Source organism: Canis aureus, chromosome 37 (assembly GCF_053574225.1).
Source record: "Canis aureus isolate CA01 chromosome 37, VMU_Caureus_v.1.0, whole genome shotgun sequence".
Taxonomy (NCBI): Eukaryota; Metazoa; Chordata; class Mammalia; order Carnivora; family Canidae; genus Canis; species Canis aureus.
Genome location: NC_135647.1, coordinates 15457640 through 15529728, shown reverse-complemented (window position 1 = coordinate 15529728; position 72089 = coordinate 15457640). Strand labels below are relative to the sequence as shown.

At 40.0% G+C, this 72089-nt stretch overlaps 1 protein-coding gene across 5 annotated transcripts; it reads left to right on the top strand.

Annotated features, from left to right (window-relative positions):
• The first annotated feature begins 18486 nt into the window (after positions 1–18486).
• On the top strand, positions 18487–67335 carry TMEM170B (transmembrane protein 170B). 5 transcript variants are annotated; one of them, XM_077886081.1, is made up of 4 exons: positions 18488–18704; positions 34716–34886; positions 57249–57360; positions 63730–67335. In XM_077886081.1, exons 1-3 carry the CDS (start codon positions 18608–18610, stop codon positions 57347–57349), a joined length of 369 nt encoding a protein of 122 aa, XP_077742207.1. In that variant the 5' UTR covers positions 18488–18607; the 3' UTR covers positions 57350–57360; positions 63730–67335. The 5 variants fall into 5 exon arrangements, with proteins under 5 accessions (XP_077742206.1, XP_077742207.1, XP_077742208.1 ...); XM_077886082.1 differs by lacking the exon at positions 63730–67335 and adding an exon at positions 60893–61268; XM_077886080.1 differs by lacking the exons at positions 57249–57360; positions 63730–67335 and adding an exon at positions 34976–35963 and having other exon boundaries at positions 18487–18704.
• Positions 67336–72089: the final 4754 nt, after the last annotated feature.

Here is a 72089-nt window from a genome sequence, read left to right as displayed (position 1 = left end):
AGAGACACAGGCAAAGGGAGGAGAAGCAGGCTCCATGCAAGGAGCCTAATGTGGGACTCGAACTCGGAAATCTGGGATCACACCCTGAGCCAAAGGCAGGCACTCAACCACTGAGACACCCAGGGGGTCCTTGGTTAGTGCAGTTCTAAGCATACATCTAGAACACCAAAGATAGTAGAGACTTAGCAAAACTCTAAAATTTCTTGATAATTTTTCCTCACATAATTTAGAAAATTATCTTTATAATTCATGTTGCAGACTCTGTCTGCCTTGGGTGAAAAAGTTTTAGCTTAGAAAATTGGTTTGTAAAACGCATTAGGTTTTTGAAACTTGGTTTCTCTGCACTCTCAAACTATTGTGAAACTTTTTAAAAGTAAGTTAATCAAGCAAAAATGATCAATAAATGGCCTTGTGCTAGGTGACAGGTGTTATAGAACACCTCCCCCCACCATGAGATATGGACTTTGCCCTCCTTTGTCTAATCAAGTGGATGAAAAGAGATACAAAGCACCAGGAATAAAAGTGTAGAGTGATATACGTATGTTGATTTTTAGAACTTCTGAGACCAAGGAAAGAGAAATGGAAGAAGTAAACACAGAAGCTAAGTTACAAAGCATTCCCAGAGAGCGTACAGTTTGTATTTCTGACAATGTTTCTGTCATTCCTTTCTTGGGGCTTACCTAAAATGAACTAAAGCTAAAATGGTCAGAGAGAATATTCTAGAGAAGTGGAAGTTGATTTGGAGCCAAAAGGAGGACACAGGATTTGAAAGGATAAATCACCATGTGGACAACATAAGTCAAAGTATGGAGATGAGAATATACTCAGTTTTATAGAGAAGCAGTTAATCTTACCAGAGCATAAGTGCAGATTGGAAGCCGTGGGAAGCAATACCAGGTGAACATGATGGATAAGGAGAAGTCAGAGGAATATAAACATAAGGAGCATTGGGAATTGCTGGACAGAGAAATAACAGGATGAAAATTGGGGTTGGGGAGATGAGTTGGCAAAGGTCATGAAAGACGCATTGGAAGGGTGGAGTCTGGAACCTGGAAAACTACCTAGGACATTGCTGGAGTGGGCCTTCCATAAAGCAATGAGGTCATGGACTGGGCAGTGTCACTGCAATTATAGTTTCATTCTTTTGCATGAGGCTGTCCAGTTTTCCCAGAACCATTTATTAAAGAGACTGTCCTTTCCCTGTTGTATGTTCTTGGCTCTTTTTCATATATTAATTGACCATATACACATGGTTTTATTTCTGGGCTCTGTATTCTGTTCCATTGATCTATGTGTCTGTCTGTATGCCAATGCTATATGGTTTTGATTATTATAGCCTTATAATACAGTTTTAAATCAGGGACAATGATACTTTGTTTTTTCTCAAGCTCTTTAGAGTCTTTTGTGGTTCTGTACAAATTTTCTGATTCTTTGTTCTATTTCTAGGAAAAATGCCATTAGAATTTTGATAGGGATTGCACTGTATCTGTAGATTGCGTTGGGTAGGATGGGTTTTTCAACAATAGTCTTTCAATCTATGAGCATGAGACTTCTTCCCATTTATTTGTGTCTAATTTCTTTCATTAATATCTTATAAACTACATACTTCAGAGATTTATTATCATTTATATTAACCTTTAGAGAAGATGCTCTGGAAGGTTAGATTCTTAATCTAATGATGTTGTCATTACCTCAAATTCTTAATTTTCTTTCAAACCAAGTTATGAACTATGCAGACAAAGCAATGAAACCTTTGAAAAACAAAAAGACAATGAGGATCCCAGATGAGAGTCATGACAAAGAAATACAATTGTGAAATGCTGGCTGAGATCTTAGATTATAGAAAGAACATAGGTGTGGCAACTGGCAAAATTTGAATAAAGTCTGTTGATTAATTAATGGTGTTCTGTATACTATTTTTACTTCCCTAGTTTTGAGACTTGTACAATGGCTTCATTTGTGGAAGCCAGAAGAGTATCTGAAAACTTTTGGGATTATTTTCATAATTTGGTTAAAAGAGTAAAATTAATTCATAATATATCATTTAAAATGTCCCTAAAATGAATTAATATACAAAAAAATCTCAACAGAGAGAGATACATAAAAAGAGAGGGAGGCATTTCTTTAAAAAATTTTTTTTTGTTTTAAATTCAATTAATTAACATATAGTATATTATTAGTTTTAGAGGTAGAGTTCATTGGTTCATCAGTTGTGTATAACACAAAGTGCTCATTACATCTACCGTCCGTAATGCCCATCACCCAGTTACCCTGTCCCCCCCCCCCCCCGCACCTCCCCTCCGGCAACCCTCAGTTTGTTCCCTATAGTTAAGAGTCTCTTATGGTTTGTCTACCTCTCTGATTTCATCTTACTTTATTTTTCCCTCCCTTCCCCTATGATCAACTGTTTTGTTTCTTAAATTCCACACATGGTGAGAGGATATGGTAGTTATCTTTCTCTGACTGATTTATTTCACTTAGAATAATATCCTCTAGTTCCCTCCACACTGTTGCAAATGGTAAGATTTCATTTTTTGATGACTAATATTCCATTGCATATATATGTGTGTGTGTGTGTGTGTGTGTGTGTGTGTGTGTATTCTACCTCTGTATCCACTCATCTGTTGATGGACGTCTGAGCTCTTTTTACATTTGGCTATTGTAGACACTGCTGCTATAAACATTGGGGTATAGGTACCCCTTTAATCACTATGTTTGTATTGTTTGGATAAGTACCTAGTAGTGCAATTGCTGGATCATAGGAAAGCTCTAGTTTTAACTTTTGAGGAACCTCCATACTGTTTTCCAGAGTGGCTGTACCAGCTTGCATTCCTACCAATAGCATGAGTGGGTTCCCCTTTCTCTGCATCCTTACCAACATCAGTGGTTTCCTGACTTAATTTTAGCCATTCCGGCTGGTATGAGGTAGTATCTCATTCTGCTTTTGACTTGTATTTTCCTGATGCTGAGTGAGGGCTAGTATCCAAGGTCTGTAAAGAACTTATCAAACTCAATACCCAAAAAACAAATGATCCAGTCAAGAAATGGGCAAAAGACACGAACAGACATTTCTCCAAAGAAGACATACAAATGGCCAACAGACACATAAAAAATGTTATACTTTTTGATCAAAAGAAATATTTTCCCAGGCTGGTCACTCACCTGACATCACACCAAGCAACTCCTATATCCAAATAACAGATCCACCCTCAAATAATAAACATTAGCACCATTGATGGCATTTTAAAAAATGTGCTGTTTATTAAAGTTAGTCTAAAATACCCAATGTGAAAGAAAACATTCCCATTTCAAATAGAAAAGCAACCTTATTGGCATAAATGCTTGCCTTCAAACTAGGAAAACTTTTTAACACAACTTCATCAATCTGTTTCCAGATACTTAAATAGTTAGCCCTACCTGGCTACTCTTACTGAGGCAATGATGAAATTTTTAAGGATGCATTTCCAATTGAGGTCAATTCAGCAATTTCAAAGTAAGTGACCAATTTTAATACATGCATTTTTTTTCCTTCCTCATCTCTTAGGCCTCAGTATGCATGAGAAGGAAATGGCCTTGTTTTTCAAAGGCTCACAAAGACCAGAAAGGAATCAATAATGATTTCAAAATGCTTAATAATCTATTCACATCATGTTCAGACTTTCAGAAAGGAAGAGGACAAGCAAAAGGAAAAAGGGTCTTTAATTTGTCCCCACTTTAAGTAATTTCTCCAGAGTTTCCAGACCCAGGGGGAAAAATTGTTACAAAACAGTCCCTCTATTTAAAATGTGATCTTTCTAAATGGGCCTCCTAGTACCCCGGACTGCAAATTTTTCACTGCTGATCCTCACCCTGGAGTAAATTAATATGTTTGTTCATCCTTCTTTTGTATTTTATGCATCATATTCCACAGTAAAATACTAAACTACACTTTATTTGAGCTTGGAAATCCAGGACAAATACAAGGAGGTTGAATTAAAGGGGAAGTTCCCTTGGAAGCCAGACTCTGAGAAGCAAGAAATGCTCCCTGCTTGCAGAGAGGAAATTGCATTTTATTGTGCAACTTGTTTGTTACATAGAACCCTTGGCCTAATTCTGACAAATGCCATGTTTTCAACCTTTGCCCAAACCCAGTGCCTTGTTCAATCAGTATCTGTTAATTTGATTTTAAGACACTGTCTTCTATTCCTTTGGTCACTGGGAATGATGAATTAAGAGAGGGAGCTGAGTGCTCTAGATGATACAACATTTTCTCAAATTTGGAATTGAGTAATGCATGTGATTTTGGCTGTGAGGAGGGCTCCAATTTATCCTATTCTTATAATTCCTTCAGCATTTATGGAATATGTACATGTATGTATATATATGCTTACATTTTCTATATGTATGTAATATGTTTTACTGAATACACACATATATTATGTAATATATGAAAGTATATAATGTATATTATTTATATAACGTGTAATACATATATACATATTGCACATATTACTATACATATTACATATGATACATATTTAATAATAAATACATATATACATGAATGATTTGATTATATATTATATATAATACATGTCACATATGTATATTTAATATGCACATATTATATATGTGTATATTATATATAATGCTAGTATACAGTTATTCTGAGGTTGTTTTTACCAATTTCTTTATTGTTTCTAATGTATGTTCTAGTCTCCCTTAAACTGATGCTGAGGTCTTCAAGGGTAGGAATAAGAGTTTCTTTTTTTTAAGATTTATTTATTTATTTATTTATTTATTTATTTATTTATTATAGACAGAGAGAGAGAGAGAGAATGGCAGAGACACAGGAGGAGGGAGAAGCAGGCTCCATGCCGGGAGCCTGATGCGGGACTTGATCCTGGGACTCCAGGATCACGCTCGGGGTCAAAGGCAGGCGCCAAACCGCCAAGCCACCCAGGGATCCCCAAGAGCTTCTTTTTAAAAAACGATATATGATTAGTATAATGAAAGAAAAATTATGAAAACTATTAACTTGGGTTCAAGGTTAAACTTTTACAATGGGCCCAATATTCTCATTTTATTACCCCAGTTTTACTATATGAGCTTGAAAAAGTTACCCCAGATTTACTATATGAGCTTGAAAATGTTATATTATCTAAAATGACATAAAAATGGCCACTGAGAAATTTATGTTCAGAGTTTTACTTTTGTTTAATGTGACAAGGTATTTCCAGTTGAATTCAATTTATTCTAGAGTGGTAATGTAACTTAATTGAACAGAAATTTGAGATGGAGTGGAGTGGTGGGATATTGTTCATGCTGCATGTGATATAAAAAATTAGGCACTTGGAAAAAAAAAATTAGGCACTTGGAATGGGTGAAAGAAGCTGGTTTGGATAAGTTCTCCAGAAAATGTCTTCACTAGCTGCAATAATTTTTGCTTGGGTAGAAGGATTTTGTGATAAACAAGACCCACTCAAATTGTTTGGGTCAAATAGAAAATTTGGATCACCTAGATCTGATTATTAAACTGAATTCATCAATAGATTCCAAGAAATAGAATCACTGGAAACATCAAGTACAAAAGAATGCATTCCTATCAGAACAGTATTGGAATATTCATTAGGTTAGCTAAACTGCTGAAACAAAGGTTCCAAAATACAATAGCTTGGTACCAAGAAAGTTCAAAGCAGGTTCCAGGTCAGTGGGGGTACACTGTGTCCTGTTCCAAGCACCCTTTCAAGAACTTGGGCCACTGACTGCTTTGATATCTTCAACCCGTGGCTTTCCAGGCTACTTGGGTATCACCATCCCAGTGGATCAGAAAAGTGAAAAAGCATAAAGGAACAGTTACGAGAGGTCTTTATAAACCAAGCCTGAAAGGGGCACACAACATATCTGGGCACATTCATTCCGTGACTGTCCCTAACTCCAAGGAAGGCTGGAGAATGTATCTAGCTACATGCCCAGGAGCAAGGGAAAAAGAGAATCTGGTGAACAGCTAACACTTCCGCCATAAATATCATACAACAAGAAGGTCTTCTTCTATAGTTTCTATAAATCTTACTAAAAGAAGGCAATAGTTTGGGGAGTAAACAGGTAGGTTTTGGGGGTCTGAAGTTAAATGGCATTAGGCTAGGCGACCTTGCCAGGTTAGTGGCTGCTCAGAGCACATGTTTGTAACACTCCCACTCCCACTTTTCATTTTAGTACTTCTTTCTGTAATATTAGGGATATCCCCTCTGTTGAATATATTGTATAACCAAGGTGTCTTCAAATCTCCTGAACTTCCTAAGCTACCCTTGTGATGATTAATTTTATGTGCCAACTTGACTGGACTATGAGGTGTCCAGATATTTGGTTAAATGTTGTCTTTCGTGTTTTTTGAGGATGCTCCTAGATGAGATTCAGGTTGGAATCAGTAGACTAAGTAGGTTGTCTTCTCTAATGTGTGTGGGCCTCACCCAACCAGATGAGGCAGTTAGGGAACCTTTTTCCTCCTCTTCAAGCCACAATAAGAGGACTTCTCCTGAGGTTCTTTCTGTTGACACCTATGTCTCTGTCTAGGTTCTGTGCTGTCCTGAGCCTGGGTCAGGGAACCCCAGAGGAACAAAAGATGGAAAACTCATGGTCTGCTTGGTGGCACTTCAAATTCCCATCCTCTTCTCAAGTCCATCTGCCACTCTTTACTTTTCAAAGTTCTTCCCACCTTCTGTCTAAGTGTAATAGCTATATTCCACAGAGGACAGGTGAAGGGGTTACTCTATCTTACCTTGAACTGGACTGTGACTTATTAATTTTGTACTTACTCAAGTTTTCATTTAAGTATGAAGCAAAAGCAACAACAAAAGATTTTAAGGACTTTACTGTATTCCCATAGACATTCTTTAATGTCAATGATGAAGTAATACTATATAATTTATAGAAGTTGGAGGGAAGGGAGGAAATGGGAATGTCTAAATATACAGATTCTTCATCTTTCATAGCTGGGGTTGAAATGATATTTAAAGTGGCTAAGATTTAGAAAGAATCCACAGAAGAGTTAATGCCAGTGGATGCCTGAGGAGTACCAAGTGTTTGGAGACCAAGGGTAGAAGACTTTTCACTGAACACACTTCACATGATAAGAGTTTTCAACTATGGGGATGTATTATGTTTAAAAAGGAGGGTGGGGGGCACCTGGGTAGCTTAGTTGATTAAGCATCTGCCTTTAGCTCAGGTCATGATCCTGAGGTCCTGGGATTGAACCCCACATCATGCTCCCTGCTCAGTGGGGAGTCTGCTTCTCTTCTCCCTCTGTGCCCCCCCCAACTCATGTGCTATTTCTCAAATAAATAAATAAATAAAATCTTTAGAAACAAAAGGAGGTGAAAAGAAATAGAGGTAGATGCTTGTTCATCAAGGGAATTCCTTATAAGTCCTTTTTGCATATTCTTGAGAAGAAATATTGTTCAGAAGGTTGGCATTTCCATATGTTTTATAAAAATCTATTAATACTTTTAAAAAGCAATAATAAAAGCTAGCTTTAATTAAAAATTTATAGTTCCCAGACTCCATTCTGAGTACTTGTCTGACCCTCACATTAGCCCTAGGAAATGTTAAAATAAAATACATGATATATAAGTTAATAGTATATATGTATATACATAAATGTTTAAATATTTCCCATTATAGGAGGAAATTAGAGATTAGACGGGTTAAGTAATTTGCCTAATGTTAAATGTTCACATCTGGAAAACCAGTCAGAGTAGGATTAGACCCATGTAGTTCAGCAGTAGAAGTATAGAGTAGAAAAATATATTATCTACTATAATATGATGGGGAAGAGGAGGAAAAACAGATATGAGGAAATGGAGGTAAGTAATTTTAGGATGGCTTAGAGTGGGATAGTAGGTACATTCCAAACAGAGGAAGATGTGTATATCAGTGATGGTGATAGAGATTACGATAAGAAATAAAAACAGAATTTACTCTTTTTAAGAAACACAAAGGAAAAACAAACCATAACAATTAAATACCTTTTTTTAAAAGCAACACAATAGAAAGAATAATATAACTATGATACAACTGATATCACATACCTATTATATCAACCAATGGAAATGGTTTTAAAATTTTCTATTATAATAGTCTAATGGTCAAACTCAACAATAGAATGTCTAGAACAGTTATTCAGAAAGGTTGAAAAACAGTAGACAAAACTATGCGTGGCAAATTCAAACAAAAACATTTCATTTAAAGTCATGACCTTAACATTAGACGAGATGAAATTAAATTTTAAAAGCTTCTATAATACAAATGAAGATATTTTAAATCAAAAGATGTTAACCTTAAAAATAAAACTGCCAGTTATTTTACCAACAAAAATAGGTTTATTTGGGAATAGCAGAGAATTGCAATCCTGGACAAGCAAACTTAAACAAAAACCAAAGGCAAGTCCACTGAACAAAGCAAAGGAGTATTCTTTACAGAGGAGAGGGAAAGTTGGGAGGCTGATGCAAACACAAAGTCCATTGGAGTAAACTGGGCGTTAGAAGTCTAGTGGCTCCTCATTGGCTGAGTTGTGACAGACTCTCATTGGCTGGGCTGTTGCCAGGCAAGGAGGAGAGCCTTTCTTCCTCCTGTTGGGGTAATAAAACTGTATCCATGAGCAATGTCCGTCTCTTCCTGGCAGATTTGCAATTGTAACAAGTGGTAGGGCCTTGACAGCTAGGTCCTCCAACCTCCAGATTTCATTTTAGTGAAGTTTCCCTTTATTCGTTTTCACAAAAGTAAAAGTCATAATTAAACTCTAATATACTTGAAAATCTGTTCGCTGCAAAGTTTAGAATCAAAACTCATAAAGCCCAAACTACAAAAATAGGAGAAATAGACAAACGTATTGAGAGGCTTCCAGTCCAAGCCCCTTCCCAGCCAAGCTGACAGACAAATCTCACAGGTGCCTGTACATGGCCCTAACTCTATTTTTTTAGGTCATAGTGCCCCACATTCTCAGAAAATACACCACAGTTAGAAAATGTATTTTTCTCTAGCCACACCACAGCCCACATCCTGGAGGAGACCTGGGCAGAGCCCTTTGTGAAACCTGTTACCTCCTTCTCTACCTGGCCAAGTGTCTGCCCCCTGCCCCACACACCCTCCCCCTGGGCACAGCTGCAACTCCCTCACATCCTTAAAATCCCTTAAAAGGCCCAGACTAACAGAAACTTGGGGCTGACATTTCTCTTGATGTCTGGTCCCTCTCCTTCCTTAGAGAGAATAAACTCTGTCCTGCTTGATGCTTTATTCTTGGTGCAATTCTTTGCCACCCATGTCACTGGCCACTCTGACACACATATTATTTGCAGGAGACTGACCTCATTCTGCTTGTTTTGGACTGTATTATTATCTATTCAAATTATTTGTTACCTCCACGAACCCATCTTTCCCCTCCTTCCTTGTAGGTAGAATATACTTCTTTCTCCTATTCATTTTGGTCTTGATCATGCAACCTACCTTGGCCAAAAGAATGTGAGTATATGCAACATGGGCCATATCCGTTCATAAACTTTAAATGCACCTGCTTTGTCTGGCCCTGCCTGTCTTGTTCCTGCCAGGACTGGGATTAGGGTGAGGGGGGTGATGTAGGGTTATACAAGTACAGGGTCAGATTCTTTTTTTTTTTAATTCGTGAGAGACGCAGAGAGAGAGAGAGAGAGAGAGAGAGGTAGAGGCACAGGTAGAGGGAGAAGCAGGCTCCATGCAGGGAGCCCGATGCGGGACTCAATTCCGGGACTCCAGGACCACGTGCTGGGCGAAGGCAGGTGCTAAACCGCTGAGCCACCCAGGGATTACAGGGTCAGATTCTGTTTGTATTTAAAACTTTTGACATTTTGTTCATCATGGGTTTTTGTATTAATTAATTTTTTAAAATATTGCATGAGAAGATTATCTTGATCACTGAGTTTCTGGATTCTTCTTGAAATTTGCATGCAAGGCCAGAGTTTTCATCATGATCCTGGTTCCTGCCCTAGATCATGAGCACAGCATGAACCCAGAGAGTGGCTACTTCTCCAGGCCCGGATCTGAACTGAAAAGACCTGGAGCTGGACTGAGTCACAGCAAGGATACCAGGGGAACAGCAATTGATCAACAGTTCTCATGCACAACAAGCAAAAAATGAGTTGTGCTGTTTAAGTCAAAAGTTTGAATTTCTTTGTTACGAAGCAAGAGCTAGTGAAACCCAATGTACAGCCCACGGAGATCTAGCAGGTAAAAATAAGAAAGATTTAGAAGACTGTTAGTAACACAGTAAATATGGTAGATCTTATTCATGGATACCACACTACTTCCTAAAAATAGAATATACCTTTTTCTGTGCATACTCCCTTACTAAAGTTAACCATATCCTGGGCCGCAAAGAAAATGTTAATAAATCCCTCAAAAAAGAAATAGTATACATAACACCCTTGACCACACTGTAATTGCACTATGAATGGCTAATAAATACATAGCTTCCTCCCCCCACCCCCGGAAGCCAAAAATTAAATGATCTCTTTGAAATAATTTTAAAGTAGAAGTCAAAACCACAATGGCAGAATTTCTGGAAGGTAGTAACAGAAAATGTTAATGGAACCCTATGTCTCTAAAATTACAGGATAGAATTGAAGTAGTGCTCAGTGAACAGTCAAACTCACATACTTGCTAAGAACCAAGACCAAATAAAAGCAAATTAATCAAGCAGCTATCATAAATTTCATAGAAAATAACAAAACCATACAAAAGAAAGCAGAAGAAAACTAATAATGAAAAAAGCAAAAAAGTGAATGAATATATAGGTACATGGAGAATTGATTAATATCTCTAAGACCTAGTTAATCGGGAAAAAAATAAACTTATCAGCAAATATAATTAAGATAAAATGAGGGAAAGTGTAAATTCACAAAATAAGCAATGTTTTGGAGAACTTGAAAGAATTACAGGAGGCATTGGTTAACACTGAAATTACTTTTAAGAATAGTGTCAAAGGGCTAAAAATAGGTTGGAATGAAAAAAATTATAAAAAGGAAGCCAGAAGAGAAAAATATATCCAAACAGATCGATTGCCACAGGGAAAAAATATTAAATAAAAAAAGTTGGCAAAGAGCTGCTTCCCCAAAACATCAACAGCAGTTTTACATAGGACACCTGGGTGGCTAAGTGGCTGAGCATCTGCCTTTGGCTTTAGGTCATGATCCTGGGGTCCTGGGATCGAGTCCCACATCGGGCTCTTGGCAGGGAGCCTGCTTCTCCTTCTGCCTGTGTCTCTGCCTCTCTTTCTGTGTCTCTCATGAATTAATAAATAAAATCTTTATTAAAAAAAAACAGCAGTTTTATAGTTGAATCCCTCCAAACATTTAAGGAGGAGAGAAACCCATATAAGTACAGCTTCTAATTTTTTTGTATAAAGCCAGTACAAAATCAGGAAAAAAAATACCCTAAATTAAACATGCCTTTAAGAGAACTGCAGATCAGTCTCACTTATAATATCGATGGCATAATTCTTTTTTTTTTTAAATTTTTAAAGGTTTTTTTGGATTTTTTTTTTTAAGAGAAAGAAGAAGAGCATAGGAGGAGGGATTGAGGAGCAGAGGGGGAGAGAGAGAATCCTAAGCAGATTCCACACCCAGTGTGGAGCCTGATGTGGGGCTTGATCTCATGACCCTGAGATCACGACCTGCTCCAAAATCAAGATTCGGACACTTAACTGATTAAGCTACCCAGGTGCACCCCCTCCTTTTTAAAAGATTTTATTTTTAAGTAATTTCTAAACCAAATCACCCAATGTGGGACTTGAACTTACAACCCCATAATCATGAGTCACATGCTCTACTGACTGAGCCAGCCAGACCCCCCTGATGGCACAATTCTAATAAAAAATTTAGATACAGAATTGAGTAGCGTGCTAAAAGAATGAGAGATCATGACCAAGTAGCATGAATTCATGGGACTTCTGGGTGGCTCAGCAGTTGAGCGTCTGTCTTTGGCTCAGGCTGAGATCCCAGAGTTCCAGGATTGAGTTCACTTCTCCCTCTCCCTATGTCTCTGCCCTCTCTCTGTGTTGTCTCTCATGAATAAATAAAATCTTAAAAAAAAAAGCCCACAAAAATAAGCAAACAAACAAAAAAACAAAACCAAGTAGCATGAATCCTAAGAATTCAGAGAATGAATTAGGAAATATATATACATATGTGTGTGTATTTTTAAAGATTATATATATATACATATATAAATAAATATGTAAATAAAATATATATGTATTTTAAAATATTTTATTTATTTATTCATGAAAGGCACAGAGACAAAGGCAGAGACAAGCAGAGGGAGAAGCAGGCTCCCTGCAGGACTCAATCCCAGAACTCCAGGATCACGACCTGAGCTGAAGGCCGACTCTCAACCACTAAACCACCCAGGTGCCCTAGAATTAGGAAATATACTAATATAATTCACCAAAGGAAGAATCACATGGCCAAATCTACAGATGTTAAACAGACATATTCAACAACTTTTCAAATCAAAAATTTTAAAATAAGAGATGAAGATTTCTCAATTTCCCCTAAACTTATTTATTTTTTCCCCAAACTTATTTATAAATTTAACTTGATTCCCCTAAAATTATAACTAGTAATATTTTTAAAATTCAGAAGCTGATTTTAAAGTTCCTCTGGGATAATATACGTTCAAGAGTAATCAGAAAAGTAATTGAAAATGAAGAATAAACAAGAGGGAACTTAAATATTGAGGCATATTCTATAGTTAAAATAAAAACAGTGTAATACTGACACATGAACAGACAGATACATGGAACAGAAATGAAAGCCTGAAAATAGATTCAAGTAAAAAGAATTTTGTACATGGTATAGTTGGCATTTTAGGTAGTTAGATATTTTAGGCATTTAGATGGGAAAATAATGGATTATTTAATAAGTGTTTTGGGACAACTTGGTGGCCATTTGGGGGAAAAAATGGATCCCTATCAATCTCCTTACATTAAAAAAATTCCAAGTAGACCAAAGTTGTAAACAAAAACACTCATAAAATCTTTAGAAAACGTATAAGAGACTTTAAAAATCAATTCTGAGAGTGAGGAAGACTTTCTAAAGCATGGCTGAAGACTCAGATACCACAAGAGGAAAGCTTGACAACATAAATATCAGAAATTTCTAGATGACCAAGGGATTTTATTAAAATTAAGAGGCAATGGACAAACTTTCTGGAAAAGATAAATGAAATGCATATCACGAATACCTAATTTGTTAAATATTTAAAATCTCTTACATGTAATTTTCAAAAAGACAAATTACCCGAAAGAAAAATGGGTAAAAGTCCCCAGAAAAGGTAATCCAAATGTTCTTATACACATGAAAAAAATGTGTAACCTCACTTAAAAAATGTTAATTAAAATATGGTGAAATATCAGTTTCACCATTTTGTTCTTGGCATACAGTATTTGCTGATGTTTAGCTCAACAGTGAAATAATTTATGAATTGAATGTAGTGTGGATTACATATAACAAATCTACAGATGCTGTTCAGTCAACAGACAATTTTATGTTTTATATTTGGCCTTCCATCTATAATATGACCAGAGTGGATGCAGGGTAATTTGTAGACACTGTGTTTTAGGGTGAAAGCTGAATCTTGTATGTTGCAAATGCAGGATTTTTGTGCACATGATTTTAGCAGAATTTTTCTTCTTATGCTCGCAGAGGCTTCAAATTGAATTGTTAGAGTCCCAGTATCATTATGTATTCTTTCTTTTTAAGACCTGGGATAATAAACAGGGTGGTTTGAATACACAGGTAGAAAGAGGACACAAAAGTGAGGTAGAAAATGTAGCTGGCGGCACAGGTGGCTATCTATCTGTCCTTCCATCTCAAACATGTCCCTGATCCTTCATGACTGTGGATGGAGGTCCTATCTCGTTGTCAATGTGGAAAGCTCTTCCTTCTAGGCAGATCCATAATGGTAGCTTGGCATCCTAAGTGTGCCACATCTTACTGGGGAGATAAAACAGGACACATCTTTGTATTTCCTGGTCCCAGAAATTTCACCTTTTTACATTCCCCAGGTGAGGAAAGTAGAGTGATTCTAGTTTTGGTAGGTAGACTACATGTAGGATGTGAATTTCCATAATGTCATTTTGCGACTTTGTGTTTAGAATTCTAGCTTTCAGAGAAGGAAATACTCTTTACCTTGTTTCTCTGATTTACTGTGATGGAAATGTCTCTTGACTGTAATAGGTGTTCTGAGAAACATTGCAACATGCAGATTTCGATGTCATAGCCATCTTAGAATAATATATGACTCCTTCTTCTTACTTCTGTCCTTTCTTTGAACTGGATTTTATTTTCTTCAGAAAATAAAAATAAAGTGCTTTCACTTGTGTGTGTGTGTGTGTGTGTGTGTACAAAGATTCGGACAGCTTCGTGTACAGATTTTGAAAAGAAATTAGTTTAATAGTGTTGTGAAATTTTAACATCCTTGTGAAAATTGAATCTATAGTATTTGATACTATAGAGGCCTGGCATGAGGCCTGGCATGAGGAAGGAGCTTACGTTCATTATAACTATTACTTAAGGACGCCAAAAAATCAGAAGAGAGAGGTAATATTATTTTTCCAATTTTAAAGCTAGAAAGTGATGGAGCCAGTGTTCAAACTATATTTTTCAGATAATCATCGATCTAGTGAACCTACTCCACCATGCAGAGTTTGGAACCACTGGAATGTGCAAGAAGATGAAATTAGATTGCCTACATAATATGACTCTATGCTGTAGTACCGCAGAGCAAGAAAGGAAGATAATAAAGTGAAGGAAAAAAATTCTCAATAGTTAATGTTTTTCTCAAAGGATCCCTATCATTTGATATGCCAATAGATTTTGAAAGCTTTCTTCTGGGCCCTCTCTGGACAATAAATAGGATGCCTAAGTGAGGATGTCCCCTCACTTGCAAGTGAAAAATAAACCAGAAACTGTTTGTGAATTGGGCATAAGGGCACAAGATTGAAAAACACCTCTAGGATTCATTTGGGGGCATTCCCTACTTCTGTAATGTGGCAAAGCCATTCCTTGATGGTTACATTAATTCAGTATCAAAAATCTGCAAGGAAACAAGTTATGCAAGTGACTTCTATTGGCATTAACTCGGTTTGGAGTTTCATAACTCTGGCTATTGGGAAAAGGTTCAATTCTCTTAAGAATATAGGCTTCCACATGGTGGGTATCATTAGCTTTATTGAGGCAAACACAAATTAGATGCAATGCATTAGCCTAGAGAGTAGAGACCTTGTTCATCTTCCAATCCTATAGATAATGCCTAGCATAGAACATTACGGCTAGTAGGTGCCAAAAAAAAAAAAAAAAAAAAAAAAAGCATATTCAGCTGAACTGAAAAAGAAGGAAAATTGTCGGGTTATCAAAGCACTGATCAACTTAAGGCTTCACTTCTGTGTCTTACTATCTCATTTCCTGAAATTGCTTAGGTTTAGTTTTAAAAATTATGTGAAACAAGAAAAATGCCGACTTTTCTATGAAGTTCATTCAATTATTCATTCAGCTAATATTTATTGAATATCATGTGCCCCAAGTCCTGAATGTTTTAGATGTATGCTACTATGTTTAAATAATAGTATGTAACCATAAGAACCCCAATGGATTCCGTGTAAACTGACTTAAAAGTTCCTGATGGGAGAGTTTAATGAGCTGTTGCTACAAACAAACGCTTCATGGAATGTGCTCACGTTCTCTAATTACACTAAGAAAATAACGCCAAGTTTCTTAATGTTGCCATTAGGTCACCTGCACATCCCCATTCAAACTTTAAATTATGGAGTTAATTGCTGAGGTGAGAAAGATTGTGTCATTTGCAAGAAAGAATTCATAGACTAGGAATTCAAAAACTGGGCTCTGAAGGGGTGTCACCTCTGTCAAATCACTTAATTCTGCAGGATTAGTTTTCCACAAGTGCCTCTTTCGAAGTCTGATATTCTATAACCTTTAATTAAAATCGAATACTTCTAAATTGTAGGAAGAAGATAAACTCTACAGTGAGTTTTGACTCAATTCCTATTAATGATGCAAAAATTCATGAGAAAATGCTCTGCATCACTGGCCATCAGGGAAATGCAAATCAAAGCCACAATGAGATATATTCTCACCTCACACCAGTGAGAATGGGGAAAATTAACAAGACAGGAAACAACCAATGTTGGAGAGGATGTGGAGAAAGGGGAACCCTCTTGCACTGTTGGTGGGAATGTGAACTGGGGCAGCCAGTCTGGAAAACTGTGTGGAGGTTCCTCAAAGAGTTAAAAATAGACCTGCCCTACACCCAGCAATTGCACTGCTGGGGATTTACCCCAAAGATACAGATGCAGTGAAATGCCGGGACACCTGCACCCCGACGTTTCTAGCAGCAATGGCCACAATAGCCAAACTGTGGAAGGAGCCTCGGTGTCCATAGAAAGATGATGAACAAAGAAGATGTGGTCTATGTATACAATGGAATATTCCTCAGCCGTTAGAAATGACAAATACCCACCATTTGCTTCGACGTGGATGGAACTGGAAGGTATGATGCTGAGTGATTTAAGTCAATCGGAAAAGGACAAACATCATATGGTCTCATTCATTTGGGGAATATAAAAATTAGTGAAAGGGAATAAAGGGAAAGGAGAGAAAATGAGTGAAAATATCAGTGAGGATGACACAACATGAGAGACTCCTAACTCTGGGAAATGAACAAGGGGTAGTGGAAGGGGAGGTTGGCGGGGGGGTGGGGGTGACTGGGTGACAGGCGCTGAGGGGGGCACTTGGCGGGATGAGCACTGGGTGTTATGCTAAATGTTGGCAAATTGAACTCCAATAAAAAAACGATGCAAAAATTTCCCTCTCTTGGGATATCAGATAATACATACATACAACAATTACATACATGTAAAATCATTTTTAAAGTGGTCAGCAAGACCACCGTTTCACAGGTGATTCAGTCCTTCTGTGCTTTTGCCAAATATACTTGGTGATTTACCTAAAACACGAACTTCTTTCCTTCTCTTCGTAGCTTTTCTTTTCCAGGAGCCAGAGGGGTTGAAAAAGGCTGGAGGGGAGGAGGGGGTTGCCTAGTGCCTAGTGCATGTTTGCGTTGTCGCCAAAATTTGGTTTTTATTCTTCCAGGTAAAAGGTTTCACACTTCAAGGAGTTTAATTTGCTGTGGTTGTAATTCAGCTCCTGGGCCAATGCTGGACACAGAGAAAGGCAGCAAACCACGGGAAGAGAGTATTATTTCAGTCGTAGGGGGGAGTAAAAAATAACGGAGACTTTCACGATTTAGATACAAAGAAATATTGCAAAGAAAAAGGAGCTAGACCGAGGGGATGGCGTGGAGGAGTAGGACACCTGCCGATCCCTGTGTCAATAGGTGATCTCAGATGCTGGAGCCACGGGAGGCCCATGTTCTGGAAGCTGGAAGGACAGGATGAATGATAAAGCGGGTCTATTTCTGTTTTAGCGGCTGGAAAATATATTCTGCAGGTAGTGACCTCGTCAGATCAGCTGACTCACTTAAAAAAAAAAAAACAACACACACACACACACACACACACACACACACACACAAAAACCTGCAAATGGATATATTTAAGACGTTGAGATCTTTACGCCCTGCAAACAACTTGCACGCCAACGTCTTTACGATCAAATGCATTTTGGGGGCCGGCGATCTGGGAGGCCACAGCACGCACCCACGTGCTCCCCCCAGCCCGGCTCCCCACCGCGCGGGCCCGGCTGCAGCTCCCGGGCTCCGGGGGCGGGCAGGGGGCGGAGACTGTTCCCTCGGAGCAGCCAATCAGCAGCCGGGCCGGGCGGTGGCGCTAGTGACGTAGGCGGCGCTTCCCTCCGCCCCACTGCGGGCCGCCGCTCGGCGCCGTCAGCCACGCGAGCCCGCGCGCGCGGGGAGGGGGAGGGAGGGGAGGGGGAGGGGGAGGGCGCCGGGGGCCGGCCGGCTGTCGGAGGGCGGCGGGTCGCGGGGAGGGGAGTGAGCATGCGCAGCGGCTCCGGGCTCGGCGCGGGGGGGGCGGGGGCTCCCGGGCGCGTGCGCGCGCAGCAGCGGCCCGCCGGCGGCCGCGGGCGGAGGGGGCGGTTCCTCGAGTGTCGGCGGCCGGAGGGTGGGCAGGTCGGCGGCAGGTGCCGCTGCGGCGGGCGCCGCAGCCTCGTGCGGGCCGCGGGCCTCCCGGAGCCCCGGCGGCGATGAGCTGGGCCCCGTCGGGGGCCGCCCGAGCCGTCCGCGCGCCGCCGCGGGCCTCCCTGCGTGACCTCGGCCTCCGCGCGGCGCGGGGCTGCCCCTGAGGGAGCGGCAGCGCCCGGCCCGGCCCCCGCCCGCCCGCCCGCCGTCCTCGATGTCTCCCCGGCGGGGAGGGGGCTGCCTGGGAGACGCGCCGAGCCGCCCCCCCCGGACGCCCGTCGGCGGCCGCTGCAGCAGCGCCCGGCAGCCTTCCCCGGCGGCGGCGGCCTGGAGGAGCCGCGCAGCCGCCGCCGCCCCCGGAGCCTCGCAGCCGCCGCCGCCACCCGGCGCCCGAGGAGAGGGCGGCGGGCGCCCCCCGGGGAGGATGAAGGCGGAGGGGGGCGACCACTCCATGATCAACCTGTCGGTGCAGCAGGTCCTGAGCCTCTGGGCCCACGGGACGGTGCTCAGGAACCTCACGGGTAATTGAGGCCCCGGCGCGGGGGGGGGGGCGGGGGAGGGGGGCGGGGGGGCCCGACCCCGCAGGTGCCCGCCCGCGGCCCCGGGGCGTGTGGCTGCGTGTGGCTGCGGAGCCCCGGGCGCCCCCGCGGACGCGCACCCCGCTTCCCGCCGGCCGGCGAGCTGCACCTGTGAACCGTGGTTGCTCCAGGTGACTGCGGAGGTGGGTCGCGCTGGGTCCCGGGCCGGGCCCAGGGTCTCGTGGCCTCGGAGCGTGTCAGCTCTGACCCTGCATCTCTCTCCTCCTTTCCTTTTGTCTGTCTGCCTCTGGCCCCCGACATTCGATGATTTCTTTTCCCCCTGCGTTTGTCAAGGCTGTCAAGGGGGAGTTGGACTTCACTACATCGTAATAATTAACCTCGATTTTAGTTGCGGAAGGGAGCAGTAGTAGTCCTCTTTATCGACTCTAGATTCGGTTGCAGGTGGTTTGTTGATGTGGACATCCTTATACCCCGCGTTCTGAATTCAAAACAAACAACAACAACAACAAAACACTCTTTATTTGGAGAGTAGTGGTTAGAAGAAAGATTCGGTTGCAATTTGGGGACTCCTCCGTGTCTGCTTCTCGGAGAAAGAACTTAAAAACATACTTCGGATTTAATTCTTGAAAACGTGTAAGGCCAATTTTGGTAGGACATTTGAAATGCATTATATCATGAAAAAAAAAAAAGAGAAATGCATTATATCAAACTGGTTAAGAATGTGAAGAGTATTTTAACGAATATAACCTGTCCTGACAGGTTAACTACCTGTATGTGTATGATATAGATACTATATGTCGTATATGTTTATATATGATACTATGTAGAATAGTAACACATATTTACATATTTATTATAAAATCTGGCAAGATAATGGAATTCAGATACGTGTAGAGAAAAATTTTATGGGATTTTATACCGCAGGAAGACTTTAAAGACACTGATTTTCTTGAATATGGGAACTATACAATTAATACAGATTCTGGATTGATTTGTAGTGTCCTCACTTTTAATGTGTGGTTATTTAACTTGGAGCACACTGACCTTATGTGATGGTTGAGGATCGGGAACATGTTCTTATTTCTAAAAAAAAAAAAAAAAAAAAAAAAAAAAAAAAAAAAATACAGTGACTTGAAGACCATTTCATGATTCAATTGAATTTGGAGATAGCCTACGTTATCTTACTTTTCTGGCTTTGCTCCTTTTTATCCACTGTTTGTAGTTCAAATGTTGTATCAGTAGTGTTTGTAGGAGTGAAGTGGAAAGTGAGAATACATATTTGTGTTTGTTAAGGACTGGTTTAGCTCATCATTTATTTAGAGAGAATTAGTTTGGGGAGCCATAGAGTAGCGTAAAATGTAACTTACCACTTGGCTAGATTTAGCAATATTTTTTAAATGTTTACTTTAGGATTCCAGTCATTATAGTGCCTTCTAGTTCCATGGGCCAACCAGTAGGCTGATAATAGTAGTTTCAACCCAGAGTTAGCTCTCATTATCTCTAACACAATTTTAATAATTGTCAGCTGCTCATTAGACTTTGCCATTTCGTAAAGGTTATGCTAAACATCCAAAACGAGTTCCTCAGGTGGGGCATGAGGACCTCTTCTAGGAAGTAACGAGCCTGAATATACAAAATTCTGCTTGTCAGGGTAGAAATGGAGGAAGATGTAAATTAAAAATACACTTCACCAGCAGGTGAGTGTACCACATGATGGGACCACTTCACTTCTAAAAAAGTGGATTCTGGATATGGTCACATTGTGATGTGATGTGGTTCACTGTGGCCTTCTCACTCATGCTGGTGACCTTAGTGATCCCACATGTGGCTTGGTCATTAGTCAAGAGATGCTCCCCACAGAGCCATTTAGAGTTTGGGCTATTAAAAACACCTAAAACAAGACTACCGCCACTTAGTGCCTGCTATGTATCAGTTACTTTACAGATATTATTTCTAATCTGAAGAATAACTTTCCAAAGTAGAATTGCAGAGAACCCCAGAAAGGCAAAGGATGTTGCCCCAAATCATATTGCTAGTAAATGGCCAAGCGAGGCTTTCCACCTTGGCTTTGCCCGCAAAACTACTCTTTCTCCGTTACTTTCTTCAGGCAGAATGAGTTACTGCTTCACTCTGCTACCTCTGCTCCATATGTGTGCTTTTATTATTATATTTTTCAATGACATTATTTTTATAGGTCTCTTCTAGACTGTGAGCTTTTGGATGGTGGGTCACTGTCAATCACGGAATTTTGGAATGTTAGCATTATTCTACATAGCACATCTAAATACTGAATACATGTTTATTGAATTGCATTTCTAAAATAATTCTTAACAGTTGCACTAGTTAAAAATTCTAGTTGCATTTGTTTCCAGGTACATCTATTGGAGTGAAAATGCTGTTAACTAGGAATGAGTTACTTAAGCAATTTTTTATAGATAGGTGATATACCGTTAAGCTACATAAATGCTTATTAAATGCACTTTTCTGTGCTAGTTATCATGCTTTCATGTATTTTATTTAATCTTTTCAATAATCTTGAGATTATTGTTTATGGATTCAGACATTGAAGCTAAGAGTAACTTGCTTAGCTCTGATAGCTAATAAGTGAAAAATTACTACCTTTTTTCAGATCATGATAACACATTAACTCAGAAGGTATGTTTGTTATCATGATAAACTTGGAAATGAAACAGATAATACAGAAAAGAGCATAGTTTAGAACCAGGCTGATTTGGATTTATGAAATGATTATGTGAAGGATTTGCAGAAATCTGGTTAATAGAACCTTTGGTTAATTTAAAAAAAAAAAACAAAAAACAAAAGGAGAAGGTATTCTCATCTCTATTTTTTTTCCCTTCTACTAACAGAAATAACAGATGTCATTTACTCTTCTCTTTGTATTTTATCCTAAAAAAAAGGTGAAGCGGGAAAATTTTTATATTGACTTTTTCCCCCTTAGACACTGACCTTTAGGAAACAGTGTTGTGTATGTATTACTTTGATGGAAATACATTTTTTAAAAAATTAAAAAATAAGAACTAGAAACTAGAACAAGCTTTAGAGCTAGAAGTTATGTAGTTTGACTACTTCATTTTAGAAATCTGATGTATCACATCATTGAAGTGACATGGCCCGGATCCGTTATGCAGTGACAGAGGGCAGGCCTAGAGATGATGTTCAGTGACTCTTAGTTCTGTGCCTTTCATTTTATTCCACATGGATTCTTAACTCGGGCATGTTTGGTGATAAATCTTTAGATACTTAAGAATAGCCTGGTATTATTTGCCCCCAAAAGCCTCAGAACATGTGAATGGAGCTAGTTTTTGTCCAGTAAATAAAAGTACTGGAAAATGCAAGACATTATTGAATAATAATACTTTCCCCAAATTTTAAGTTGCCATTGCCTGTGTAAAAGTTAGTGATCTATATTTATTATATGTGTAGTTTTAGAAATTCTACCAAGTTTGGTCTGTGTTTATTTTTTTCTCCTTTCTGAAGACACTAGTATAGGGATTCCATATAGAACAGATTTTCCTGGTGATCCCATCTCCTCCTTAAATCACCATTGCTAGAGTTCTCTTCTGTACCCATCACTTTCCAAAGTGCATAATTCACAGGATTCTAAAATTGTTAATAGTGTATAGGTTATTATATGCTTCTTCAGCTTACTAGAGATAAATTTTTTCCTTTCTTTGTGAAACAGTTTTTCTTTCTCTATATATGTTCTAAATCCCACTCCCCTAATCTAAAATTACAGTCCATATGCACGTATTCTTTCAGTTTTATGAGTAATTTAACTTAAATAATCTACAGTGAAATATATTCCTTTGCTTTACTTTTATTTTCATCAACTACTTTGGCTCCCAATTTTGTGTTCTGACCCAAATTTGGTTGCTAAGAGTTTAGAGAAAAATTTTTTACTTAGAAAAATGCAGGATCCCTAAACCCATGGGTAAACACAGAGTCAGGCTGGTACTGGGAAAAGAATAATTGGTCCCTGGGAAAAAAGGCACAGGCTGGCCTCAGGCTCATCTCCTTTCTCCATGTCAGTTGCAAATGTGGAGCAGGTGCTCTCCTCTTCTATTGGTATAGACATTGAGAAGCTGGGAATTCAAACTTGAATGAAGGTCAGATGTCTTTTTGTGTGCATAAAATATATATGTGCTTATTTTTATGTTATACATGCACACTATTATAGTTCCCTTCTAGATTTTATAGTTGCTAAGCTATTTAGTGTTAGTATTGATTGTCGGAAAAAAAAAAAAAAGAGAAAGGTGGAGGGAAGTGTGTATCCACTGCGTGTAGTTGGGATTGTTCACACTCACACTGGTATATAGCCAGCACCTTCCTTCAGTATGCTTTCAAGAAAGTGTGCAGCTTTCTGGGATACCCTGCACCCCAGCTCCCTTGTGGATTAAGTTCCTCCTTGTAAATGCTCAATTAATTATAGGAGGTTTTTCTGAAATATAGGTGAAAAATTCTTTACTCTTTTGTGGTACAGTCAATTAACTAATGCTGGTATGTACTATTATAGTTTATAGGAGTTCACTTTTTGGAAGTTTTACCTGTATATCTTACTGAGAATGAAGCTTACTGAAAATGAAGTTACTGTAATTTTTCAAAAACCAGAGTTGTCATCTGCAGGTTCTTACTGTCTTAATCTCCATCTCATTATCTTTGAATCATGTATCCATATCCTCTGGCAATAGCAAGTGTGAGGTCTAGATGACATTTCTTAAACCTAAAGCAATTTCTGGGTAAGTCTTAGGACAGTGTAAGCTGTAATTCTGACTCTTTAATAGACGTAATGTAAATTATCTTTGCTTTTTTTTGATGAAAGGAAGGACCAGAAAAGTAAGATAACTTATGGAGAGTCAAAATAACTAGAGATATTTGTCTTGTAAAAAGGAAGCCTAAACAGAAGAGGAAGGGCGAGTCAGGGATAGGGAGGAGGCAGTGAAACCAGGAAAGGAAATTGAGATTAAGAATAGTTAGATGTAAATTACAAAGGTCCTGGGAAAACAGGGGCAGTAATCATTTTGACATTGGCCATGGCAACATTTTTTTCTAGATTTGTCTCGCGCAAGGGAAACAAAAGCAAAATTACACTATTGGGACTATACTAAAATAAAAGCTTCTGTGCAGCGAAGGAAGCCCATCAACAAAATGAAAAGGGAACCTATTGAATGGGAGAAGATACTTGCAAATGATATATCTGATAAAGGATTAATATCCAAAATATCTAAGGAACATAATTAACACCAAAAAATGAATAATCCAATTAAAAAATGGTCAGAGGACGACCTAAATAGACATTTTTCCAAGGAAGATCTACAGATGGCCAACAGACACATGAAAAATACTCAATGTCACTCATCATCATGGAAATGCAAATCAAAACTACAATGACTAAGCACCTATATCTGTTAGACTGGCTAGAATCAAAACGACAATAAATAACAAGTGTTGGTGAGGATGTTAATAAAAAAGAACTCTCATGCACTGTTGGTAGGAATGCAAACTGGTACAGCCACTGTGGAAAACAGTATGGAGGGTCCTTAAAAACTTAAAAATGGAAATACCGTAAGATCTAGTGATTCTACTACTGGTATTTACCCAAAGAAAATGAAAGCACTAGTCCAAAAGATACATGCAGCCCTATTGTTATTGCAGTTTATTTACAATAGCCAAGATATGGGAGTTACCCAAGTGTTTATTGATCGATGAATGGATAGAGAAGACCTGGTGTATATGTGCAATGTGATTATTAGCTATAAAAAAAAGAATAAGATCTTGCCATTTGCAACAATATGGATGGACCTAGAGGATATTATGCTGAGTGAAATAAGTCCATTAAGTCAGAGAAAGACAAATACCTATGGTTTTACTTATATGTGGAATCTAAAACCAAAACAAACCAACCAACAAGCAGAAACAGACCGATAAGTACAGGGAACAATCTGATGGTTGCCGGAGAGGGAGATGGAGGGATGGACAAGATAGATAAAGGGGAGGGGGAGAAACAGGCGTCTGGTTATGGAATGAATAAGTCACCCCCATAAAAGGTATAGAATATGGAATTAGAATGGTATTGTAATAGTGTTGTATGGGGACAGACGATAGCTATACTTGTATTAGCACAATGTATAGACTTGCCCAATCACTATGTTGTGTACCTGAAACTAATGTAACATTATATTTAAACTATACTTTAAAAAGCATGTCAGAGGTAAGAAGAGAGCCCTGAGAGTGTATAGCATGTTGAATTTACCATAGTATCAGATGAGAAATTCTAAGAAATACCAAAATTCTAAAATGATTATGTTCCTTGAATATTTACTACGTGCAAGATCCTGTGCAAAGCATTTTGCATGCATCTCTTCTCCTATAATTGAAGTGGCCACGTTACTTAACGCTTTATTAAATGTATGTGATTATATCAGGTATGATAGGCTAATTGTGTTTTTAATGGCTAAATATTTTAGCAATAAAAGTTAATAATAGAATAAACAGTGGCAGTGGAAACACTTGAAAAATGTCTCATTAGACTATCAAATTTCAGTAACCTTAGCTAAATAAATTAAGCTTGAAAAGGAGATTTTTCATCAACCTTCATACAAATGTGAAGAACCAAACTTTTACCTGGGTCCAGTTGCATGTGTTCTTATAAATCTCGGGGTATAATCCAGGAGGTCTTTTTTGTAAGAGTGAAGTGGTACAGTAGAAGCTTTTGAAAAGCAGGGGATACCTGTATACTACTCTCAAAAATCAGTGTCTAGTTAAGATGTTTTTGTCAGTGTTGTGAAACTGGATTTTCGTGATAAAATTCCTCCCCTCTCCCATTTACTTTAATGCAACATAGTTTCTGAACTTTGCTGCATATCAGAATCACCTGAGTTTGGTTAAAGGTGCAGATCCAGGGTCCCAGTCCATATTTATGGAATTAGGATTTTTGAAAGCAGAGCCTATGAAGCTGCATCTTTACCTAGCTCTTCTGGGTGATTCTGTTATTGAGAGGTCAAGAATTGGGAACACCTGATTTTTAAAAATTAAGTTTTCTGTGATCAATTCATAGCTGTTGTGATATATTAAGCAAATTAAAATGGAGAATTTGGTATAACTCAGGACTTACAAAATTTTCAGTATAAACAATTCATTTACTTCCCAGAGGATGCTCATACCCAGTTTTAAAACAGTGACTGTCTTTTAACATGTATTATTAATATTATTATTAATATTTTAAATATTTTAATTTGTTCTTTATATGAACTATTAGCTATGAAGAAAAATTCCTATTAAATGGTTGTATTTTGAAAATTCAAGATGGCTTAAAAAAAAAAAAAAGATGGTATATTAGGTATATTAGACCTGAAGTATGCGGGAGAATGTGACATTAACAATATTTATGTAAACACTTAGATACTGTGCAGTTACTGGAACTTTTCCCTTCAGAATAATTTGCGTTCTATTAGTTTTTTGTATGCAAATGGAGAGCCTAAAGAAGCAATAGGACCCTTAAATTTATGGGTCAAGAAGCTGAGTTTCATACTTGACTACAACTACTTGGTTTTTGCATGTTAGACAAACCATGTTTCCCACGCTCTGGTTTCTTGTGTGTAATGCAGTCTGATGCCAGCAGCTCTCATGTTGATGTTAAGGGAAAGCTGATTTAGAAATTAGAAAGTTCAGAGGGAAAAGTTTAGTTAACTATGAGTTAAGAAAAGCACTTATCAATTTGCATATAAACTTGTTTCTTTAATCTTTAAAAATAAGAGACTTTCTTTTCAAGTGGGGATTCCTCAGACTTTTAATAGGCTGATTCGGAAGTGTGAGGCTTAGGACCTAGAAAATCTTTGTTCTCTGAGCACCATTTAATAGCTCTTAGGATTAAGCCTTCTTAGGACTTGTTTAGGAAACTCTGGATTCAGTGTCTGCAGATCCCTTCCAGGTCTGGAATTATGTCTTTGTTTTACTTTGTTTTGCTTATCTGTGTGTGGCATAACTGCTTCCACAGGGTTACTGTCAGTGATATCCAAGCTGTGGTGCATCACTTGTTGGATTTTCTCAGTTGTGCTTTTATTTTCTGGTCTGTCATTCACTCGGTCCTTTCTTTAGATTTAAGAATTTGTTACATTGAGAATTTCATCATAAGTTAATGCTCAGTGATGTAAAAAGTTCACATTTTTCACTGTTCAGTATCCCTTGAAAATACTGTATCATGAGATTGTAAAACATTTTATCAATTGCTGAGAAATTTTCTTTAGATCAGTGACTGATTCAAACAAACATGTTGTTACTGACTTTTTTAGTATGGCACGTATAATTTAAGATACTTGAAGGCATATAAGTAATAACAATTGAAACCATTGTATAAGGCTATGTTATAATTTCATAATAGATTCAGATTTTGACATTTAATTCTTATACTTTTATAACTGAGTAGTGGATCAATTATGAGGAAGAACAAATTGATTGACATCTTTTAGGAAGACAGTACTATGGCTTGACTATAGAAGTCTGAACTATTTAAAATGGCCTTCACCTGATTTCTTTAAAGCAGTAATATTCTGATTGTTTTAAATTTAAAAAACTTGCTTTTAAAAAGAAATTTCTTTTACTACTCAATGATAAGTACTGTAATTTACAGTTTGAAATTATATAATTAGCTGGCAAAAGGGTAATTTAGTATAAGTGGGTAATAAGTGTTGCCATAAGCTTTGAGAAAGGCGATGTATTACGGCAGCCCTTTTAAGTATCACTATTAAATTTAAAAACTAGTGTTTTTGGTTTTTGCTCTCTTTCAGAAGCAGAAGCAGACAGCTATTAAATATTTACTATAGTTTCAACTTCTATGTTAAATGAGGTTTCAAGTGGATAAATACAGCAACTCATTTTTAAATCTGGTTAATATAGTAAGAATGACTAAAAATAAAAAATTGTTCTTTACATTTACCTTTATTTTAACTTTATTTTTGTTCATTTCTTTGTGTAGAGTTAAGGTTCTATTTACTATCATATTCCCTCTGTCTGAAGAGTTTCCTTTAGTATGTCTTGTAGGTCTGCTGGCAATGAATTCTCCCAGCTTTTTTTCCTTCTGAAAAAAAATCTTCATTTCACCTTCAGTTTTAAAAGCTATTTCTCCTGAATATAGATTTTTGGCTTTATAGGGTTTTTTTCCCCTTTAAGTCTTTAAAAAAAAAAAAAAGTCACTATTGTCTTCTGATTTGGTAGTTTCTGAAAAGAAGTTTGCTGTATCTTTTTATCTGTTTCTATATATGTAAAGTATTCTCTCCCCTTTCAATATTTTCCCTTTATCTTGGAGTTTTAGTCATTTCACTATGATATATTTTGGTATCTGTATGTGGCTTATTTTTATTTTATTGTGTTTCGGTTATTTTGGGAAGTCTTTATCTTGCTTGAGATTCTCTGGGAGTCTTAGATTTGTGGTTTGGTATCTTTCATTATTTTTAGAAAATTTTCGGCCACTATCCCTTCAAATATTTTTCTTCTCCGTTCTCTTTTTATTCTCCTCTGGGACTCCAATTACAAGTAAGTTAAACCATTTGAAATTGTTCCCTAGCTCTTGGATGGATGAACTCATTTTTTTATGTATCCTCCTCCTTTTGTCCTATTCTTTTTTCTCTCATATTTTAGTTTGAATAATTTTTTTGGCCCATCTGTAAGTTTGTTGATTCTTTGCTTAACTGTGTCAGGTCTGTTGGCAAGACCTGACAAGAATTTTTCATCTCAGATATTACGATTTTTATTGTTGATTTAAAAAAAAAATTCTGGTATTTCCATTGGGCTTTTACTTGGAATTTCCATTTTTCTGTTAAAATTCCGCATCTGTTCATGTCAGTTTTCCACCTTTTCCATGATAGCCTTTAACATGTAAATTATAGTAATTTTAAAGTCCTTATCTGGTTGTTGTGAAATCTGAGTCATTTTTGAGTTTGGTTCTGTTGATTGCTTTGTTTCTTGACAGTGGATTGTTTCTCCTATTTTCTTTCTTCCTTTTTTTTTTTTTTTTAAGATTTATTTATTCATTAGAGACAGGCACACACACAGAGGCAGAGACACAGGCAGAGGGAGAAGCAGGCTCCATGCAGGGAGCCTGATGGGGGACTTGATCCTGGGTCTCCAGGATCACGCCCTGGGCTGAAGGCAGTGCTGAGCCTTCAGCTGCCCATTTCCTATTTCCTTTACCCTCTTCTACCTCCAATATGCTTATCAATTGGTTAAATTAAAATAATTTTAAAAATTACTAGGTGACAGTGAATTCTTTTGGGACCTTTCTTGATATTATCCTTCTTGTTCAGGCTTCTGTTCCCCATAACATCAGCTATATACTATGCTCTGAAGAACCTGGCATATTAGAATAAATGCCATCGAAGTACCATTAACTAAACACTCACAATGTTAGCCCTTGCTAACATATGAAAGTACTGTATTAAATTAATTAAAGTTCTACAGTAAATATTTTCAGCTTTGCAGGCCATATGATCTCTGTTATAACTACTCAGCTTCACTTTCATAGCTTGAAAGTAGCCATCGACACTATATATGAGTCTGACTGTGTTTCAGTAAAATTTTATGGACACTGAAATTCAAAATCTGTGTAATTTTGATGTGTTGTGAAATACTGTTCTTTTGATTTTCAACCACTTCAAAATGTAGACACTGTTCTTAGCTCACAGGCTATACATAATAGGTGGTAGGCCAGGTTTATTTAGCTCATGGACCCTACTTTGCTGACCTCTGATCTAGGGGACTTTTTTCAAATTATAAATGCATCATCTCCCTGAGAGTCTAGTAAGCCACCTATGTGGGACACATCCCCAAATTGAGAAACCACTGAGATTGGAAACTAAGGGAAGTGACTTCCATACCTTAGGTCTGCTGGAATGAGAACAGAGCTTGAGATAACTTAGTGTGAACATAGACTATTTAAACATATAATGTGGACCATTTCTATAAAGAAGGTAGAAATAATACAGCTTCAAAGTATGGTCATACTGGCATGGTATTTTCAGCTTGAGGCTCAGAGTATATTGAGCACACAGTAATGGTTCAGTATCTTTAATGATTTTATTAGAAGAGTGAGATATTCTCTGGGATTTTTTTTAATTTAAAAAAATTTTTTAAAGATTTTATTTATTTATTCATGAGAGACACACAGAGAGAGAGAGAGAGAGAGAGAGAGAGAGGCAGAGGCACAGGCAGAGGGAGAAGCAGGCTCCATGCAGGGAGCCCGATGTGGGACTCGATCCTGGGTCTCCAGGATCACACCCTGGGCTGAAGGCGGCGCTAAACCGCTGAGCCACCCGGGCTGCCCTATTCTCTGGGATTAAAAAAATTTTGTGTTTGTCTAATGAGATGGTTTTGTTTTTATGACTTTGGATTTTTTAATAAGTATCTCTGACGTAACTGTAGCCTAGAGTAGTGATTTCTATTTCTCTTGCGTGTTATTATTTGGTAGAGTTGATGAAAATGTTGTTGTTTAGGTCTTACCTCTGGAGATTGCTTTAGTTGTTCAATGGGAAATTCTCGTGAGCAGCCCGGGTTGAGAGCCTTTGGCCTAGTAGAGATCTTCTTTGATGAATTTTAGAATGAAAAATTATTTTTTAAAGATAGTATGTGGCAAAATTTAAAAAGTATTTTTCAGGCAGGTGCTTAAAAAATAAAAAATGAAGAATGTATAAAATAATATCATACATCTCCTATCTTTAAGAGATAGCCATTGGCAAGCTTTCTATTTGTGCATTTTCTGTACATATGCAAACATATTTTTAAGCAAATAGGATCATACGGTATGTACCATTCTTTGACTTGTTTTTACTCAGTTAATATATTTTAGACATCTAGAGAAAATCATTTCTCATAAATAATTTTGTCCAAGGATTAAAAACAAAAGTACAGAAGATAATTTTTGAGCTACTTGGCAACGGGGGCTGATGAGAGATACAGATTGGGAGCAGGGCTATTTCTAGTATTGTTTGGAGGCCGAGACACATCACAGCTCTCCAGTGTAACAATCCAGGCAAAATTCGTTTAGGATGAAGATTATTGGACAGATTTTAACAGAGAAAAATAATGAGAGGACTTTATAAGGTGTGCCCAGGAAGAAGGAATATTTCCTTTCATGAATGAAGGCGATTGTATGGATGGCAGACTTCATAGTGTTCTATTTTGTGCGCTGTATTTTTAAAATTTTGTTTCGCATCTTGCTTAGCATTAGCAAAGTCTCCCTCTGGCCTATCCTCCTTTCACTGTTGCTCAATTGCTGGAAGCTTGGATTAGGTGGGATGTGGGTAGACCGGGAGCACTGGGCCTGTGGATGTCCACGTTAGCTGGATGGCCTAGACAGTTTAAGGAAAAGTGGTGGTATCCCACGCCAGTCCTCTTAGCACCTGCCCTTCCTCCAGGGCTCTTGGACATCTGTTCTTGCTCTGCTCTTGGGATCCTGCAGTTCTCTTCACCTGAACTAACCCGGTAGGTTTCCTGTGTTTGCCAGTAGCGAGCAGGGCTTTAGACAGACTTGCTTATGCAGAATAGAACAAGATCTCCAGAGGCCCTGTCCACGGACCAGGTTGTGTGCATCTATCAGGTAATTCACAACCATAGTGATAACATGAAACCTGTTAGTTACAGATATTCTTAGCAGAGTTCAATTTTTTCCAAGATAAATAAATAAGATTGTTTTAAAAAGCTAGAAACATGAAAATAGATTTGAGTTTAGGTAGTTCATGCTCAGTCTGCTTAAGGGATAACCTGGCCTAGTCATTAGAGGACCATTTGAGGTTCTATTTTAGTTGTTTGATTCTTTGATATCTTGGGGCTTTATAAAACATTAAACATAAAATTTTACATTTTCAAATGATCAGGCAGATTTATTGTTGAGGCCAGTAACTGTGGAGTCTCTAGGCAGACACCATTACTTACAGTCTCTCACTCGTCTTAGATGGAGTCAAGAATTTTTTCACTCTTTTTGTATTTCAAGGACAGCAAAGAAAAGTGCTTTGTGGGGCAAATCTGGTAAGCTGTCAAAAGTGGGCTTGGGACACAAGGCAGATGACTGGCTGCTTATGAGTATGTGCCTATTGCTATAGAGCCTTTTTGGTCTCAGAGCTCCCTTGACGAAAATGCCCCCATGTTATTATTCCCTTATACTCCTACTTTTTAAGGATCACTTCGAAAAATTTTATCTTTTAAAATAGACACATCTTCTGAGCAGGTTAAGCCTTTTCTTTCATGCATTTATTATAAATTGAAGCTATTTGTTTGGGAGTGACAGCATGAAAACACTACTCTCCTGAAAGCTAGAAGAGAAAAACCGTAAGATGCAAGCTTCGTCTACTTTTCCTTAATGACCAATGTCTTTCTCTCATGCCATTGGAAGCATGCATGGTACTTCAGCAAATACTGGAAAATATATCCGATGTCTCTTCCTTCCAGTGTTTTCACATTAACTGAGTCCATTCTAAGTGTTAATTCTTAAGAATTTGGCAGGGTGAAAAGGCTTTTATTTTTTACATCTGTTTTCTGTATATCATTCTTTTTAAAAAAAAATTAAATTTTTTACTTTGAGATGATTAAGAGTCACATGCCTTTTGTTAACAAATAATGTGGAGAGAACCCATGTACCTTCTACCCAGTTTATGCATTGGGAGCATCTTGGGAACCACAGTGTAATATCAAAACCATGATAGTGACATTGACCCACCAACCTTACTCAGAGTTCGCTAATATTACTTGTGTATGTGTGTGTGTATTTATTATGTGTGTGTATTTATTTCTCTATGGTTTTGTCACTCATGTGTATCCACCACTACAGTCAAACTATAGAATAGCTCCATTGCCACAAAGACTCCTGGTATTTACCTTTTTATATCCACTCCTTCTTTCCTTCCTCTGTGAGTTTTTTTTAAAAATAGTTTATTTATTTGAGAGAGTGCACACAGGGGAGAGGGGCGAGGAGCAGAGGGACAAGGACAGGCAGACTCCCCACTGAGCATGGAGCCAGCCCTAATCCCAGAACCCTGAGATCATGACCTGAGCTGAAATCAAGAGTTGGGCATCTACCTGACTGAGCCACCCAGGCGGCCCACTTCACAAGTCTTTTGTTTGTTCCTCATTTATGGTCATGATGTAAAATAATTACCTTTGAAATTTATATCCATACTTTGAAAATTCAGTTTATATTTTTTAAGTGTAGTTAAAAAACAAAGTTTACCATCGTAACTATTTTAAGTGTACGGTTCAGTAGTGTTCAGTACATTCACATTGTTGTATAACAGATCACATCTTTTTCGTCTTGCAGAACTGCAGTTCTGTACCCACTAAACAGCAACTTCTCATTTCTCTCTCCCCCAAGCCCCTGGCAACCATTGGTCTGTTTTCTCTCTATGAATTTGACTGCTGTAGATACCACATGTAAATGAAATCATACAGTATTTATCTTTTTGTGGCTGGCTTACCTCAGTATAAAGTCAAGGTTCAGCCCTGTTGTGGCATGTGCCAGGGTTTCTTTCCTTCTTAAAGCTGAGTAATACTCCATTGTAGTAGGTACAGTCCACAGTTTATTTATTCATTCATTCGTTGGTGGACACTTGAGCTGCTTCCTCTTGGTGGTTATGGTGAATAATGTTGCTGTGAGCATGGATGTGCAAATATCTCTCTGTGATCCTGCTTTTGCTTCTTTTGGATATATACCCAGAAATGGAACTACTGGATTGTATGATAGTTCTTTTTTAAACTTTTTTGGGGGAACTACTGTACTTTTCCATAGCAGCTGCACCATTTTACATTCCTGTCAACAGTGTATATCTGTACTTTAGTGATGTTAGGACAAATACATTTTAATCTATCTATTTTTGTTCTCTTTATTTCATGACTGTTTTATTGACTTTTCTTTAACACTTGATAGAGAATACTAGCATGGATAAAAGATATTTTGCATTATAGAATGTTTGCATACCAAGGACGATCCTCAAGGTGACATCCAAACATTTTGGAGTCAGCTCTTAGAGCCATAAGTAACAGAAGACTTACCTGAACTAGTTTAAATAAAAAGGAATTTTATTGCGAGGAAACTGGAATGTTACGTTGGAACTAAGGATAGTCCTATGGCAGGAATCACTGGAATAAAGGATTTGGTTGTCTCTTGTCTCTTTGATGGATCCATTTTTCTTTCATCCTGTTCCATGGCTCCCATCATGTGATGATGAAATGGCTCTTCACCAATCCTTCAGCTACTCAAAGACTGAGGTTCCTTGGTCCCAATCCAGAATTCCCAGGGAAAGGGAGTGATGGGCGTAGTTGGATCAGTTGCCTCCCCTGATGTACCTCACCATAGGCTTGGGCAGGGAGATGGAGTCAATGCAAGGATGCAGCAAAGCCTGCAGGAGCTGTACGAGTTGATGAGGTGGGTGCAGGAAGGGAATGAGTGCTAGGGAGACAGAATGGAAGGTGGGCTCATCAATCATAACCTACACCAAAATGAACAGTAATTATGGACACATCGAAGAAAGAACAATGGAGCTTGCAAAGGTCTGGGTAAGGACTATTAAAATGACCTGAGGCAAAGAATAAAAAGAAAAATTCTGAGTGATACTTTAGTATGTAAAATTGAGAAAATAGAAAATCATGTCAAACAGCAATTAATTAACTTTATTCCAAGAGATTTACAAATCTATTAGGGGTATGTTATACACATTAATGTGATTACAGCTATATGACGGAGACACTTAGAGCATATTAGAGTGTAGCCTTAATGTTCTGACGTCCTGGAACTCCTTCCTCATTGAGCGTTAGTGATGATGATTGTCATTAACATTTATTTAGTGTTACTACATGTGAGGCACTGTACTGGGCATTTTTTATATTTGGTATTTAATTTACCCTTCCTCCAAACCGTGGGTATGCACTATTTGCTAAACCGAATTTTCTAGGATGTTTTCGACAGAACTATTAACACTCTGCTTTTCCTTTCAGAGATGTGGTACTGGATCTTTCTGTGGGCTCTCTTCTCCTCTCTGTTTGTCCATGGTGCTGCGGGCGTGTTGATGTTTGTCATGCTGCAGAGGCATAGGCAGGGGAGAGTAATCTCGCTCATTGCAGTCAGCATCGGATTTCTGGCTTCCGTAACTGGAGCAATGATTACTAGTAAGTTGATTTTGTTTTGTTTAAGGACCTAATTGTATATGCACTTTATTCTTACAATGAATGTGACAGTAGTGTAATCTCCCCTGTAGGATTATTTTCAGCACTGATCACACTTCACCTGGAAGGTAAAGATCAGTTCACTTACTCATTGAACACATTGTTTTTGTACTTCTCTGTGATGACTCGCTCTGCAAGGTTCGGTGGGAAATAGAACAACTTGTAAAAAACAGCAAAGGGCACAGAAACTCATGGGGAAATTTATCTTCTAGGGGACATAGTTTCTGCTTTAAAAGAGCTCCCTATCTAAGAAGGGAAGGAGGTAGGCACACAAATTTGACAGTGAGAATTGTCATTAAAAAAGTGAAAATATAATCCATAGGTCCTTGATGTTACCTGCCTACGGCTACAAAATAAAATTACACTTTCTTCGTGGATACAAATTGTTAGGACACAAATCTCCCCAACCTACTAGAGATTAGCCACTTGAGAGGATCCTCTAGCTACGTGCAGCTCTTCCCCTGTGCTACCCTGTGTGCACTTCATACAGTCCTCAGGCTCATTCCCTTTGCCTTTTCTTAACTCTGGACGAGGCCCCAGCTCCACCTTGGGTTCAGTGAGTTCTGGTTTCTGCTGTGCTGGCTGCGCCAGGACTTAGATGTGTCCTGCTGAGACTGGAGAGTGCGGCAGCCGCTTCCTCCATCTGACTCTGCCAGAAATGGGCTGCTTCTCTGTGCTGCTGCTGATTTCTGCCTGAGCAGTGGACTGTAGAGGCTTACGTTGCCATTCACTTCTGGCCCACTTCCATAGGTCTGCAGCAGGTTGCTGCTGCCCCAGGAAGGACATTTCCCTTCTGGTTGGTTCGTAGCCTCCAGGATACATTAAGTCCTGTTCAAAGGCTTCCTTTTGTGTCGGGATAGTCACTTTTTCCCAGAGGGACTGGTATACCTTGCCTTGGGAGGAGAGCCCTGTTCCCATGTCTCTGTGTCTGTCCTGTGGCACAGCCATGACATCCATAAAATAGTTGTGGGATATGGTGAGTCGTCTGTTTTTTTCATCCTTTCTTCACTCACTGTTTGGTGTTTCTGTGTCACTCTGTATTAGGTTTCTGTTGCTGCATGAGCCTGTAACCTTATCATACAGTACCTCATCCATTTTGCCATCGACAGGGTTTAAAACAAGTTCTCAGGTTTAGCCAAAGCACAGGGTATGCCTAGTGAAGGGATGGAGATTCAGCTGGAAAGACAGAGTGGAGCCCAGTCCTAGAGGATCTTGGAAGGCCGACCGGAAAATATGGACTTTCTCCCTGCAGGCTGTGGAAAATAGATCATTTTGAATGGGATTGGCAAGAGGCAAAGCAGTCCAATGGAAAAATTCATTTTAATAGCTGAGTATAGGTATCTGTAAACCAATAGAAAACTCTGAAAGCACGGGAACTTTGTCTTCATCACTGCTATATTCCCATCAACAAAGCAGTACTGGATCATAACAGATACTCAGAAAATACTAGTGGAGATGGGGAGGAGTGCAGATGAAAGAAAGGGAAAAACAAGGGAGGGAAGAAGGGAGAAGCAGGGGAAAGGAAGAGGCAGGAAGAGGAAGGAAGAGGCCTTGCCTATGATCTGAACTTGCCGAGCTACAGTAGTGGCTGTGCTTGGACATGACCTAAGGACTACGGCAAAAGGAAAATATTTGAATTGGTTTTATTCACTGTGGTGGCCACAGAGAGGCTTGAAAGGGAGTGCCAGTGTTTTTGATGGGGGCCACTGTTGTGATCGTGGACACACCACGAACAGAGGAGGAAAGAAGAAACAGCCCCTTAAGAGTTGTAAGTAGTGTGCAGATATGTGTATTTATTGACATAAATCATTGTAAAAGGTCAGAGAGCGGGAGAAATGTCATTCTACTTCTATTTATCTCTAATCATTTGTACCCATGTTACCTAATTTCAAGTCACCCAAGAATAAAATAGGCCAGTGATTTTAAATACTGCAGTGTTATAAAAAACATAAGTGTACATAATTTCAAGGAAAAATTTCTATCCAGGTTAGCAATAAAACATTTAAATTTCTTCTGGCTAATTTTTTGACATGCAGACACTTGAATTGAGAAAACTAACCAAAATAAGAATATTTTAGCTATATTTATTTCTTAATGCAATTTGTGTCAATACACTCATAGCTGTATACTCAAGTCGGCAAATGATTGCTTAATATCTATTTTGAATAAGAGGGTGACTGAATATAAATACACATCTATTAGATTTTGCTGCTACTTAGGTTTTATTTCCAACACAGTGATTTTTTCATTTTTGTTGGTTTTGATAATTAATACCAAAATTGGGAGAAACCAGGTTTCTGTATAGTGCCATCAGCTGGCATTATATACCTGACTAATTTTAGCAAATCTGAAGGTATAAAATGACATCTCTTGGTTGGTTTAATTTGCATTTCTCTGATCACTAAAGGTTTTGAACATCTCTTCCTTTGCTTATTATATATTTAGATTTCTTTTTCTGCAAATTGCTTAAGTTACATACTTTTCTTTTGGGGTTCTTGCTTCCTCATTAAGTTATAGGGATTTCTTACACAGTAGAGGTGTTGGTCTCTTGGTGGTTTTGGACTTTGCAAATAACTTCTCAGTCTTTTATCAGTTCCCTTCATCTCTGATATTTATTGAGCAGAAATCCTTAATTTCTGTGTAATCAGCTCAAAGAGGTTTTTGCCTTTTGGTTTATAATTTAAGAATTCTTCCCCACACCAGGGTCAAAAGATATGTTGATATATTTTCTAATGTTGATTTTATAGTTTTACATTTCATACTAAGTCTTTAATTCATCTAAAATAGGAGTCAGCAAACATTTTCTTAAAGGGCTAGTTAGGAAATATGTCAAACTTTGCAAGCCAGGTGGTCTCTGTCACAGCTCTTCAGCTCTGCCATGGGAGTGTGAAAGTAGATACAGATGTGTTTTAAATGAATAGACATGGCTTTTTCTGATAAAACTTTATTTACAAAAACAGGTGTCCAGTTTCAGGCATAATTTCATAAATTCCTGATTTGTGACTTGGTCTAGAGTCTAAATTTGTATTAGGTGGGACTCCAGGTATATTTATTTTTCTTCCCATGTAATAAGTCAGTTTTGACCACACCATCCACTAAACACATCTATCGTTTACTCATTGATTCATCTTGCCTTGCATATATATTATGCTCAAGGCACAAGGATCTGTCTCTGAACCTTATTCTGATTTGTTAGTCTTTTTATGTGTTCTTGCAGCAAGGTCACATTTTTTTATCCATGTGATTTTGTAGCCTTTCTTAATACCTGGTTGGGCTAGATCCCTCTCATTTTTTTCTCAAAGTTAACATAGCTGTTTATGGACTTTTATTCTTCCACATAGATTTTAGAATATGTCTGTTAGGTGTCTTAAAAATTACAACTATGATTTTTATTGGGATTTAATTGAAGGGAGAGGTTAATTTGGGTAAAAGTGGCATAGTAAACTGTTCCTCCTAAGAACATGTTATAGGTTTCCATGTATTCAGATAATCTTTTGTGTCTTTTGTTAGAGTTTAAAAATGTCCTTCTCAACAAGAGGGATACATATTTTTAGTTAATTCTTAATTTTTTCTTAGGTCATGGTGGTTGTTCATGGTATCTTTCAGTGACATCAGTTAGTTTTATTGGTGTAGAGAAACACTTCAGTTTTCTGAGTTGAGTTTATGAAAGATTAACAAAGCAAAAAACTGATTCTTTGGAAAGATATGAATAGATTGCTGGCAAACTAATTAAAAAAGAAGTTAAGGCAGAAAAGTAAAGCATAGACCAAAATAGAGTAAATAACTACAGACTCAATAATAGAGCCAGAATAAAGAATTGTAAAAATAACAGTTTTGCAAACAGTAATATATTCCTAAATATAAAACATCAAAATTGGCATAAGAAGAAACAAGATATGAATAGGACAAAAAATATATTTAAATAATTGAAGTGTTGAAGACCCTCCCCTCCCAAAGGAACTCTTTGGAGTTTTTGGATGAGTTCTACCGAATTTTGAAGGAACAGTTTAGTTCCTGCCCAAATTATTGAGGAAAAGGGAAGAGTAAAAGCTGTTCACAGCTTATTTGCTGAGGTCAAAGTAATCTTGTTAAGCAAGATAAAAAGACTGTGCGGAAATGGAAAACTATACGCTCATTTATCTTTTGAGTGTTATTCTAGGAATGCAAAGAAAATTCAGGATCAGACATGACCATGACTGTGTGCCAATAAAACGTTGTTTATGGAAACTGAAATTTAAATTTTGTATAATTTTCATGTATCATGAAATAATTTTTTTAAAAAACCATTTAAAAACATAAAAATGGTTGTTTACTCCTGTGCCACCTCCATGTGCTGTGGTATGTAGGTTGGACCTGTGGACTATAGCTTGCTGGACCCTCATCTGACCAAACAGGCTGATAGAACCAACACTGTTCAAACCAAATCAGCCTTAGTCATCCTATCTGCTTTCTCAGGAAATACGGAGGGCAAATCAGATTGCTTTCATTGGTGTGCCATAGCAGGCCCTAGTCTCTCTTGACTTTGTAAGTTCTTATCTTTTCTTAACCATGTCAATCAGCAGTGTTGCTTTCTCCACTTCATCTTCACTGCACCAGTGTTCGCTACTCCCCTGGTCCTGGGGGGAGGGGAGGGGGTCTTTCCTTATTTCTAAGTGATTCTTTCTACCATTGTTGGTAGTGGCAGTTCCAGACATGCATCATTTCTTTCAGGCATCCTGTTCTGCTTGTGTCTTCTTCATTCTTGCCTAACTTAACCTTGTATTTCACCAAGAAAATAAAGACCATAGTATTTGTATTCTTTCAACTAGCTAGTGTTCAGCAAAATCTACTACAGAGTGAAGACTAAAGTACAAACTGGGAGGAAGACATTTGTTAATATATATAAATAGAAAAAGATTACTATCCAAACTATAATCTTAAGACCTTATGAATCAAATAAGAAGAAAACTCAATAGAAAAAAGGACAAAAGATTTGACAGGCATTTCATAAAAGTAGAAAGCCCTCTTGACCTCTAATATGTGAAGAAAACTTCAGTCACATGAATTATCAGAGAAATGCAAATTAATCACAGAGATGACAACTCTTATCAAATTGACAAGGATTAAATAAAAAAAAAAACAGCTTCTGAAGCTAGGGAGTATCTGGAATATAAATCAGTGCAACTATTTTGGAAGCAGTTTGGCATTACTTAGTGAAGTTCAAAGTGCCTATAACATAACACTGAGCAATTCTACTTTCACCCATATTTTGAAGAGAAATTTTTGACTCTGAATGGACCACGGGTCATGCACAAGAATGTTCATAGAAGCACTGTTTGTCATTGTTAAGGATTGGAAAAAAAATGTTATTGTGTTATTGGCAGTAGAATGGAAAATTTGTGGTATGTTCATGCTTAGAATTCTGTGCAATTGTGAAAATACATGAATTGTAGTTAAAACAGCACGGGTAGCTTTCTGACCTATAATATTTGAGCCCAAATTCCAGAATACTTACAGTGTCAATTTACAGAAAATTAATTAATTAATTACTTTTTAAAATTTATTTAAAAAACAAAATAATACATATTCTAAGGATACAAGAAGGTGGTAAAGCTGACAAAAAGCAAAGGAATGTTAAAAAATTCATGGAGGGAATGGGACATAACAGTAGAGTCCATGGGAACTTCAAAGGAAATAGTGATGTTCTCTTTAGTGGGATGATGGTACTTGGGAATTTGTTGTTATTTTATAATCTACATCTGTATTATTTATTTGAGAGAGTGAAAGTGGGGGAGAGAGGAGCAGAGAGAGAGGGAGAGAGAACCCCAAGAAGGCTCCATGCTGAGCACAGAACCCGATGTGGGGCTCAGTCCATGACCCTGAGATCACGACCCAAGCTGAGACCAAGAATTAGACCCTTAACCGACTGAACCACCCAGACATCCCTACAAATATTTTTATAAATACTCTTTTATGTCTGCTCAATATTCAATAGCAGTGTTTCCAAATTCATTTAATAGGCACACAAAATTGTTTTCTTGCAGATCTTTTAGATTGAAAGTTCCACTGGTATATAGTCTTCTTTGACCAGTGCTTCTGAGTGTGAAATCCTCAACATACTGGGGACTTCTGTAAATCTACTTTTTTTTTTTTTTTTTTTTGGTAAATCTACTTTTGGAGGGCACTTGTAACTTCCAAAATGTTTCCTACCTGATTATCCACTGGAAAGAAAATGGTGGTTTGTTTTCTTTTCTGTATTACACTACATAGACTTGAAGGGCTTGTCCTCTGCTCTTTGAAAGATTTTAAAGAAGAATGGGTTATTTAGTAGCTTTGTTGGGTTTTCCTCAAACAACAGGGGCCTTCCAGAGCGAAATAAATCCATTTTAATCACCAGACCAGCCAAATACTAAATGAAGGTGTCAGCTTATTTGTGAAAGATGATGATAGTGGAGTGGAAAGGTTCTCAGTACTCATTTTCTAGTCCTTAAATCTCTTTCTTATTCCCTTCTCACTTTGTCTCTTAGGATGCTTTTCCATGGCTCCAGACCTCCAGTTAAATTCTAAACCCCCATGAGAGATGCCCCAAACATGCTTTCCTGGGTCCTCTACCTCCAGCCAAGAGGCCCCACCCTGAGCTTCAAAGGCACAGAAATTATAAATATAATGAAAGTTTCTTGGAATTATAGGGAAATTTAGGCAAGTTGGTGTGGGTATTTTCAGATTTTTAGAATTTTAATTACATAAGTCATGTATGAGTATATATATTCTCATTGTAAAACTCAAAACATTATGGATAACACAAAGGTCTCTTTTGACTAGCACTCCCAAACCAGTCCTCTTCTCAATGTAATCCCCATCTGTAGCTTGTATTCCCCCCAGATTTTTATTTATGCATTACATTCATTCATATATACATATATCCATGTTTACATACATGCACACATGCATATGGTGGATGCATGTTCTAGTAGAGAATATATATAGCTTTAGGGTTCATTTTCTTTGCTGCATAAATGATATGTTTTAGGTTCTTTCTGTGTCAGTTCATAAGGTTTTTATTTTTCTTTTGAAATTGTATGGGTTTCATGGTGTGGGCTTGATATAGTTTCCCCACTCCAGACTGATGGATATTGGGTTCTTGCTTTTGGTTTTGTGATAATTTTGATTTTTGCTATTACAAAAAGTACTGCCTTGGTTATCATACATGTGCTTGTATGTGTGTGTGTACTCTGGACATGAATCAAGTATTTTTCTAGTCTGTCCCTTTATGGGTTTTGCCCTTTTTAATGTAGTTTTAAGCAGTCCCCTTTTCCTAATACCATAGGTATATTCTGTTCAGTTTGAAACTTTACATTTATAGCTTTGTTTTTAACATTTTGTTCTTTAACTATCTGAAATTTATTCTGGAGAGTAGGGTGAATTAGGGACCTAGATTTATTCCTTTCAGTGGCTGCTAGTTGTTGCAGCACCATTTACTGAAAGCTGAATCACTGATTGGAAATACCTTTCTCATTTACTAGTATGACAGTTTACTAGCCAGAATTTAGGGTACATACTAGGACCACTCACTCTTCTAAGTAGTACCTCTTCATCTTCATGCCCACCCACTCTACAGTTGAGGAAATAAGGCACAGAGAGGTTAAGTGATTGCCCTGTATAGCACATCTGCGAGGTAGTGGATTTCGGAGTTTGGACCACAAGTCTGGCTCTGTAATCCATGCTCCTCACTTCATAGAAGCATGAGGTGTTTGACCTGACACATTCGCTTACCATTGCCTAGGCAGCCTGAGCTAGCAAGTGCTTAGATTTTCCACTTCGTGGATCATTTTCGAAAACTTAGTGCTGGCGAGATGGAGACCAAGTGATGCTTTTAAAATTGAAGATAGTCATGGAAATCTAGGGTAGAGCCACATGAAAACAGTATTTCTCAGGTTTATTTTAATATTTTCATTTTAATATTTCTAATAACAAAGTATAAGATCCCTGAAACTTTTTTCTTTTTCAAAGATTTATTTATTTTAGAGAGAGTGTAGGAGAGAGCGGCAGAGGGAGAGGGAGAGAGAACCCCAAGCAGACTCCACACTGAGTGCGGAGCCTGAGTTGGGGTTCTATCCCAGGACCCTGAGATCATGACCTGAGCCAAAGTCAAGAGTCAGATGCTTAATCTCCTGAGCCATCCAGGCATCCCAGATATTTGAACCTTTTAAAGAATGTTACCTAAATCTAAAATTTGAGGATATTACCAATTTTACTAGTGAAGTTTATTACTTGATTATGTAAATGTTGGTGCCACTAGTTTTATTTAATGTTGAAAGGACTATCAGTCACTTTATGATTTTCTGAATTCCTTTTCTTTTTCACTTAGTTAGTGCATGTGTGACATGATTGAATGATTTGGGGATTTATAGCCAGACTAACGTAGATTGAAATTCCCCTCCTTGTCCTTATTGTATTTCCTTGGGCTAGTAATCGAACCTCTCTGAACCTCTGTTTTTCTTCTTTACTTAGGTAATACTGCTCTGGAGTAGACTGTTATTCAAACAAGATATTTGTAAAGTTGCTACCAAGATACGTAGTATAATGTAGTAAACATGCAATACATTTTAATTTCTGTCTTAAAAATATGTATAGATTAATAATTTGCTTTTTCCACTTATATCTCTTTAGAGGAACACAGTTACTTTTGTTTAGGAGATTTTAAGAGAACTACAGAGTTAATTCTTAGCTAATTTTTAATGAACAGATTTCTATCTCAAATAATTGTCATTTCAGTGTCTCCGAATCATTTACTTCTGGTTTTGCTTTTTGTTTGGCCACATTTTCTGGGGGAAAATTTGAAGGCCATTTCAATCTGTGGGAACTCTAATTTAAATGTTTCATTCTATATAGTATATTAGTAAGGTGAAGTGTTGAATCAGATGGGCTCTGAGACTCCTGTAAATCTGGGATCCTCGCATTCTCTGAAATGAGCGTTATCTAAACATGTTTCCCAGATCAGATTGTCGGGTTCATCTTCCATTTTTATTAGATGTCAAGATACTAGTCTCCATCTAACCTTACAGTTGTATGCTTTATTAAAAAAAAGAATAAATTACTTCCTATTACCATAGATATTCCAAAATGTAATAGTCAAGTATCCTGATATTTTACATGACATTTAAGAATTAATTCTAAAAAAATTCTTGAATAATTTAGGAACTGCATTCAAGTGTGCGGTTTTCTGTGCCTTGGTTCATAATCGTCAGTGTATGGAGTCGTGGCGCCGTCTGGCCGGTGCCGCCGGGAGAGCTGCAGGGGCGGCTGTCCTGCCGCGGGGGCGGGCGGGGCGACCTCGGGGCGACCTCGGGGCTCCCTCCCGGGCGCCCAGGCAGTGACCGTGTCCCTCTGTCTGTCCGCCCCGCCCCTCGCAGGTGCAGCCGTCGCGGGCATCTACCGAGTGGCCGGCAAGAACATGGCCCCGCTGGAGGCGCTGGTGTGGGGCGTGGGGCAGACTGTATTGACGTTGATCATCTCCTTTTCAAGGATCCTCGCCACGCTCTGAGCCCCGAGGGCAGGGCTTGCTTCACCGGAGGAGGCCGACGTACAGATGCTCGGAAGGCGGCGTGGTCGGGTCCTGGGCGGCGGGAGGCGAGGCCTCGCGCTGCGTGCGGAGACCGCCCCCTGCTGTCCGCTGCTGCACCACCGCCTGCACCTTACGTGCCTCGCCCCGGGCCGGCGCCGCCTGGGGACCCGGGGACGCGGGGACCCGGGGCCGGACCGGGTCGGAGCTGCGAGCTGCCCGCGGACGCGCTGCTGCGCACTGTCCTCCCGCAGCGCCGCGTCGGGTTAGGGACGCGGGACGTGCGGAGGAGGAGCTGATTCACGTGCCAAACTCTCTCTCTCTTTCGCCTTTTTGTTTTGTTTTGTTTTTTTGAAAAACATTGATCATGTGACAATTTGCAAGTGTAGATGTAGATGAGTGCTGTGAACCATATTCCACACGAATTCAGGTAACAGTGAGGTTTTGTTTTGTTTTGTGACACTAAATCCCGTATGAGTGCTGAATACTGAATCATTTAATAGGCGGTAAATGCTCTTGGTTTTCAATGTCGAACGTTTCTGGGATTTAGGGCTTTAATATATGTAGGCATTTATTGTTATTTACTTTAATTTATGTGGAAAAATAATACTTAATGGCAAACTAGCTAAACTCTTTTAAGGACTCAAAGTAGACCTGTAGGATGCATCCCTTCCGCTCACCTAAATAACACTTTTACTAGTTTCCCTCCTACCTAACTACTCTATTGATATGAATTCAAAATCTCTTGTGGGTCACACACATTGGCTGTAGTTCGTGTGTCATAAAAATATAAATTGAGAATTTTCTTATAAACTTTGTAAGAAAAAAAAGTCTGAAATGCATGTTGCATTCTTTGACCCTTCTAAAGAAAGTTCTTGCCATGTTTCTCATGGAGAAAACATCTTTATAACTAATATCTCGGTGGGATTATATTACTTGTTGCATATATCTTGATTTTTGACAAAACATAAACAGTCTTTCATTCTGGAGTATTACCTGTGTTTAAAGAGTGGCCTAAATTAGGCTGTGAAAACAAAAAGCCTCATTTGTAGATAAGTAACAAGTACATTATATAAGAAGAGTAATAAACTATCTTATTGTTGGGCATGTGGTAACATAATTTTGCTAAGTAAAAATTGGGGAATATAGCAAATAATTTAAAAATTTGGCAATTTCAGCGGATTAGTACAGTGCTGATCATATATTAGAGTGGTCTGTTGTTCAGTTCTCAATTTGCACTGCTAATTAAGTCTACTTGAATCAGTGATGACATTTATTAGAATGAAAAAGTCCTTCGTACAAAACACTTGAAGAGGTTTTGACAAGATGTAGTTGTTTTCAAGAGTGCAAGGAGTAAGGGAAACAGAACCTGGTTGAATTTGTCTCCTACTGAGATTGTTTTAAATGCCAGGTACTCTTAGAATAAATGTGCTAACTCAAAAAGCCACTGCACAAGATATGAAGTCAAGGGCAATCCAAAAAATAATCTGCATACTCTAGCCTCACTGTTTTATAACCTGATTTGGTTAAAAAAAAAGAAAAAAAGGTACATTTCTATTAGGTCGCATTCAAATTTAAGACCTTCATTACCCACACCACTTTTTCTCCACCGAAAATCAGAATATATATAAATGATTTAACAATAGGGAGTTGGGGAAGGGGATACTTTTACCAGCATGGAAGCCAATTTTGGGGATGGCTTGGAAATCTGTTTTTTTAAAAAAACAATAAGCAGCTTTGCATCCCTAGAGATCTTTGAAGTAAATCTTAAAATTGACTCTTTTTATTATGTACAAGCCTAAAAATTATTTTCATGTGTTCTTTATATTCCCGATGTTTTCCCAAATTAAATTTAGGCATAAATTTTCCAAGTCAATTTGATTTCTCCTTTTCTTTTAGACTTGAATTGTGTTCTTCCTTTATTTTGGCTGTTCTGTTGGTAATTTCAAGTGTTCATATTCTTTGAGAGGAGTTACCAATAATGTGTTCACATTGTTTCAGATCTGCAGTATGGATATTTATTTTAATGTATGGTTGTTTCATGATTTAAGAAAGTTATCATGGTAAGGGAATACGAGCACATGGTTTAGAATCCAAAATTAGCTGGAAAATTACCTGGACACATTAAATCCATCAATGTGTGGACCAAAGAGATTCTAACTCCTGTTTTTGCTCTAGAACGGAAATATAATTGGATGGTTAATAGTCTACGGAGTGTCCTGCAGCTATCTCCCCATCAGGTTGCATTATGTTATGAGTTTGTGTGTGTGCGTATGTGTGTGTGTGTGTGTGTGTGTGTACTTTTAACCGTTGGGGGAATTTTTGGTTTCTTTGCCTTTTCAGCTCTTTTCATTGAGATTTTGTGCAACTGTCACTCTCTTGATGTTTTAAAATGCAGTTGAATAGTGTGAATCAATGAAATTGTCTTAAATAGCTATTTCTATGCTGAGATCTTTTTTTTTTTTAAATCAGTGGTTTTCCTACAGAGACAACAAATGCTTAATGATATATACCTACACACACATATATATCATAATATATCTATATGTAAAGCTGCTATATATGAATATAGTCTAATTGGAAAGCTTTTGTTCAGTGAACACTTTCATGTTCTAGTAGAGAATTTTATATATATTTGTTCAGTTGAATGATCTTTTAAATAAGGATGTTTGAGATTTTTGAATTTGGGGAAATTTTTCTTGGTTTATTAATGCTGGAGACCCTTGTTTGTGATATGACAAAAGCCCTTGTTGATGTGTTTAGGTTACAACTTCTTAAAATTTGTATGTGATTTGGCAGTAAACTTTCTTTGTGATAAATGCAGGAAGAAAGGGGGAAATCCTCTGGAGTTTATTCACTCCTTTATTTAAAGAAAATGTTTACGAAAATATGGCTAATGGTGAAATCAGTTCCCCAAAGAAAAGATCTATGCCAATATGCCCAAACTAATTATCATTTAGCATACTGGTTAGAACTGTCCAGAGATCAGAATCAATCAGGGAGGCCCATCAAAGCTACAAATGATGCATAAAACTTTTAGATGAAGGAGGTACAAGTGATCTGCCCCATGGATGACTCCACTGGTTGCCTAAAATAAGGGCATTTTTAAATGGTGGCTCCATTCAGTCCCCACAGCTTAATCATTCTTACTTTAGATGTTAATGTGTACTGAACAGTCTTATAGTTTGTTACTCGATGTACTTTCTTAGTGTTTGCAATGTACATTTCCACTGCCTAAAAAAGCATAAGGGTGTTGTCTGTACCTTAAGTGAGAAATAAGGAAGTGAGCTGCACTATATATCATGCATTTGTGGTATAAGGAACAGGGTTAAGTTAAAAATCAAAGAGTATTGTTGAAAAGAACTTCAGAGAAGGTCTAATTAAGACACAGGTGGCGTTGCCATGTTACTCTGCCCACAGTGGCACATGCCAACTAATTCAATTCTGTAAACATTATTTGATGGATCTACTGTTTTCAGGGTGCTGTACTGAGTATTTTCTTTAGTAAGTTGTACAAGGATGGCTGAGATGGATCCCTGCCCTTGAGTCCACCAAGAGCTAGGAAGGTGATTATAAATCATAAAAAGGTTGGGACACTTCATTTCCTGGTTCTCTTTGAGAGTTTAAGTCCTTCCCCCCCCTGCCCCCAAGTTTGGTTTTCCCAGTATATCCACCAAGTGGACTTCCTGTAATTGGGATATCAGTATGGTGACATGGTGGGCAGAATGCTAGACTCCGCTAAGCCAGCAACATCAACTCCAATCCAGGGCCTGTCACTTGGTGACGTTTGGTGTATGAATGCAAAGCAGTATGTATTTGGCAGTAAATGATCAATAGAAAGTCATTAGAATTTTTAAAAAAATTTTTTTTTATTTATTTATGGTAGTCACACACAGATAGAGAGAGGCAGAGACACGGGCAGAGGGAGAAGCAGGCTCCATGCACCAGGAGCCCGACGTGGGATTCGATCCCGGGTCTCCAGGATCGCGCCCTGGGCCAAAGGCAGGCGCCAAACCGCTGCGCCACCCAGGGATCCCATCATTAGAATTTTTTAAATTAACTTTTAACATCAGTTGAATATGTTGTTTTGTAAAATTTATCCACTTTCTTCCATTTCCACATTTTCCCTGCACATATTTTAAGAAGGAGACTAAACACTGTCTCTTACAATCTTGCTTCCTTCACCTCCTCTCCACCTCTTTATTCCAAAAATCACCAGATTCTCCAAGACCACCTCTGGGAGTGGGTGACGGTGGAAGTGGTGAGGGCAAGCCGACTGTTCACTGCTAGTTAAGCTAGAAAAAGAGTGAGGGTAGCCGGCACTGACTCCTTTGCCTTATCCTGCTCACTTCCTTGGATCGTTCAGCCGACATGCATTGAATCTCTACGACATTTAACCTAACTATCCTTGTTTTAGGGATGGGAAAGCGTGTCCTCTGTGTCCACTTCTCTTCTGCCATCCTGGGCTTCAGGCTTCAGGTGTCGCGTCAGTTCTGCAGGAAATGGAGCTGGGCTTCAGTGCCTACCACGTCCTTCCCTCGTGGACCAAAGGTGCATACACCATACTTGTTTCTAACTTCAAGGAAACGCTGTTATTTTTACTTTATGTCCATGTTATAATTCACGAAGTCACGAGATGCTAAGAATATTTTCTGAAATATTCTGAAACTACTTCACTCTTGCTATTAATTTTTTTCCCCTCTTGGAAAGTCTTAATCAGAATCTCTTCAGAGTCCTTACTTGTTTGTAAAATATGAAGAACATGGAAAGTCACGAAGAAATCCTGGTAGATGTAAATTGCAGAGAAGTTGGCGCCACTTGCTGGGTAGCTGTGTAAATTGCTGTTCCTTTTAATAATCAGGGGTGAGAATCTCAGTGCTGAGGGCTAGTGATCCAATTAGTTAGCTCATAATTTCTCTTAACTCCTAGTCCTTTTTTATAGCATCTCGGAGGGAGAACTCTTCAGGTACAAAAGGACATTTTTTTATTGAAGATGATAAGGTTTTCTAACACACGGTAGCATTTTGTGGCAGCGGGAAGTTTGAAGGAGGGTAGCAAGAAGGGAGGGTAAGGCGGGCAAGCCTAGGAGGACGTGAGGAAGTGCCCTAGGTGATGGGAATACAGCCTCCTCCTTGCATTAGGTTTGTAAACTACACTGTGTGAGTATTTCTGCTGCATGTCGACTACATGCCGTTTCTTTGTGAGACTTAACACAGTATTTGCAATCCAGTGGTGTGTGTGTGTGTGTGTGTGTGTGTGTGTGCAGTGTGATAGGTTTGTTCCTCTCACGGAGGGATCTCTGTTCAGTGTAGGCAGTACAGCGTTTTTGAGGAGGCTACTAAAGTAGTTATCTAAAAAACATATATGTGAATTTGTTTTGGGAAGGTAGTGCTTAATATATAATGTATTTTCAGTAGATGTGGAGATGTACCAGTTAATACTTTATTAAATTGATGGAAACACCCAAGTTTCTGAGTGAACAGAGAGCTATGAACTGCAACTGTCTCCTCCTCCCTTGAGTATAGAGGACTCATCTTTAAACTCATTGCACATATGTTGAACTTACATAATAACCCTTTGTCGATTTTGAGCACTAATTTTTCAGCTTCTTAAAAATCTCCCTCTTCCTTCCATTCTGTTGTCATATGGTATAATTTAAACATATGTACAGTTTGTTGATAGACTCAGAAGTTCTGGTTTAGAAGAAAATGTTCTTAACACCTTATGGTTATGCAGCTATAATCTTACTGAAAAATAAATGCTGTAGGAAAGTCAAGAGAGCATGAACCTCTTACGTGTTTTTTTGGATTATGTCCTGCACCCATATCCATGCCCCTTCACTGGTACCAGACCTGTCCCTTCTTGGGGAATGTATTTAGGTATGTAAGTGAAACTGGAAAGTGGTATCAACACAAATATATAGAAAGAGAAACTATAATTCATAATTATCATAACTGTAACCCTTTTTCTCCTAACCATATATTGATAATTTCCAAGGATCATCTCTTGTTTTAGATCCCTATAATAAATGAATGTTAACTTGACAGTACTACTGATAATGAGAAATTTCTCTTGTTTTTAAACTAAAATATTTGCACATCATCACTAAGTATCTTGGTGGAAGGACCGTTTTAAAGTTTTCTCCATAGAGAGCAAAGTAGAAGCACTTGTTTGAAAAGTAATTAAAAATTATTTCCTTTCAGTACTGGGTGAGTTAATAGTCTGATTGTCGACACTTTCTTGGTATTTGTGGTATCAGATGCAATACACACACACACGCACTCACACACACACACATACACACAGACGTACAGACATGAGCTGTACACATTTAGATGAACAAATAAAATTCCACAGTATTTTGCATCTTAGTCTTATAAATTGGTGAAATTCATATGATTGTACCAGGAAGTATTAATCCTTGACTTTAGTCATCTTAGGATGAGAGCATCAACTTCAAGTTAACCAACAAAAGTGTCTTGATTTAAATAGCAAAAATATAGTTTACCCGATAGGTATTAAAAATTCACTTTCAAATTGCGTTAACTCTCAGATCACTGATGAATCATTTAGTGAAACAGTAGTTTTTAAAAGCTAAATGGTGCCTTAGTGCCTTGGAAGTTAAGATACTTTTGCAAAGTGAATTTGGCAGGATTCAGGATTGACACACTTGTCACTGGGATTTAGAGTTTAGGGACGGTGTAATTAACTCCTTATGGTGAATAAAAATCAGCATTTTGCCATTGACTCTGACAGATGACAACGAGTTTCATCACCTTTTCATGATGTAGTATTTGTCTATATACTTTTTCTTTTTACAAGTAAGTTTGAAATGGAGAAAAATGTAGTCAAGACAATTAAGTGTGGGATTTTAAAATTTAGTTTTGTTGTAAACTAGAAATTCTAGTGTAAACAGTGTTAGGTTTATACCGTAGTACAAGGGCAGACAGTTGTAACCTTTAGGAATATGTTTACCATCAGGGATTTATTTTTACTATAGAAATACTTAATGTACTGTGAAGTTTAAAGACAGGAAGAATAAATGTTGGACGGGGTAACGCACAAAAACATAGGCATACGTGATGAAGTACCCTACATTATGTGAACACAATTCCTCCCCTCTGTTAAGACTATAAACTACACTGTATGAGTATGTGTACTGCATGTTTACATAATACAGTTTAATTTTGAAGGATTATTTTAAAAACTATGTTTATGTATAATACCTAACAAGCTGTAAATATTGTATACTATTGATTTTTAATTTTATATAAGCGATTTTTTTATTTCCCAATTCATGTACAAATCTCACTGTGTATATAGCATAATTTCCTGGAGAACACAAATTTTGCAGTGAACTTTAATTATTTTAATTGTGGTAAGCATCAGGTTAGCCTTAGGGATGTTGGTCTTTAAGTTATTTTTCACCACTCATTTTCTTCAAAGGGCAGCAATAAACATATGCAAGTTATTTTTGACTATAGAAAGTTGGTCTGCAAACACAAGATCTAGGTTGCAATTCATTGCTTTAAAGAAAAGATGCACAATTAGTATCATCCATTGTCTCACCACAGGACCGTTTCTGAGGTCCGTGTGTCTCTCTCCTCTTTGTAATATACAGGGTGAACTCTCTACTGACACACACAAGACAAATGTTAACAGTGAATCCAGCACTTAAATGTCATTTCACAGAATTTATTGGATTAAAAATTTGTAATATACAGTATTTTAATAAAATTTCTGTATTCAATTTCATGCACTTATATATAAATAAACCTGTCTTTAAAAGCTTTATGGGGCGTTTTGACTCTTGATGACATAACATTTCAACTCATTTGCTGCAAACCCGAATGTTTTCTCTTCCCCCTCTGTCCGTTTTTCTCGGCCGGTTTTACCTGTGGATTTTGGAAGTACTGCTGCAGGAATAAGCAAGAAGCCCAAAAGGTGAACTTGGTTGAGTTTATTGTTTTACCCAGGACCAACTGTAGGCCAAATAAACATCTTCTTCTAAGAATTCTTGTTTTAAAAGGCATACTATCACTTTTATGAATAAATGACGACTGTTTATTGAGTACTATCTGTTAGATGCTTCATATGTATTTTTTTTCATATGTATTCTTTAACGCAGTGATCCTTCAAGTTAAGTGGATTACTAAGGTTTATGAAGGTAATCCTTTACAGATAAAGCATTGGAGGTTCTGAGCAGGTGAGAAACTTCTCAAGGTCACACAGCTAATAATGCTGTGCTGGGGTTTTCTTACTCTCTTACCTGTGTATTTTCTCCAGTATGTCCTGTCAGCTTCTACAGAGCATTATGGGAGCTCCTGCCTGAATTATGATAAAATTCTCATTCTTGACCAAGACCAGATGGTGGTGTGGGGATTTGAAAAATTGCCAACTCAGGATTTGCAATCGTCAAGTTTATGAATATTTTGAATTTTGAATTTTGTTAGGGATTTCCAGGGGCTGGTATCAGGTACTCAGGCTCATCTATTTTCCTGCCTAAGAAAAAATTGAGACTGACGGAGCCCGTCACTGCACTGTAATTGCTATAAACCCCATGGGAATAAAAGCTAGGTAACTTTAAAAACTGTGCAAGCAAAATGGAAGTAAACAATTTTTCCCCCACGTACATGGGCATGCTAATTACTGAGTTGAAATAGAACTTCTTTTTTTCTAGGTAACTATTTCATTCAACCATAAGAATTATAAAACTATTGTATTTCCCTTTCCTAAGTCTTAAAAAGTTCTTGAGCAAAATATAAATCTTGAGATTAAAAAGACATTTTCTCTTTTGCTTCTATTGTTTTTAGCTCTTGAAGTAATATTTTTAAATATTTTTCTAATGGGTAAACCATCTTTGGGTATTTTGATATTTACTGAGCATCAAGAGAAAATATCAAACTTCAAATTTATTGCCGCCAGCGCAGAACAAGAGCAGAGGGAAAGGTACTCTGGAGGACGGATGTTCAGGTGTTACACTGAACTAGCTCCATGATGGAGAGTGAGTCCTAGTCAGACTCGTTAAGAATAGCTGACTTACTGAATATATACTTATGCCATCTGTGTTTTGAAACTGAACCCTTGTTCATTTATAAAATAGTACCTAAAGTTTTAGGGTACAGGGAGAAAGGGAAATAGGACCTGGGGTTGATCTTTAAGGAGTAGAATTTGGGTTCACCTCCAGCTGCTGATGGAATCTTATCAGAAGAATCTTGACAGTAGAATACTTTCCATTCCGCTGTACTTGTTGAACTGCTGCTAATTTTCCTTTATTTGTTGTTATCAGACATCTTTCTTTTGGCCAGTTTTATGAACATTCTTCAGGCTCAGAGACTTCTGGGGACGGATTGGCAAAACAGAATCACCATCAGGTGGTATTCTCGCAAAGCAAGAGTTTCATCACTAGATGGCGCAATGGTTCTATTTATTTTCCGCGGCTTTTGACTTCGCTTGTACCTACCAATGCACTCTACCTTTCTGTAGGATACATCCAATGTTTTTTTTTTTTTTTTTTCCCGGATAAAAATACACGTGATGAAATTAGATATGAGAAAAATCAAGAGCCTACATAGTATCACTAACACACTGAACTTTCCAAAGAACGCTAGTATCGTGCTCAGGGGTTTGCAAACAGCAAATCAGAAAATCACATTAATTGTATGATTTTGGTAAGTCATTAATCTGGACCTGGATTTCTGTGTTTCCCTCAATTTTTTTTTATTCTCTTACATAATTTTTAAAAATCTAGTTAATGCTTTAGTGAAAGTTATATAGTTGGTCAACTTGTGGGATGAAAGGGAACACACCAACATCTTGCCATGGGCCTTGAATCATGAGACCTGCTTATAGATTCCTGCTCTGCTGCTTAGTATGTGAACTTGGCCAAGTTATTTTCCTTCTGTGATCTTCAGTTTTCTCAGTAAACAGTGATAGTATCTCATGCTGCATGTAATGCGTGTTCAGCAAATACTCGGTCCCATTGGTGGCTTTCTCTCGTGTCTTGTGTGCACGTGGAAGGATGATGTACTTCTAGACTATGACATACATTTTGGTAGTAAGTTCGGATACCTCTGTGTCCAAGTCAGAGCCAGGTTCTATTTCCACACAGTGCACAGTGTATTTTTAGAGAGGATTTGTTTCAGGTTTACACAGTCCCATTGAACTGTGTGCTGCTTTGGCAGCAGTCTGCTCAGGGAATTTCTCAGAGACATACCTCAGTAGAAGAGAGCCTGCTCAGAAAAAAGAATGGATAAACTTGCTCAGCAAGCGAATTCCGTGCATTCTGCAAACCAAATATGTACGAGATGAGGAAGCCAGAGCAGCCAACATAAATTAAATCCCCCGACAATGGTCGTGACTCGCCTGTCAGCTGTGCACACAGTCCTCAGCACTTCAGATCCTGTTGCAAGTGGGCTTCTTGGCTTTGTTCTGCAGGGACAGCTTGTGGTTCCAACCCAGAGAAGTGTTGGGCTTTGCAGCTCCAGGGATTCTGACCTTAAAAGCACAGGCCTCCTTACAGGGCATGGCCTGTAGCAGCATGGAGACGACCATGCTTACACTCTGAAGGGCGATTTAAAGAAATTGAGACCCAACTTAAGCAACCAGAGAATGTGCCAAGCATTCTCACAAAACGACACCCCTCCCTCCTGTACCCCATTTTAAAAAATATTTATTTATTTATGAGAGACACACAGAGAGAGGCAGAGACATAGGCAGAGGGAGAAGCAGGCTCTCTGCAGGGAGCCCAATGCGGGCTTAGAGCCCAGGATCCCAGGATCACGACCTGAGCCAAAGGCAGATGCTCAACTGCTGAGCCACCCAGGTGCCCCGATAAAATGCCTTTAAGAAAAAAAAAATAATCAAAGCCAGTTACCTGGTTCAATGCAAGTATTTTATGGGCAGCAGTTTGGACAAGTGCTAATAAGAACAGACCGGAAATGGCCACAGCAGCCTCCTTGCCTGGATTCAGGTAATCCTCAGGGGCGTGAAGAGATCACCTTGAAAACTGATTACTTCCCAGATAATCTACGACTAGCTCCTCCTTCTTCCACAATGCTTTGGCTTAAGACATTTTCAGGAAGGATGCAGAAGGCCTATATGTATTCAACTGAGATTTTAATAAAGAGTCAACCCGTTTTCTTCCATCAGAAATCTCTTCCTTGGGATGAACATTTTTAGTCATAAGACTTACACACCAGTGTTGATAGAATGCTTATGTCATTAGAAGTGCCACCATATTAACGTTTTCCCAAGAGTTAGCTTAACTTAAACAGATTATTACTTTCGTAAATAAAAAAGCGTGATTGTCAGAGACTTTTGTTTCAACTTAACTGGCCCAAGGCACACCGCAAATTATCTGGACAGGAAAAATTGCCCAGTCAAAGCAACACATTAAGTCTTCCTAGACATTTTGCATCCAAGAGAGACCAAGGAAAAAGGTATGCTTTCAGTGTCACACAGATGGGAAGCAGTGTGTTAGGGACAGCTGTAGGTTAGGGCCTGCAATAATTATCGGGAACTGACGCATTGGCCACGACAGGAGGAGTGGACAGCTTGAGTCAAGATTGAGTTAAAACACATCCACCCACGAAATCAAGGAATCTGTGGTATTTGAAACTGTATTGGGAAAAATATTAAAAGCTTGAACCAAAATTTAGATTACAATGGTGTTCATAAATAAAGACCAGCTCACCATTATGTCAACCCACAAGAAGCAGAGATAATACATCTGTGAGTATCCCCAAAGAATTTTTGCTTGACATTGAAATCTGCACCACTTTTACAAACATCACTTTATATCTTAAAGCATTTCTTTCTCAAATGTATATAAACTTTGTCTTCATTCGCCATCTCTGGAAGGGGGCAGGAGTGGTCAAGTGTCAAAGGATTTCTTTATATGCAGACTACAGAATTAAGACAGATCAAGTAATAAGATTTTTGTGTGTGTGTGTTTTTGTTGTTAAAACAGCGATTCTAGAAGTTTACAAAATAAGCCCTTGAAGTAGATTCTGTGATAAGAGCAGAGCTTCTTCCATAAGCTAAAATGAGAACAATCAAGCAAAAAATAACAAAGAATTGTTTTTTAAAAAAATACCCATTTAGTGTCTCTATTATTAGAAAATATCAGTTGTCAATTTGAGAAATGTATCAAGTCATTTGGTATGGCTCCAGTTTTTTGACGTGTACCTTAAAGTGTTCTATTATTATCTTGGCTGTGATTAAATCCAGCCTGGACTCATTTTGTCTGAAACTACCAATAACTTGGGCTTTTAATACTGTAAAAATTTGGCAAGTAAGGACCAATCTCTCTAAAATTTCCCAGTCTTTCTGCTTTTTGGGCCACAGAGAAACATGGGTTTCGTGTAGATGTAAATAACATTTATTAACTGTGTTCCAAAGATCACTAATTGGGAGAGGCTCTTGAGAGAAAGAATTCCCTGGACAAATTAAATGACAAAACTTGCCTTCTCTATTCCTGACTCAGGCACAATTCACACAAGCGTATCAAGGACTTTGAAAAGCTTTGAGTTAAGAACCCTATTTGGCTTTGTTTCGTTGCCATGAATTCTCTGAAAAGTTGTCCACGGCAACAAGAGAAATCTCACTAGCTGATTTTGTGGCCTTTTGGAAAGCATTTCCAAACTTATTTTTAAATTTCTACTTGGTGTGCCCATTCCAAAGATCTCTGGCTCGGTCATGCTAAATGTGAAGTAGAGTTTTAATATCAAGGTTAACCTAAGTGTTTAATCCCCATTGCCCAGACTTGCTCCTCGCTGGCTTCCAATGGATGCTGCCCTGCTGGCTCCTCAGCCTCTGCCCAGTCCAGGTACCTTTGGCCGGAGGTGCCTTCCTGGCCCTATGATGTCATGTTTGGTGAGTGTATGCCAGGCATTTTTCTTTTCTTTTCTAAAAAGATTTTATTTATTTATTCATGGGAGACACAGAGAGAGAGAGAGAGAGAAGCCTCCATGCAGGGAGTGTGATGTGGGGCTCGATCCCGGGACTCCAAGATCACGTCCTGAGCCAAAGGCAGATGCTCAACTGCTGAGCCACCTAGGTGTCCCTCTTTTCTTTTCTTTTTAAAGATTTTATTTATTTACTTGACAGTGGGGGCGGGGAGGGAGAGCGAGGAAGAGAAAGCTTGAACATGGAGCTTGACCTGAATGTGGGGCTCGATCCTGAGATCATGACCTGAGCCAAAGGCAGACACCCAACCGACTGAGCCACCCAGGCGCCCCTTTAGGCATTTCTCTAACTAGCATACCTTACTGAGGCTTTCTGGTCCCAAGTTCCCAGGCTGGCATTTGCTATCCATGACTCAGGCTCCAGTTAGTCATATTCGGTGGGATCTTCATGTAAAATCCAAGGTTGTATCTGACAAATGTCAAGTGAGAGCTACAGGCTAAATGTCACAGCCTTTCCAGGGGCTGGGAAGGTCAGGGACAGCTCACGAGTGACATGGCATTAGGACAGGCCTTGAAGGGTGTTTCTAAAGGAAGAAGAAGTGGCCTCTGTTGAGAAGGGAAAGATGCAGGCAGATGAGCAGGAACCCAGGCTGGGGGGTTGGGATGTGCCAAGAGGGTTAGGAGTCAGAAGGGGGTGAAGTAGGAGACAGTGGAAGGTAGGCCTGGAAGGGGACTAGACACCAAATGCCAGAACCCTGCCCCGGGCACATGCACTGGAATTTTATCCTGGAGGCAGAGAGCGCCATTGAACCTTCTGGAGAAAGAAAAGCACACCTCCACCTCTTGTCTGAGACAAGAGGCAAGGAGAGTGAGGGCGCTGGTGCTCCGCCAGTCTGCTTGAGATTCTCCCTCTGCCTCTGCTTACTTTCTGTCTCTCTCTCTCTCTCTCAAATGAATAAATAAATCTTAAAAAAATTGATTTTAATCCCTCAACCCAGACTCTCTTTCTGGACCAAAGGCCTTGGTCTCATTCTCTCCTCATGGGGTAGCTTTTTTTATTATTATTATTATCACATGTCCATTTGGTGCCTTGTCCTTCTCCTGCATGTTCCACCTCCCACAGGTGTGACACCCACCATGACAACCTACTCTGGTGGGTTCTGTGCCTGGACTTGGTTTCTGGGGAAGAACTTGGACAGGCTCTGAGTTATAGGGGGAAATGCCAGTGGAGAAGGAGGGAAAGGTGACAGAGAGAGAGGGAGGGGAGGAGTGAGAGATGGAGAGAAAGAAGGAGAGGGAGAGGGAGAGACAGAGAAAGGGAGGGAGAGGGTGGGGGAAAGGGAGAAGGAAGGAGAGAAGGAGAGTGAGAGGGAGAGGAAAGAGGGAGGGAGAGGACAGGAGATGGAGGATGAGGGAGAAAGAGAGGGAGGCAGAGAGAGAGAAAAGGGGAGGGAGAGAGAGGAAGGGGAGAGATTGTTGGAGGAAAGTCTCAAAGGAGAGCAAGAAGGAGAGCAAGTAGCCTGGAGGAGGTCACACAAGGAGGGAGAGGAGAAAGCCTTGACCTGATGAGGCTTCTCTTGCAAGGACGGAACAAAGGGACATAAGACTGTGTGTGGCTGTGGGAAAGTAGGTGCCGTTGTATATCACATGATTATGAAATCACCACACACTCTCCCAGTGGAGAATGGCTCTCTCTCTCCCTCCCTCCCTCTCTCTCTCTCTCTCTGTAAGAAAGAAGAGCACTGGAGCAAGGGTTGGTTGTGGTGCTTCGGTTAGGGCTTCTTGCTGTTGACTCCTGCCATGGCTTTGATTGTGCATTTTCTGGGCTTATGGGGCCTGGGGTAATTTTCATAAAGAACATTGCAAGTCTACATTTCCATTCTTGGATGCCCCAGAGCCCAAATCCTGCTAAAATTTTAGAGGCTATATTTTACCTCTTTGACTTCCCTACTGATTAATTGCATTTATAATGAAATATCAGATCTTTCAAATCAACTTGATACCAGCAGGATTGTTAGAATATCTTCCTGGATTTATAAATAGGTATTTAGAGGCCTTCCAATGCTAGGCAATAAACAACCCAAACATCGTTAGATCAATAAATATAGAGCAAATAATTTGTTTTTAGTATAAATTGGTAAGAAGTTTCTCAGGAATGGTCTCTGCAGTACACAAAATGTTTTTTTTTTTCTGTTTTATTACAAACATTAAACTGCTTAAAACTGTGCTAAGACTTTTAGGATACATCAGAGCCATATTTTATGGGCTGGAAATTAGCAGTGTCCTATCATTTGGTCGATTTCTTGAATTTGACAACTCTACTGTGGTTATATAGGAGGGTATCAAATATTGCTCTACTCAGGGGTAAAGGGACATCTCTCTAGTAGTTTATGGAAAATACGTGAGAATGGGGGAGTCTGACTAAGTGGACTTAGCAGGATTCTTGCTGAACTTGGACAATGCAGAGACAAACACAGAAGTCCAATGTCAAGGCCTAGTTGGGAAGAGTTTAGAAGAGCATGGGCTTGAGTTTAGTCAAAGAGAATTTGTATCAAATGGCCAGTGGTAGTTATAGAGAATAATGTGAATTGAGTTGAATGGCCAGAATGAGTTGCTACCTGCAATTAGATCCTTTTATTCTACATGCCTTTTACTACTAAGCCTGTCCTTGACCAAATATTAGTCAGGCTCCTCTAAGCCCTCTTTACGACTAGGCCTTAAAATTGGCCCCCTTCCTGTATTTAGCCTACCAGCCCAGACTTAGCAAAGAATCCTACTAGGTCATCTAGCCAAAGTCCTCTATTCTGGTTGTATCCTCTGAGTAATATCCAGCTGCCTTCCCTCTAACCCTGCTCCTTGTGTATAAATCTTCATGTGTCCTTACTGTGTTTAGAGGTGAGCAGAGTCTCTCTCCCACTACTGCAGTAGTCTTGAAAAAAAAGTCTTGTACCATTTTAACAAGTCTTGGAATAATTTTCTCCTTAACAGCACACATTAGGTCCCAGGTCTTATTTTTATGGAGATGCTAAGACTGGTCCCAGCTTGGATGGAAGTGCTTATGGATCTAACAGGGAGAGTGAGTGTGCCATGGGTGGGATGGGGGAGGGGGACAGTTGTGCAAACAGGAAAATGACAAGAGCAAAAGTAGCAGTGGTAGGAGTCAGCTGCTGTGAGAACTTTGAATGGGGACCTTCCATGTCTTGACTCAAACAAGTGATTCCACTGGTAGGGATTCCAGGTGCTTTTTGGGGGTCCTGCTCAAATCACTCCATGGGGCACACAGCTGTTGGGCCTACCCTTGACAGTCAAGTACACTGGTACCTGGAGACCCTGCCCCCAGGAAAATGCTCATTTCAATGACCCACATGCAACATCGCCCTACCTTTGATATTATGAAGGAATTTACTAAAAAAGAACTTTGGCCCTTTGGCTCTCAATGTCAAAAAGAAATGTTTCTCTCTTTCTTTAAAAACGAAATCTTTCTTTTGGTTCTTCTGAAGGTCCTGAGAAGACCAAAGGGGGTGAAGCCGAGAAGGAAGAAGGAAAAGAGAGAGCTTGGCACCAGGGCCTGGAAAATGAGTCCTTGTGTGTGGAAAATGTTTGAGCAGTTTCTCCTAGGCAGGACTTGAAGCAAAGAAATCATGCAGAAAAGCACATGGAAATTCAAACAAAATATTTTTAGCCAGTTGACCTTTTTGTAAGAGTAGTATCTCCTTTAAAAGGAAAAATTATCAAAAGAATGTTATGGTACTAATACTTGGAAGGGAGGCACGAGTGGGAATAAGCCAGAGGTAAAAATATCCAAGTTTATGGTATACGTTTGTGGGGCCTGGGTGCACAGCACCTCATCTTTCTGGACTGGATGGGCTGGGACTCTGCTCTGGTTAAGAACACAGACCTGAGAGTCACCATGGCCTGAATCTGAGTCTGGACTCTGCTGCTTACTATAATGGGTGACCTTGGGCAAGTTGCTTAATTTCTCTGGGCTTCTGTTTCCTTATCTGTAAGCTGGGAAGGGTAGTCGTAGCCACCTCCCTGGGTGGCTGGGATGGTTAGAGGAGAGAACAGTACGAGGGGATTCTCAGGACAAAGAGAGGAGCTCACTAGAGTCCTGTTGACCCCTCACAGGGGAGAGGAGTGTAAGACAAGCCAGCTGCTGGGGACGCCCAGGCCAGCCCCCATGGGATTTTCGTTCTTTCCAGTTTCATCCCACTACTCTCAGACTTTATTCTGTTCTACCTGGGTGGATTGCTCCGACAGAAGGAACTCTAAGCTAATCCCACTCCGTGTCTGCAAAATTCTCTGATAACAGATTCTTTCTCAGAATGCTCCACTGCCCCTGAAATAAAGCCAACTCCAAGTAAAATCATGATGCCTGTAGGGCTTTGCTTTGGTACTGTTTTGTTTTTGTTCCTCTCTATCTCCTCTGTCTCTAGATTTCTCATCTCTGTTTCTTCCTGCCCCCTAAAATCCCAAGTACCCAGGGTCTTGCTCTCCAGATACCTTTACACCTGTCCAGTTCCTCCTTCTTCTTCTTTTTTTTTTTTTTTTTTACCAGAATGGTCTGTTCCATTGGTCGCCTTCCCCTCAGTCTCATTTCCTAGGACAGGAAAGCCACAGGTGACCAAGCCACAAGTGACCACGTGAATGGTCTTCTTTCCCATGCCTCTCTTCTCATTTTGATTTCCAAGGCACATCTCTACTAGTGAAACAGTGACACATTTCCAGTACACCCCCAGTGGTCCCCATCATTCAGGGAATTCCCTCTTCCTGATGCTTAGGCTGGCTCCAGCCATGTCGGGGTCATGACTCTCAAGAGACCCATGGCCAGGTAGAGGGAGTGGGCTGCAGGGCTGAAAGCTAAGACAGGTCACAAAGCAGAGGTGGGAGCATGGGCAGGCCATCCAGTAGGCAGCGATCTGTCCCACGTGTTCTATTAGCCTGACTTTGCTGATTGGAGCAGTTCTTGGAATGGATACAGAGTCTTTTCCTTTTCTCGGAAAGTCTTGTTGAACTCATTTGGGCTGTTGGAAAGGAGTGAGCTTCCAGGGCTTGCGTGCTGTGATTTCAAGGGCTTTGTGGGGTCTAGACCTTCTGTGTATATTAACATTCTTTCCTATTTAACCAGATAGGGATCTTCAAACCTTTCTTTCTAAATCTGGCAAGACCAGCTGCACCTCTACTGCTCCTCCTACCTGACACCCCTCCCTCAACCAATGACCTTGGCTCATCCAGGGCAGGGGTGGGGGGCCCCTCAGCTTCCCTCATGTGCCTGTTTTCTTTACTTGTCCATCCCTCCTGCCTCTCCCCTCTTTTCAGGACCCATGTTTTCCTTTGCCTCTTGAAGGCTCATGCCTTACTCCTTGACCTTGACTTCGAGCCCTCCTACAAACCCCACCGACTTTATTCTATCATTTGTGTCTTCTCTTTTTTGTCTTGGGATGCTCTCCCTACAGATTATTATGAATAGTCTCGAGTCTTTGCAGTCTTCTTGAGTGGGAAAAAAACCTATGTCCCTTCCTCTTATGAGCTCCTGCACTTCTTCCTCTCCTTGCGAGTGGCAAAGGTCTTACAGGTGGCATTTCCACTCACAGCCCGCACTGGCCTGGAGCTCTCTCGGACTTCCACCCCTGCAAGCTTCCCGGATGCCAAGCCCAAAGCACTCTGGGTCATGGTCCTCCTCCTCTCTGATGCACTATAGTGTCCCCTTTTGAAGCTTTCTCTTTTCCTACTTCAATGGCACCTTCTCCATTGTGATTTTTTTTCTAACACTTGAGATAATTCTGTTTTCTTTACTGTGTTCTCTTCTCCCTTCCTGCTCCTGCTCCCCATTCCTCCTCAACGTGCGGGTTCTGTCCTGACATATATTCCATTTTCTCTACAGATACCCTTTTGTCCCTTTTGTTTTTCTTCTGACTCATATGCCAATGACATCTAAATGGGCACTTACCTCTTCTCCAAACTCTAGATGTCTCCACATCCTGGGCAGCACTTGTTCTTTATTTTTCTTTTTTCAATAGGAGCCATCCTAATGAGTATGAGGTGGTTTCACAGACAGTCTCCTTTTAAAACCCCTTCGAGTATTCTGAAGTATTCTTTTAATATCAGATTATTATTATATCCCTATTACTTAATGATAAAAACAAGGCATACCATTAACAAATTCAAAAATTCCCTTAAAAAAACCCCCTAAAACCAAAAAAAAACCCTACCAGGCATTAGAGTGACTATAATGTTACTATAATATAAGGCTCTCTCCCAAGCCTTGCCCTACTCCCAAGCTTCTCTGACATCTTGTTCTTTTTTTAAAAAAATATTTTATTTATGTATTTGACAGAGAGAAAGAGAGAGAACACAAGCAGGAAGAGAGGTAGGCAGAAGGAGAGAGAGAAGCAGACTCTCCACTGAGCAGGGAGCCTGACACAGGGCTCGATCCCAGGATCCTGGAATCATGACCTGAGCTGAAGACAGGCACTTAACCATCTCAACCAAGCAGGTGCCCCTGTCTTCTTGTTCTTCACTTCCCCACTAGCCGCACCCCTGAAGATGACAATGGAGTTTGTGGGTGTGCACTAGCCTGATGGCTTATGGTATGTCCGTTCCCACTGGTTATTGCCTGTACCTTACTGGTTACTTGATATTTGAAATATCAGTCTTTGCTTGGGAGTCCTTACTCCTGGATACCTCAAACTCAGAACAGAATGAAGAGAGAAGTTCTGGTGCAGCAACCACCAGGCGGGGAAGCAGCTACCCTAAAGGATTTCTCATTTGGCTCACTACAAGAATCCCTTGAAGACTTTGCACAGAAGGCCCAGGTAATATGAAATCTTTCATCCTACTCTCCCCTCTCACTGGAAGTCACATCTTCCTCTTCTTTTTTAAAAAAATATTTTTATTTATTTATTCATGAGAGACACAGAAAGAGAGAGGCAGAGATGTAGGCAGAGGGAGAAGTAGGCTCCATGCAGGGAGTCCGATTTGGGACCCAATCCCAGGACTCCAGGGTCACGCCCTGGGCTGAAGGCAGATGCTCAACCGCTGAGCCACCCAGGTGTCCCAACATCTTCCTCTTTTTTGTGCTCCCACAGCACTTTATTTGGCTCTGTAATTACATATGATTATTAATAAATTCTGCCCTTTATTTGCATATATCTAGCCTCATCACTGGAATGGTTGACTTTTTCACTCCCTTTAGTGATGGCCAGACAATCTTGCATGTAACAGGCAAAGATAAGTGTTGTCAATTCAACTGCATTGGGGCTATTGCTCTGGAAGGTACTGGAGATTTCATCACTGTACCTGTTTGAACATGCATGCAGTATTGAGCTACCCCAGGGATGCCTGCGTGAGTTCCAGCAGCAATAGTCAGACAGCTAATGATGTGTTTTTTCAGAGCCAGAGATGCTGACTGGGACCCTGGATCAGGACTGTGGTTCAGAAATGACACCTAGAGTTGCTTCCTGGGGTCTCTGTGCCACCAAAGTCATTTCCTGGAACAGACTTTCTGTACCTCCTGGGGGTTGGAGATGGATGAGGAGCTTTTATGTAAGGAGAGAAAATGGTGATGGGACATCTGATTTCTCTTCTGAGATCATTCTCATCCAGCCCCATCCTCTGGGCCTCACTCAGGCTGATGCACAAGAATCCTGGTTAGAATCCAAAATCTTGAGACTGCAGTGTACGATGGCTCACCCCTAGTACTCTGTGGGTTGTTGGTGGCCAGACCTTGAATTCCTAAACTTTGGACTACCTTATCCATGAACATAAAGATAAGGAGTACTCTGGGATCCTACCCTGGAGAGCTGGGCCAGAGCACACATGAGCTAATCAAGATCGCAAAGCATGAAGTGACAAAGAAAAGGAACAGATAATCAGGAATTCACTCCGTGGATGGAGGCAGTGGCCAACAAATGACCTGTAACAAACATCGTTGTAGAACTGAATGTGTAGGACACTGTCTGGGTTTGGGCAGACTGTCTACGTGACTTTGAGGAAGCTGTCTCCAGTAGATAGTTGATGGCACATCAGGACATCGCCCAGTAGTAGGGGCCTGAGTGTGAGGTGAGATCACCACTTTCTCATAGGGTAGCTGTAGTGTGAGTCCCTGATATTAAGCTTTTCTTTCTTTCTTTCTTTCTTTCTTTCTTTCTTTCTTTCTTTCTTTCTTTCCTTCCTTCCTTCCTTCCTTCCTTCCTTCCTTCCTTCCTTCCTTCCTTCCTTCCTTCCTTCCTTCCTTCCTTCCTTCCTTCCTTCCTTCCTTCCTTCCTTCCTTCCTTGATTCTATTTATTTATTTGAGACAGCGAGAGGGAGAGGGAGCATAACAGCACGATCAGGGGGAGGGGCACAGGGAGAAGCAGGCTCCTCACTGAGCAGGGAGCCCAATGCGGGGCTCGATCCCAGGACCCTGAGATCATGACCTGAGCCGGAGGCAGGCGCTTAACCAACTGAGCCACCCAAGCACCTGAACATTAAGTTTTTGACTGCTGAGGCCTCCATCTCACAGTCATCTCGAACAAACATGTCGCCCACTGTACAACTAGATAAAGAGCCAGGCCATAAAGCTCCCCTTTTAGAAAGCCCTGAATGCCGAACATGACACATCATTCTAGTGACCCTGCTTTTCCCTTTCTGCACTTTCATTCCTGCTCTTGTTTTAACTTTGCCCATAAAAAGTGAACCTGAGAAACCCTAGGCTCTCCAATTTTGATTCCACTGAAGCAAAACTCCAGGTCTACGAGCATTCTCTCTCAATCTCTCTCTTTCTCTCTCTCTCTCTCCCCCTCCCCCCACAACCTCACTATGTGGTCTTGGGCATGCTGCTGTGTACCCTCCAGGACTTGTGAGTAATAAACCTTGTTTTTTCATAGTTCCTCTATGGCTGTCACAGAGGTGCATCTTGCAATCATAACAAGGACCTCGAGGACCAGCCAAGCCACCGCACTGGCTCGGGTCGGGGAGGTGTCTACAGGGGCCCAGTGAGAGCCATAGGCGGACTGAGCTGAGAGCATGGCCAGGGACAGGCGAAGGCTGACCCAGAACAGCAGCCTGCAGAGAGCTTTTGTTTGCAGCGAGAAATTTAGCTCCTGACAAAAGCAATCCCGACAGGAGGACTACAGGTAACCAGGAAAGCGAGAAACAGAGGGAAAGGGGATATAGGAAGGGAGAGAACCGGTGGCTCAGAGTCTGTGCTGTGATGGGTCGTTTGATTTTTGTCAGCGTTAGCAAATGGTTCAAAGCAGGAGAGCCCCAGCCTCTTTCCCTATTAGGCTCCCTAGATCTTGCCTTTCAAAATCTTGTCGTGTCTATTTAAAATGTTCTTTGTGAAGAATAGGAGAGCATAAAAACCTATTCTGCCTCTAAGCCTAAAGCAGGCAACTTTTATCAGCTTCTGGGAGCTTCCTTTTTGAATAATCTGTTAATCACCTTTATTTGAGGAACTTGGAATGCATAACTGCAAAGGACTCATCCGAAGCCACAGACAGGACTTGTAAATGCGTGGAGAGGACACACGCAAACCACCACCATGCACACCCCCACCTCCCCCAGGCATCCCAGGGCAGAACCTTCGAGGGTCTCCTTTGGAGCTTTCCCAACAAGAATCTACTCTTGCTCTTGGCCTGGCTGCCCGAGGGCGGGGTACAGGAGCTCTGGGAAAGGAAGAAAACCGGATTGCAACACCGCTTGTTTTGTTTCTCCTACCCCCCGCCCCCCTTTTCCCCCTTTGGAGTTTGGGCACGCGTGGGTACCATTTGTTCCCACACAAAGGGAAAAACAGATCCGTTGTAAGTTCCCGGTGTACCTGACGCTGTTACCTGATGTTGGGATGGTTTGTTTTCTGAGATGCCTACAGGGGTGCACATTCCTTTCTGGGGTGAATGCTTTGTATAGACATAAACAGCCAGCGAAGCTGCGGGGAATAAACCTGTAGCTGACTTTTCTTTCTTTGGAGCTGCATTCCTGCAGAGATAAATATACAGAAAGACAGACAGATTATAATGGAGGAAGGACGCCGTGTCAGCATGAGGGCTTCAAAGAGAACAAAAGGGTGATCGTGTGCAGAGGCCGAAAATAGAATATAAAGCTATCAGAGCTGGGGAAACGGTGGAGGCCTCTCGGGAACCACCTGTAAAAGAAATTCTGAACCTCCCAGGGAAACAAGCCCTGAGTGGACTCGAGTGAAAGCAAAACTTGAAAAATCTGTGTTGAGTAATGCCATAGGTAGAGAGGAGAGAAGCACTGCCTTCACATTTTGCTCCCAGCAAGGCACTCTGGCCTTGGGTGCAGAGCTTTTGCAGAAGCTGCCACAGTTTGATGCAGTGGAGCTGGGGCAGGTGGGGCCTGGGGCAGGTGGGGGCCTGGGGCAGGTGGGGCCTGGGGCAGGTGGGGGCCTGGGGCAGGTGGGGCCTGGGGCAGGTGGGGGCCTGGGGCAGGTGGGGCCTGGGGCAGGTGGGAGCCTAGGGCAGGTGGGGGCCTGGGGCAGGTGGGGACCTGGGGTAGGTGGGGGCCTGGGGCAGGTGGGGGCCTGGGGCAGGCCTTCGAAATGGGCCTTGTTAACCACCCAGAGACACGTCAGTAGAGCTGCCACAGAGGGCACATTTCTAAAACAGCCTACGGTAGACTGATTTTACATTAAGACCCTTTATCAAAGCAGATGCTCTCCCCCGGCCCCTTGTTGTTTGGCAAGCTTGTTGGAATCCAATGAGCCAAGTCAAGACTGTCTTTAGCTCCGACTTTGTGCAGGATCTCTGCTCCTTTGCAGATGAAGCAGCTAATGAAAACCATGTCAAAAAAAGGTTATTTCTCCTTTTAGGCTCTATTTCGATGGGTAGTTAGCCTTGGAGTCAACCAGCTCCATACCAGGGTTCAGCTTCCTCCCTCTCCCAGACACTCCCATTTAGTGTCCTTTAATTAATTCGAGTACATTTTGTTTATGAGGCCACAAGCTGGTGTAGGATCCAGTTGGCCACCTGCCCTGCGTGACAGAGACACCCACTGAACTGCCCTAGGGAAGCTCAGCTGAGTGCAGCGGGTCAGATGAGACAAATCCAGGAAAGGAAGGTGCCCTTGAAGAAGCCTCCGCCTTCTGTTTAACGTAATAATGAAGCCATCATGCCTCTTAGAGGGTCGTTGGGCTAGCTGCTAGCTTCTCCAGACAGAAGCCTTCAGCTAGATATTCCAGCACTGCACATCCTCATCAGGGTGCCAGGGCTGAGTGCCAGGATCGGTGCCCATCCCGGAAAAATGGCTTCAGTTCTAAACACCTGTCATCTAAGCTCTTCTACTTGCCATATTAAAATCTGCCCTGTTTGTTCTATACCCCGACACCTCTTATGTCTAATCTTAATTAGTGTCTGTGAGTTGGAGCCAACCATTCTGCAGAAAATATCCCTCACCCCGTACCAACCCCGCCTTCACGTAGATCCACACTGGCCAGCAGTGTTTGCTGGTGTTGGGTGAGTATCTCTATCTGACCGAAGCTGTTGAATTTTGGAAGTGAGGCAGATGCCTCCATTCACTCATTCATCCACTTATTCGTTCACACATCAATTAATTTCGAGTGTCTAGTTTGTGCCAGTCACTGGTCTGTGCCCTTGAGATACATGAACAACAAAACTTGTTGCCTTGAAAACCCACATTATAAAGGAGGCAGGTAAGTGTGGGAGACAAATGGGAAACAATAAACAATAAGTCAATTGTGTGGAACATTAGAAGTTATAGGAACAAGGGGCGCTTGGGTGGTGCAGTTGTTTAAGCGTCTGACTCTTGGTTCTTGGTTTTGGCTCAGGTCAGGATCTCAAGGTAACAGAGATAGAGCCCCACCTTGGGCTCTGAGCTCAGTGGGGAGTCTGCTTAAGATTCTCTCTCCCTCTCTGTCCCTCCCCCCACTATATGCAGGCTCTCTCTCTTTCTTTCCCTCTCTCAAATAAATAAATAAATAAATAAATCTTTAAGAAGAAGTTACAGAGGGATGCCTGGGTGGTTCAGCAGTTGAGTGTCTGCCTTTGGCTCAGGTTGTGATCCTGGGATCAAGTTCTGCATCGGGCTGTCCACAGGGAGCTTCTCCCTCTGCCTATGTCTCAGCTTCTCTCTCTGTGTCTCTCAAGAATAAACAAATAAAATCTTAAAAAAAAAGAAGCTATAGAAATAAAATAGAAGCAAAATTGGAGCAGATTAAGTGGGATCTGGTGTGTAGTTGGACTGGGGAAAGGGAAACTAGTAAAATGTTCAACTGCAGCTTAACTGAACCATGAGAGTTGGTCTTGCCAATAAACAAGTGTTGGGACAGTGACACACATATCACTGTCTGCAGAATTTAATTTTAAATTTTGAATAGAATTGAATATTAATAGAATTTAATAGAATTTAAAATTAAATTCTGCAGATATTTATATTTATTTATAAAACAATATTCAGAATATCATTTTATAATTATGTATATATTATATGTGTGTACACAGATACAGAAAAATAATGCTATAATTTTTTTAAAAATATTTTATTTATTTATTCATGAGAGACACACACAGAGAGAGGCAGAGACACAGGCAGAGGGAGAAGCAGGCTCCATGCAGGAAGCCCGACATGGGACTTGATCCCAGGTCTCCAGGATTCAGGCCCTGGGCTGAAGGCGGCGCTAAACCGCTGAGCCACCCGAGCTGCCCAATAATGTTATAATTTAATTAAAAATGTACCCTCGGGACGCCTGGGTGGCTCAGTGGTTGAGCGTCTGCCTTTGGCTCAAGTTGTGATCCTGGAGTCCTGGGATCAAGTCCTGCATCGGGCTCCCTGTGAGGAACCTGCTTCTCCCTCTGCCTGTGTCTCTGTGTCTCTCATGAATAAATAAATAAAATCTTAAAAAAAAAATGTACCCTCAAGGAACTTTGATACCACTTTCAAGTCAGGTGGATATAGATTCCCATATATATGAGATAGTTTTTTGGCTTATTTAGGAAGAGCTTTCTAGCCTGATCAACTCAGTTGGTCAGTTTGGTGACATGAACAGCAGAAGCACCTCCCTGCCTTTTGACCCTGTCCTGCTGATCAAACTTAACGCTACTTCATACTGACCTTCGGCCCAAGACACCTTTCGGGAGCAGAGGGAACTCCAGGCAAAGGGACCAGGACTGGCACATCAACAGGAGAATAGCACTCCCCACAAGGGAGGATAGGGAGCAGGGCTATTGCCCATGCATCTCCTTCTATACTCCATTCAGCTCTGAGCCCTAAGTCAGAACCCCAGTTTCTGGTTTCTTTGAAAGTATTTGGTGCACAAATAAGCAAATTTGGGATAAGGAATGTCTAGTCATTGTTCGAGGATTTTCTGGAATTCGGAGTATTGTGATTTTTGTTGTTTAGAAAGGCTTTGGTTGCCTGTTTATCATAGAGTGCAGGCTCATGAATAACTTCCTGGGGGACTGGCCCACATTCTTGGTCCTGTTGGCGTCTCTTGCCCAGCAAGGCTCACTCAGGGCGTCTTCCCAACATCCTGTCTGAGAATGACCTTCTTTTCTCCACTTACTAAGCTCCAAGTCCTTATTGAAATGACCTCCTGCACAGGAAGACCCATTGTGGCGCCTGGCAAGAGAAAACAGTTCTGGTTTCTAGGAAGTTAGATACACACACACATGCACACGTGAAGTCTCGTTCTGAAAAGACAAAATGTTTGTGTTCCTCCACGGCCCAATACGGAAAACTAGCAGACATTCCAGCCATGCACAGAACAGAGGTGAGGGCAGGTGCAGGGAACACAGCTGGAAGCCAGGGAGCACAACAAGCCTCTGTCCGCAGGCACAGCAGCCCTCGTGACCCCGCCAGGCAGCTGTGGGTGCTTGAACAAAGCCAAGGGCATGTGTGCGTGTATCTGTGGGGATACTCAAGCTTAAAAAATGACTCAGTGGAAAGCCTGCAAAGCCCTAAGAATTTCAGAGAAAAACAACCATGGAATTTATCTTAAGGTCTAGGAAGGATTTTGCTCTTGCCAGATGGGTTCTAAGGCTGTCAGGCTTTTGTCACTTTTACTGGTGAGAATGAGGGGGACTCCAAATAAAGGGGCAGGTGTGTTCTTTAACTTCATCGTAGCTCAGAGCACCTGGGTGCTGCAATTGGTTGAGCATCTGCCTCTTGATTCTGGCTCAGGTCTTGATCCCAGAGCACATTGGGCTCTGTGCTCAATGGGGAGTCTGATGGAGATTCTCTCTCTCCCTCTCCCTTTACCCTTCCTTACTCATGGTCTCTCTATTTCTCTCTCTAAAATAAATAAATAAATAAATATTTTAAAAAATAAATTCATTGTAGGCTTTAAATGAGACCTGCTTGAACATGAAAAAAGCTCTAAGGAGAATCTCTCTCTCTCTGGTACAATAATACAATTTTGGAAATAAGACCTTTGTAAAGATCATATATAGGAAACTCATAAGGACTTTGATGATCAAAGAGTTGTGCCTTGCCCTTGGTCATCTATTGGGTCATCTGCTGATCGTAATGCAGAACTGTGATTCCTATGTCAGGGTGTTCAACATGCTATGTTCCCCTCTCTGGGCTGGTGATGAGGGGCGGCATCGAGGGCAGGTGATCTGTGCAGTGGTCCAGGTCCCACTCTCAGAAGGGACCCACACCTTCTGGCTTAATACTCTGCTATCACCATCTTGAAACTTTTAATAGTGTTGTCCTTGAATTCGTGTTTTGTAAATGAAGTC

Bases quoted from the DNA above. Each gene is read 5' to 3' on its own strand.
- TMEM170B (XM_077886078.1), top strand. From the start codon at position 18,608: ATGAAGGCGGAGGGGGGCGACCACTCCATGATCAACCTGTCGGTGCAG. The intron at 18,705-34,715 runs GTAATTGAGGCC...TTTTCCTTTCAG, and splicing joins GGTGCTCAGGAACCTCACGG to AGATGTGGTACTGGATCTTT. The intron at 34,887-44,447 runs GTAAGTTGATTT...CTCCTTTTCAAG, and splicing joins AACTGGAGCAATGATTACTA to GATCCTCGCCACGCTCTGAG.